Source organism: Schistocerca piceifrons, chromosome 1 (assembly GCF_021461385.2).
Source record: "Schistocerca piceifrons isolate TAMUIC-IGC-003096 chromosome 1, iqSchPice1.1, whole genome shotgun sequence".
Lineage (NCBI taxonomy): Eukaryota > Metazoa > Arthropoda > Insecta > Orthoptera > Acrididae > Schistocerca > Schistocerca piceifrons.
The window spans coordinates 76,227,762-76,299,850 of record NC_060138.1 but is presented as its reverse complement, the minus strand read 5'-3'; the positions used below and the strand labels follow the sequence as shown (position 1 = coordinate 76,299,850).

Below are 72,089 nucleotides of genomic sequence, written 5' to 3'. Positions count from 1 at the left end.
CCAATGACTTCTACTAGGCTTTTTTTTACCAATTTGATACTCTACTGCCCTCACTGTTTTATCTCTTAAAATTTCCCATTCGTCTTCTACTGTGCTCCTCTCCCCAGTTCTAGTCATCTATTGCCCAATGGTCCCTCCGACACTCTCAACAACCTCTGGTTCTTTCAACTTATCCACGTCCTATCTCTTTAATACCCTAGCTTTTTTGCAGTTTCTTCTGCTTTAAACTACAGTTAATAACAAATAAATTATGGTCAGATCCACAACGGAAACATCTTGCAATTCAAAATCTGGTTCCTAAATCTCTGTCTAATCATTATATAATCAGTGTGAAACCTTCTGATGTCCCTACGTCTCTTCCACGTACACAACCTTCTTCCTTGATTCTTAAACCAGTTGTCAACGATGATTAAATTATGCTCTGTCCATAATTCTACCCGTAGGAGGCTTCTTCTTTTGTCCCTTACTCCGAGTCCATATTCAGTTACTATTTTTCCTTCTTTTCCTTTTGAAACTTCGGACTCCAGTCTCCCATCATGCTTAAATTTTCGCCTTTGTTAACTGCCAGAATAATTTCTTTTATCTCATCATATATTTCTTCAATCTCTTCATCATCTGCGGAGTTAGTTGGCATACAAACTTGTACTACTGTAATAGGTGTGGGATTCGTGTCTATCTTGGCTAAAACAATGCGTTCACTATGGTGTTCATAGTAGCTTACCCACGTTCCTATTTTCGTATTCATTATTAAACCCAATCCTGCATTACCCCTTTGTATTTATAACCTTGTATTCAACTGACCAGAAGTCCTGTTCCTCCTGCCACAGAACTTCAATAATTCCCACTATATCTAACTTCAACCTATCCAATTTCAAATTTTATATCAGCCCTACCTGTCTAACATTCCACGCTTCGGTCCGTAGAATGCCAGTTTGGTTTCTCATGATGACGTCCTCCTGGGTAGTTCTCACCAGGAGATCCGATTGGGGTACTATTTTACCTCCGGAATATTTTACCCAAGAGGACGCCGTCATCATGCAACCATAAATCTTCAAGCCCTCGGGAGAGATTGCGGTTGCAGTTTCCTCTTGCTTTCAGCCTTTCACAGGAGCCGTTCTGATTAGTGTTACAAGGCCAGTCAATGATCCAGACTGTTGCCCCTCTTCAGGAACCACACGTCCGTGTGGCCTCTCAACAGATACCCCTGCGTTGTCGTTACACCTACGGTGCTGCTATCTGTATGGCTGACGCACACAAACCACATTACCGACGGCAAGATCCATGGTTTGCAAATAGTTAACGACATTTCACTCAAACTCATCTCAATTTATTCACTTCCATGTCAACGACATCGTCATTAAGAACTGCGTTGCAACCCTCCCTCCACATATGACTATAATTACACCAATTACGTAATGTTAAGAATAATAACTGTATAACTGAACCACTTTCCACATCACTAGCAACACGTAATTTTTAAACAACTGTCGTGGCTTATTCACTGCGAGAGAGAAAGCTCAGTTTTCTGTGACGTACTGCGAATCTTTCTGGGTGGACGTGTACTTAGATTTCGTCCTGTTGCGTAATTTGCGGTATTTTGAAGAACCACCATCTTACATTTTTCGTAATCAGAAAGTTTATAATAGTACTACAAGAATAACCTTAATGTGAATAAGATTTGTTCATTTCCTGGACCCATTTCCAAAATATAAGTGGTTTCTATTGTTAAAAAGCAAATCTATGTTGTTTCTTTCAAGCTTCAATGTTTTTAGTTAGGACGTGTTGATACGCTCTATAGACTTCCTGATTTGCAGGACATTGGAGGCTCGGAACCTTCGCATGGTCCAGTTCTATAGCGGAAGAATTTTGCCCACTTTAGAAATATGTTTTCCTCTGTTTCAAAATTTTTCTTGGACGTATCTACCTAGTTTCTAAATGAAAGCATTGTCACTGCGGAATGAGGTATTAGAAATCTCTTTACCTAAACGTCTAAGTTACAGGCTAACAACGTTATTTTCAGGGAGATCGTCGAGTAGTCTAGAACAAGACAGTCTCCATCGAGCTGCGTAATTCTTTTCAGAAGATACTTGCAGTGCCAGTTGATGAGTGCACAGTAGTATTATACATACTTGATCAAAAGTATTTTCAGATTTTATAGAGTTTCCGAAGTCGTTAAAGTAAAGTAAATAATGAAATTCACTTTTACGTAATTACGAGATTAAGTTCGATTTACATTAGAGAACATTAGCTGGGTCCGAAGTTACGTTATTTAGCCAGCTAATTTAATTTTAACTCCCTGTTGTCTCACGGAATTACTTTCTGAGTCAGCGAACCTGAGGTAAATTGCTCATTCAGCAGATTCGCGTAGTAAGAAGGTAAGTTGATAACAAAGTGGGATTGTTCTCCATTAGAACAGTTTTGTAGACTTTCACATTCAGCCAGCTCTGGGCAGGAAGTTTAATATATTTTCTTACTCCATTATTAAACGATCGGATTCACTTTCAAAGTGCTGCAGTCTTTTTCTGAAGTTACAAAAATCGCTCTGGAATAGTAAGCTTCTTTTAAATGCGAAGAGATGTTAGAAGACACAACGTCGTCCTGCGTCTACCAAATTGAAATTTAAAAGCATTGTAATGGAGACAATCTTGGCAATACTGTAGTTTAATGGATGTCTGTTACATTATTAGGCTGCCACACACAAATCAGTGAGTGAAACCAAATTCAGCTTTCGAAACTGCTTCAGACACACTCATGGTTATAGTAAAGAATCTTCCCAACCAATACACTCTTACATTAACTGCGAAAACGGAGTTTGTGTCCATTGGGGTGCCATTCCACCAATGCTATCCTGGCCTATGCGTAAAGCATCATCTACTTTTCCTACTCCAGTTTTGAACTGCCATGGCCTCACGGTAAATCACAGAGACGGTAGCCAAGTGTAATTCAAATGAAGGGTAGTTACTAAACTGTACTAAAAAAATCAGTCGACTTCAAACTAAAATACACATCTACACACATACTTTGTAAACCACTGTGAAGTGCACGGCAGAGTGCACATTACATAGTACTAATTATAAGGATTTCTACCAGTTGTATTCCCGTACGTAACGTGGAAAGAGTGGTTGCTTAAACGGAATTCCTAGAGCCAACAGTTGAAGTTTGTTCTTGAAGCTTTCTGAGCAGTTTCAATGAGATCTTGAAGTAATGTTTTCCAGTTTATTTCAGAAGCTCCGTGACATTCTTCCACCAGTAAAACAAAACTGTTAACTTTCGTGCCTAGTGTGTGTGTGTGTGTGTGTGTGTGTGTGTGTTTGTGTGTGTTCATTATCCCCTGTTTGCTACGGGTCCCACACACTTAAGCAACATCATAGGACGCGTGGTTGCTTAAATGGAAGAGATACATAGTGCTCTATATTGTATTCCTAGAGCCAACAGTTGACGTTTGTTCTTGAGGCTTTCTAAGCAGTTTCAATGAGATCTTGAGGTAGTGTTTTCCAGTCTTTTTCGGAAGCTCCGTGACATTCTTCCCCCAGTAAAACAAAGCTGTTAACTTTCGTGCTTAGTATGTGTGTGTGTGTGTGTGTGTGTGTGTGTGTGTGTGTGTGTGTGTGTCTGTGTGTGTGTGTGTGTGTGTGTGGGTGTGTGTGTGTGTGTCTGTGTGTGTTCATTATCCCCTGTTTGCTACGGGTCCCACACACTTAAGCAACATTATAGGACGGGTGGCACAAGTGACTTGTAAGCGTTCTCCTTTGTGGAGTGACTGAATTTTCCTGGTATTCTACCAACGGATCTGTCTGCTACCTGCTTCACATACGAATGGATCTATGCAAATGTTACATTTCACGTCCACACAAACTATTACTCAGGCATTTGTCTGAGTTGACTGTTTCCAGTTGTGGCTCATACATATTGTGCTAATAGGGCATTAAATTTACTTCCGAAGTGTAAAATTTTACATTTGCGGAATGAAATTACTGCTTGCTCCAGGTCGTCGAGAATCACTTCAGAAAATTTAAATTTGATAAGAGCGGAGCAAGCACACCAAAATACAAGTATAAGCATAAATAGAACGAGGCCAACAAAATGGAGTTATAAGAATTCAGATACTGGCAGAATCAATTTACTGCCTGATCCATGTTTTCAACGACGACTTCAGAAAATTTTAGATTTTGTATTGACCAGGACAAGTATAAAGAATGAGGCCAGCGAAATGTAATTATAACAATTAGGTCTCTTGTACAGTTAAATTAGGTTCTCAACAACGACTTCAGGAATTTAAAAATTTAAATATTAAAGCTTAATTTTCAACCTCTGACAACTACTGCCCATCTCGCCCAGTATCCCTGCTAAACAACAGCGGGATACTTACTGGTTTTTCCTTTGAAACCAGCACAGCTGTGGACTTAGAAAACGACGAGTACAGGTTGTTACACCAAAATTTTCAACAGACACTTCTTGTTACCAACCTAATCACATAAATACTGGTTATTTGTTGAATGGTTATGCGGCCCAACTTAGACAAACAGCTGTTGAAATAAAGGAGTTACAAGAACAGCAGCTCCGCTAATTAATAGAAAGGCAAGATGGCATACGTGATCGGCAACACTCAAGATTAAGCAAAATGCTAAAACACACCAGACTATTAACCATAATACAGTTACCGAATGCTGCCATTCTTATAGTACTAGCAGACAACTGTTTGCCTGCCTGTGGACACAGATGGGAATAGCACTGCCCCCCCCCCCCAACCTTCAACCCCGCACACACTCTCTCTCTCTAAGCCATTTAGTCCTTGTGGACAACATACGAAGACTATATGATTAAGTAACTTAAGAAAAAAACAAAAAATGGAATGAAACACTAAAAAGTTCTTAAGATGTACAATTTGCAGTTGAACAAGCTATATAACTTCTCATCACAAGGAACAGCAACAAAAACAGGCTTAGAAATAATTGCCCCATTATGTGATTTAAGTCCTCCAAATAGTGACAATTTTTGTCACACGAGCGTACCTCAAGATTTGAACATTAATATAGTGATGAATAAATAGCCAGAACATCTCACCATAGTTGTCTTCTTAAGGGTCCTTGTAAGTAAAGCACAGATGGGAACCACCTCTCATGTTGCCCATCAAAACGCCAAACCCTGGCATACAAATAATTGGCCGCGTAGCTCGCTTCCTCCTTGCTGCCCGTCTTCACCGCAACTGTCTCCTCTTCGACGGCTCCGGGCTCGTTCACGTGGTCACCAACCTCCTCCAGGCCATCACATTCCAAATGCTGCCGTCGCTCCCCTTACATCAAAATCTCGAGCCAAGAGAAATCGATGCGCGTAAAATCAACCGGAAGCACGTATCATTCTTGTCTGCTCTGTTGTTTGTTCCCTCACTGTTCCGCATTGTGTTCAGCAGGACAACCTGTTTATCCTTCCTTGGAAAATAACATTCGACCGTGGTATCGATACAAAAAAGCACTTGGAAGTGTGAACATCTTTTGCGCTTGATATATTATTAGGGAGTTCAGGCCTATTTTTTTCTCGCCGTCCCCAGCATTGTAAGATGTCTTTTTAAAAGTCTTTGTCCTAATACATATGATGTGACAAAATTGTCACATGTGACCTTTTGGCTCATGTGTCAGATCCATTACAACCCACACACCATCATTTTTCTCATGTGCTTGACAAGGTAATTTCCCTGTACAGATTAGTATCTTCAAGACATAAGAAGTTGCTCTACCACACAATGTCCATATTATTACCCCATATTTTTTGGGTTCGCTAGATGGATACATATTGTTTGAATCGTTAACGTCCACGAAAAGCCACCAGTTTGTCATCCACGGCTTCATTTCTGCCAGCATTATATAGTTTTGGCTGTATTTCCATCCTTTTATCACAGAGAAGTCTTATAGGTGCCAATCTGTCATTTTCTCTTTGTGCTTTTCGATAAGACTTGTCATCGAAACATAACACACGTGAGATGCCACAGAACCGTTTCAGCGATACTATGGCAGGAATGATGGCTCGACCTGGTACTAGATCCCACAGACTTTTTGACTCACAATACGATCTGTACACACCAACCAGTAATACCAGGCCAATTAGGTTTCAAGTATAATTTCATTTAATGCTTACCAGCTATTCCCACTAACTCTTCCACCTTCAATATCAGTAATTTTCATCACAGTACTCTGAATATTATAATTCATCATAACTTGAAAAGATGATTGTATTGAAACTTCTTATTAAGTTTTTACTTAAACTGAAATAACTGAGGAAGTGAAGCTTCTACGCTTTTACTTAAACTGCTGAATGCAACTGCACCTTCGTAAACAGCTGAGTGCAACTGGACGTACTGAATGCTGCTGAGTGAAACTGAACCTAAAGTCACTTTACTTATTTTTATCATTTCAGCACTGACCTACAGAATTTTCCCTGCCAAATACGACTCAGACTTATTCTATTCATTTATTGCTCAAAATGTACAAGCGCAACGCAATCTGACTGCAAATAGTTAACACAATGGCCCTGAATTAGAAGAAATCCTAAAAATAACCCATACATTTCATAAGTCACTTACCTCAGAGAAAATCTTCATTGCAGCAAATACAGCAAACATACAGCCAGCTAAATAAAAAGATTCTAACTAATATAGGTTCTAAGCACTAATAAGCATGTGGTTAACAAAGGAAAGATTTTGTTGCAGAGAAAACAATGTTTTTAACAGATTCTACTTTATTCATGTCACATCCAGTCCCAAAAATTATGTAATCATCAATAATTCCATTTCCCAAACATTAGCAGATACCCTCAAAAAAATACGATTTTCATATTAGCTGCACTGTGCTGTCACCTACTGCTAGGTACTCCATATCAGCGACCTCAGCAGTCATTAGACATCGTGAGAGAGCAGAATGGGGCGCTCCGCGGAACTCACGGACTTCGAACGTGGTCAGGTGATTGGATGTCACTTGTGCCATACGTCTGTACGCGAGATTTCCACACTCCTAAACACCCCTGGGTCGACTATTTCCGATGTGGTAAAAAAGTGGAAACGTGAAGGGACACGTACAGCACAAAAGCGTACAGGCCGACCTCGTCTGTTGACTGACACAGACCGCCGACAGTTGAAGAGGGTCGTAACGTGTAATAGGCAGAGATCTATCCAGACCATCACACAAGAATTCCAAACTGCTCAGGATCCATCGCAAGTACTATGACAGTAAGGCGGGAGGTGAGAAAACTTGAATTTCATGCTCGAGCAGCTGCTCATAAGCCACACATCAATCCGGCAAATGCCAAGCGACGCCTCGCTTGGTGTAAGGAGCGTAAAGATTGGACGACTGGACAATGGAAAAATATTGCGTGGGGTGACGAACTGCTGCAGCGTGTTCGTCGAACATCTGAATGGTGTACATCCAAACATAAAATTGACATTGGAGGTAGAGAAGGAAGGGAAGTTACCTTTTTTAGATGTGTTGGTAGAGCGAAAGCCGGTGGACGACTGTGCCATTCTGTGTACAGGAAGTCAACCCATACAGACTTATATCTGCATAGCCATAGCTTCCATCATCCGTCTCAGAAGAGAGCTATGTTGAATACTTTAGTACACAGAGCCAGGACTACTTCCGACAAGGACCACCTCGGTCCCGAGATTAACCATTTGACGACTGTTTTCAAGAGGAATGGTTATTCTGCCGGTGAAATTAAATCAGTATTGTCCAAGAAAGTAAGACACGATGCCGGCCACATACAAGAAGAGGACCAACACACAGCGCGTCTTCCTTTTTGCGGTGCTACAACGAGCAAGATAGCCAGAGTCCTGAAGAGGCAAGGAATAAAACCAGTTTTCCGACCACCTAGGAAAATTAAGGAAATGTTGAGACCAGTCAAAGATAGTCTCGGCTTAGGAGTGCCGGGAATTTATACTATTCCTTGCGAATGCGGCAAGAATTACGTGGGCCAGTCTGTAAGAACCGTTGCCGACCGCTGCATCGAGCACCAACGCCACCTGAAATACAGGTATTTGGAAAAATCAGTGGTGGCTGAACATAGCCTGCTTAACAAGCATAAGATTTTATTTGAGGAAACCAGAGTAATAGCCCACACATCGAATTACTGGGACTCTGTGATCCGGGAAGCAGTCGAAATTAGACTTAGCGATAATAACTTTAATAGAGACAACGGCTATGCACTTAGCAACACTTGGAAGAGTGCACTGGATAAACATAAATCGCAGAGAAAAACTTCTCGCACTTTACCACCTGATTCAAGGGATGGCGCTGCAAGCAACGCGGGATAGCAACTACATCTATGGAAGTAGAGGGCACCACTTCGCTACGCGCCATATCGCTGACGTATTCCAGCCAATAAGAAGCCGCCCTTTACATATAAAAGTGGGAACCTCGCTAGTTCACGACACCGTGATCCTGCCGACCTCCGGCGGTGGCATCAGTTTCTCACCACTCTCCAGGGAGACCTGGTTCCCCTGCCTCAGCACACCCGGCCCGAGTCCAACACCACTCCTTGTGGTCCTTGCCTCTCCAAACCTCCTTGGGCGCATCACCGCGGATGTCCTTGACCTCATTGGCAGTGACCATGCTCCTGTTCTCCTCACTATCTCTAACGGTCGCCATCCCCGCCACGCTCCTCGCCCTGACGTCCCTCCTAAACTTGTCCATGATTACTCCTGTGCCAACTGGGATGCCTACCGGGATTCCATTCACACCCAGGTTGCCGGCCACGACCTTACCCTCCAGTCTCCTGATGACATCGCTCGCACTGATGCCTTCCTGCACCAGACCTTGTCTGACGCCGTCGCCACCCATATCCCCACCAAAGCCATCCACCCTCACCGCCCCGCCCTGCCTCCACAGGCCGTCCTTCTCCTTCGAGAGTCCCGCCGCCTCTACCGCTCTTTTCTCCACACTCGTGACCGAGATACACTTACCCGCCACCGGCAATTACAGCGACACATTCGCAACCTGCTTGTTGCGAAGAAACGCCGAGCCTGGCGCCAGACATGTACACAACTCAACACCACGCTCCCCATCAACTCTTCCAGGTATTGGTCTGCTTCCCACCGCCTTACTGGGTACCGCCCCACCCCCCAGTACCCTCTCCTCCTTAATGACCGTCCCTTTCCTGACAACCTCAGTAAGGCCAACCACTTTGCCTCCCACCTCTCTGATGTTTTTTCCATCCCAGATGATCCCCACTTTGATTATTCCCTCTTCCCTGATGTCCTGGACCGTACGAATACCTCTGTTCCTCCCCTTGCTCCTAGCTTCCAGTACTTGGGCCACACCCCACCTTCTGCACTTAACACTCCCATCACTACACAGGACATCAGCCTCACACTCCGCACTAAACGCAACACTGCTCCCGGCCACGACTGCGTTACCTACCGCCACCTCAAACACTGCCCTCCCTCCTTCCTTTCCCTCCTTGCCACCCTCTACAATGTCATCCTTGCCACTGGCTTCTATCCCGACCTGTGGAAAACCTCCCGTACCCTGATGTTCTCCAAACCCAATAAGCCTCCATCTGATGCCTCTTCCTATCGTCCTATCTGTCTCACATCGGTGTTCAGCAAGCTCTTGGAATCCACCCTTTACCGGCGCATCCATCTCCACCTCCACCAAAACCACCTCCTCCCGAACACCAAATGTGGCTTTCGACCTTCCTTCTCTGCTGATGACCAACTCCTCCGCCTCACTCATCTCCTCTCCCTCCATCTTAACTCCCGTCACTCCGCCATTTTTGTCTCACTTGACCTCGAAAAGGCCTACGGCCGTGTCTGGCATCCCGGTCTCCTGTTTAAACTCCAAACCTACGCCCTTCCTATCAACTACATCCGTCTGGTGGCCTCCTTCCTCTCCCACCGCCCCTCCTATGTTACCATCCATCATGCCAATTCCCACACCTTCTACCCCTCTGCCGGTGTGCCCCAGGGCTCTGTCCTCTCCCCTCTCCTCTACCTCCTGTACACGGCAGATATGCCCCAACCCCCCCCCCCCCTCCAGTACACCTCTTGCAATATGCTGATGACACCGCATTCCTCGCCCTCGCTCCTACCCTCCAACAGTCCCAACGCCTTCTCCAGAATCACCTTGACCTTTTTGCTGCATGGTGTAACCAATGGCTCCTGAAACTCAATCCTTCCAAGACCCATGCAATCATCGTAGGTCGTACCACTCGCTCCTTCTGGCTCCTGGATTTCTCCCTTACTGTCTGCGCACATCCTGTCTGCCTCACCCCCACCCTCACCTACCTTGGCCTCACCATTGACCGTCACCTCACCTGGATACCTCATCTCCGCTCCATCCAATCCAAAGCCAACAACCGCCTCCGACTCCTCAAACTCCTCTCTGGCCGGACATGGGGGTTGCACCCCTCTACCATCCTCCACACCTACAAATCCTTCATCTGTCCCATCCTCTGTTATGCCAGTCATGCCTGGATATCTGCCCCCCCCCCCCCAAATTCTATCAGTCCCTCCAGATCCTTGAGCGTCATGCACTCCGCCTCGCCTTCCGTATCCGCCTCCCGTCCCCCACGCGGATCCTCTGTGATCTCATTCCTTTCCCCCATCTGCTCCTATTCCTCGAACATATCCGCATCCTCTACACCTCCCGCCGTCTTGAACCCCCTCACCCCCTGGTTGCTCCTCTCCTCTCCCATCCCCGCCCCCTGCCACGTCTTCACCGTTGTGTCCCCCCTACCATCCATCTCTACACCCTCCATCTCCTTTCCCAAGGTGGCTTCCGTCAACTCCCCCTCCCGGATGATGCCCTCTCTCCCTCCTTTTATCCTTCCTATCAACTCTGATCCTCAATCCCCCTCCTTTCCTCTGTCCTTTCCCTGGGCTCCCTCTTCCCCCCCCCCCCTTCTGTCCTGTTTTTCTCCCCACCAAACCCCTCCCTACCTCCCTTCTCCACCCCAGTCCTTTTGTATTCCCCTCCTCTGCCTACCCCACTCCCTGTCGCGTCTGCCCCCCACCCCTCTTATGGGTCCTCATCCTCCTTCAGCTCCTTTCCCGGCTCCCCCCTTCACTTTTACTCTCCTTTCCCCCCTTTTTTGTTTTCCCATCTTCTGTCCAGTTTCCCCTCACCTGCTCTCGACTGTGGTGTCACATTTGCCAACTTCTTAGTGCGGTGTTCCAGTGACTATTCAGTGTTGTTTCTCTTTCTCGTGTTGCGAACAGAAACCATGCTGTCGCTAGGTGTGAATTTTATGTCCTTTGCGAACAGAATCCAGACTGTCGCCGTGTTTTTTTAATTGTCTATTGTTTTCCCTGTCTGCTTCGTATGTATTTTTATTAGCGTCATCATCCCTGTGTTGTTGTTTTAAGTTCCACGATTTCTTTTCGCCTTGTTACTCTCTAAGTTTCCGATGTTATCGCCTGTTTTTTATTATTTGTTCTCTTGATCTTTGTCACAAAATCTGTTGGCTGAAGAGCGGCATACTAAGCAGCTGCCAGCCCGCCCCCTTCGGGGGGAATTGAAATTCAATAAATGAAAAAAAAAAAGTAATTCACGACAGTCAGTTTTAGCCCTGACGACGACCATGGAGGTAGTGGTCGAAAGCTTGGAGATTTATCCTGATTTGACGCGATCATTAACTTCTAACTGCGAGTCCTTCCAGCCACAAAGTTCCTTAGTGAGAGCGCTGCGCGCTGTCAGTGATTTTTATAATGCAGTCTATGGCGCTGCCAACATACAAACACATAAACAGGCTACTTGCAGTATATCACTTATTCTGTCGATAGTGTATCTTGTCAGACCAGGAGTCAGTCTTATAATATTTGTACTAAATGCTCTTCTGGTATGCGGAAAAGGTTCTAGGCTCCAAGTGACTTTTTTGTCTTTAGATTGAATCAGTTGAACTGCTTGCATGTTGTCATTTGAGGTATCAACACCTGAAATGTCTTCGGAATCAAATGAAGACGAATGTAGCCGTCACTGATGTGATTTTCTTCTTCAGAAATATGCTTATCACTGTCAGATGAATTTACCAATGCTTCCATTGCTCATTGTTAAGAACCCGTTTTGTCATGATAGCGACGCAGAACTTACTACGGACTCCATCTGCACACGACAGTTGATAAAATGTAACAGTTTGCCACAATGTGCTCAAAAAATTTGAACGCAGTCACCAACTTGGGTTGTTGCGTAACCTTCGCACATTTCAACAATAAGGAATCTGATATTTACCTTGTCATAAACAACCGTTACGCATATACCGCCGACATATTGAAGTAAAACTTCACATTCTCTGACTTTTTAAGCACCCTCCTCCCCCCTTACCGTCCAGGTCACACTGACCTGAAGCACACAACTGTAAAAAATTAAGTTTTAGCAAGGGGAAGAAAAGTATTTTTTTAAAATTTGAACTGTAAGGTATGTTTAGAAAAATAAAGTCCTCAACTATGATAATAGCTGGGTTGAGCACAAAATTCTCTATAAATCTGATAAATACAGCTGTTTCTACACCCAATATCACGGGCCCTACTATTCGTAAAATATAACTATTTTTGATATTTTGTTCAAAATGAAAAAAATACATAGTTTTAAGGACTTTTATGTAAGTTTCTGTTTACATAGTAGAAATATATCACATAATACATTACAGGTAGCAACTGGCAATCCACGTGGTGGTAATGAATTACTCCTTGTGCAATCGGGTATTCCCTGGAAATCCATCTGTTGTTATGTCGGAGATAATCTCCAGCGCATTTCAGCACTAACTCTTGCACATTTATAAAACTAAATCATGTACTCATTACGTTAGACATATTAAATCATCAATGACAGAAAACTGAACTACTGTCAGCTGAAACAGGCTAAACGAAACAGGCAGTTAATTATAGTTGTATAAACAATCCACGCAATACGTATGAAACATACATAGTTTCATTATAATTAAAAATGCATTAACATTTACTAACATTTATTGTTATCACTATTGGATGCGTAATGCTTCTGCAGTATATTTCGACCTTTGGAGCAGTTGTGGTGGATATGTCAGTTTCTCCCGACGTTTTGATGCGACAAGTTTCCGGTGTCACCAGAATTGTCTTGAGTAGTGGAATCAGGGTAAGTAGATAGAGTGGGTTCAAGTCGACCATTTCTTCCAGCAGTGAGTCGACCTCTTGGAGTTCATTCATTTCATCACCTGTTTCCTCAGCGATTTCCGTAAAATTTACTTCTTTCATACAAAAATTCTGGCATGTTTTCACAGTTCACCCCACTGCAGTTCTTGCAAATGGAAAGACCACTTCAAACCTGCTTTTCTGCAGGAGCGTACTTCGCCACAGTTTAACTTACCTGAGAATGAAACAACGTGAAGAATTGACTCACATGCTGAGCTTTGGCTGATAACAGCAGGCCTCGGATCTTGGTTGCAGTGACTTCAACCCAATTTCTCAGGGGTTTCCAGTTTTCCATCCAACTTTGGACTTTCTGGTAGCGAATATTGCTGCGCAGCATCTTATGTAGGTAGCAACCTTGCAAGATTAAACTTGATTTTTGTGGCAGACTTGGTAAATAGCTGGTGCCACAAGTTGTCTAGCGTCTAGGAACTGCTGACATCTCCACTATGCAATGCGATAATAAACTGTTCTCCAACAGTTTCTATTTCCTTACAGGTAGCGCCTCATTTCTTGAATGTCGCAAATGCTGAGTTTCGGTGTTCATGCTTCTCAATACTATTGCAAAATATTTTTCCTTGAGTGAAAAGAGCGGATGTTGTATCACTTCCACTAACGGCGAGAGTGAACAGCATACAGTATGTTCATTGACGAACTTCTGCGCTTCTTCTTCCTGGCATTAGAAACGATAAATTTTTGGTGTCTTCTCCTAAATCATTCATAAGTACAAGGAGGTCAGCCGGCCGCTGTGGCCGAACGCTTCTAGGCGCTACATTAATAACCGATGTAGCCACCAGAATGTTGAATGTAAGCATGCAGACGTCTCTGCGTTGTGTTGCACAGATGCCAGGTGTCAGTTTTTGCGATGGAGTTCAATGTCTGTTATACTTGGTCGGTCAATACAGGGACAGTTAATGCTGTTTGTGGATGACGTGTGAGGTGTCCGATGATGTCTCGTAAGTGCTAGATTGGAGACAGATCTAGTGATCTAACAGGCCAGGGAAACATGCCCACACTCTGTAGAACGTGTTGGGTTACATCAGCGGTATGTGGTCGAACGTTATCCTGTTGGAAAACACCCCTGGAATGTTGTTCATGAATGGCAGCACAACAGGTTGAATCACCAGACTGACGTACAGATTTACAGTCAGAATGCGTGGGATAACCCCGAGGGCGCTCCTACTGTCTAAGGAAATCGCACACCAGACCATACCTGCAGGTTAGGTCCAGTGTGTCTAGCATGCAGACGGTTTGGTTGCAGGCCCTCAACTAAGCTCCTTCTAACCAACACAACGCCATCACTGTCACGAAGGCAGAACCACCTGTCATCGGAAAACACAACAGACATCTTCCCTGCCTACAATAAGCTCTCGTTTGAAACAACTCAAGTCGTAAGCGGTGGTGATTTGGGGTCAGTGCAATGTACATTACAAGGCGTCTGGCTCGGAGCTGTCCTTGAAGTAATCGATCTGTAACAGTTGGTTGTGTCACTGTGGTGCCAAGTGCTGCTCAAATTGCTGCTACAGATGGAGTGCGACGCGTAAGTGCCGTATTCTGAACACGATGGTCTTCCCTCTCGGTGGTGCCACGTGGCCGTCTGGAGCCCCGTCTACTCATGACCATGGCTGCCATCAGTCATGTGCAGTACGATATTCCTACCAAGCCTTTCTGCAGTATCGCCGAAGGGGTATCTATCTTCTCGTAGTCCTATTGCACCATCTTGTTCAAACACAGCGCCTGGAGCGAAAAATACGTCATCACCTTTCGGGCCTAGAAAGATGCCTACCAACTTTCGCTTATGTTTCACAACTCCTTCTTGGCGTCGCGATTTTTTTTCCACCAGTGTGGATTTCTGCGTTTTTTGAGATGATGCTTCGTGATATACGGCAGCAAAAGTAAAAATTCTTTCTCATCTTCCCTGGTTAACCACTCATAATTAGCGTACTGGGTGCCACTGACGTTCCATTCTGCTTTTTTTAATATGTAAACGTGTTTCAGCTCAGTAGGAAACAGTACCTTAGCAAAGTTTAGTATGCTCGCATATAGAAATATTGAAATACACGTCGTACACTTTTTTTTTTTTTTTTACAGAATATGAATGTGCAAGAACTGACTACATGAAAAAGTGAACTTTAGTTACTGCAGTTTGTTTTTTCTCACTTTTGCTAGTTTTGTTTATAGTTCTGCATAAAACTCTTGTCCGTCACGATAGCTGAGTGGTCAACGTGACGGATTGCCATCCTACGGGCCCGGGTTCGATTGCCGGCTGCGTCGGGGATTTTTTCCGCTCAGGGACTGGATGTTGTGTTGTCTTCATCATTTCATCCCCATACGGCGCTCAGGTCGCCCAATGTGGCGTCCAATATAATAAGACCTGCACCAAGGCGGCCGGACCTGCCCCGCAAGGGGTCTCCCGGCCAATGACGCCAAACGCTCATTTCATTTCCATACAGTTTAACTATTTCGTTCAACATGCAACAAAAATCTCTCTTGAAAAGCCTCCAGTTCCTTTAACATCTTTCAAAAACATTACTATTTTTTTAGGCATTACATTCTCTCTTTTTTATTTTTTTTATTTAGCTGCATTTGCTGTACTTATATTTACTTAGGCAAGATAGAGTTGCAGACTAGTGAAAAATTGTTTTTAAGAGGCTGATAAACTGGCCAAACTCTGTTCTCAAACACATAAAAAATGACTTCGAAAAAGTGATAGGATGTTAAAGTCCAACGTGATAATTATCACACTTGTACATGTTCAACTTTTAAATTCATATTCAGCAGCAACCTATTCATGATCATTCGTCAGGTTTAATGTGCGTTGCAGATGATTGCCTATTTTTGTAAACAACAAACAAACAAAATTTTTTAACTTGACACTTCACTGACACAAATTCAGTGCTCTTTTACAAATTCTAGGTTAGTCTCGATGTTGGTGTTCACGATGTTCAGCTTACCGATTCTTGTCCGTTAGTCTTCGGTCTTTGACCTCGCTCTGATTGGGTATTAGACGAAAGCTGCTGCAGTTCTTTGGGTGCTGCTCTGGTTGTGAAGTAGAAGATATTCACTGCTCTCTCTCTCTCTCTCTCTCTCTCTCGCCGCTCCCAGTTGCTTCAGATTAAACAACACTGAATGGAAGCATCCCTGTGGTACAGCAAGTAATTAGTATGTGGTAGATGTAAGATTGTTAATAACAATAATATGTGAGTCAGATTTATATTTTTTTGTTTTGAAGAGTTACACACGCATTCGAAGGAAACGAATTGCATCATGATTAGGTATACAGTGTATTCCACTCAAACCTCCCTGATTTCAAGTACCCAGGAGAGAAAAACCACAGTAGATACAACAGTGAAAAATGCACCACATTGTAAAGCATCTCAAAGACTTTATATTACCGTGCCAAGTATCGTCGCCAGAGTGCAGCATGGTCGCACGAAGTGAAAATGGCGACTCCACAGCAGTGCGCATGCAGTAGTGTGGTTTGCAGAATCGCCGATTACTGTGCAAAGAAATTGTCGTCGTGTGTATGAATGCGATCCACCTGACGTTAAAACAATTAAGGAATGTTACAGGAAGTTTCTGGTAACAGAAAGTGTTCTGAAACATTCTGGTGGTGCACGTTACGGAGTTTCAGAAGAGACAATGGATGACATCAGACAAACATTTCTCAGAAGCCCACGTAAGTCAACCAGTCATGCATCTAGGCAACTTGATTTACTTCAATCAACATTGCATCGTGTAGTTAATCAGCGTCTTCGTTTGTGTGTTTACAAAGCGCAAATTCTGCAACATCTGAGGGTGAACGACATAGCACGCCGACAACAATCTGCTGTGGATATGCTGCAGAGTATTGATATGGATGCCAGCTTCCTGAAAAGATGTTTATTCTGAGATGAAGTAACCTTTCATCTATCAGGAAGAGTTGATTAGCATAATTTTCGGATCTGGGGTTCGCAAAATCCGCACGTTGCCATTGGCTGTTGAACCATGATTTATTTTCAAAGAATATTCTTAAGAATTTATTTTATTTACTAGCCATTCATTGAGAACATTAACACATTTAATCACACTATGTAAGCATGGAAGTGGTTGCCAAGGAGTAACTGATGAGATCATAACCAATTTCCTTTTAACAAATGGGAATTTTATTCACTTTAATAGTGCCTAAAAGCATTTTTAAAAAGAAACAGATTTAAAATTATAAACAGAAAACACCCTCTAAATATCAAAGTTTCAATTTATTCAGAGAGAGAAAGAAACAAGTTTTGACTGTATGAGCTTTCGGGCAGAGAACCTTGCCACTCCCTTTTGACACGGCCGTAGTTACGACTGCTAACAACAGCCTCTCAAAGACTACACTGGTGCAAATCTGCAACACACCAGATAACATTAAACGAAGAGTTTTAACTATTTACACAAGCACACAAATTATGCACCCCATTTAGGAGGGATGTAAATGGTACAAAACACTAACAATTAAAATATTAACCTTGCACCGAAGGTGCAACTTGATTTTAACTTCTAAGAAAAGTCTTACGGTGAAAGGGTGTCAACTTTATATACTAAAACGAGCATTTAAATAAAAGACCATGAAATGCAATCTTATATGAAATTCTACAAAGTTGGCCAGACAATAGTTAAAATGCCCTACAGTAAACAGATACCGCCTCTCAAGATCATAGACAATAATATCGAAGTTTCCAAAGATCAAAACATATTTCAGGCAATGAAATCGTCAACACACAAAATCCGATAAACATGACAGAGGCAGCTACTAACGTATGGTAGATTGATAGGAAGATTACCAAACAACCCGAACCGCAGGTTATTCTCACCCGCCCCTACTCCACAAGGGTGGTGGGACGACCCCAAAACAAAACGGCTGGTGACCTCACCAAGAAAACAAGTAGAATTTAACAAGAGTAAATCAAACAACATATCACCAATCACTTAACTTCTAATAACTGCGATTTCTCGAAAAGACCTGGCGCAGCACTTCCAAATCGCTCTCCTGAACCGTCCGCTGCCAGCCGCTTCAACGGACGCAGGAAGGCGCGCCGATCTCCCGTCTCACGGCGTCGCAGCTCGCACCGGCCAGACCGATGTTGTGGGTTGACTCCTGTTGCTCTCGTGTCGACCGCGAAGCCACTACGCCTCGCTATACGCCGTGGCCCACCGGACTCGCGTGGCGACTTCACATGCGCCGACGCTCAAGACGGACAAGTCATCTTGTGTCTCAGTGCGCGACCGACCAACCGATCGTTCCAACCGCCAATGACCAATGCCTGAGCAAACTCGAGCAGACTGGCGGCCTAACGCGCAGACTCAGATGCAGGAACTAAGCCCCGACCGGGCGACCACTCGCTGAGTTCTCTTACTGACGGAGTGGAAAGACTCTCATTTTTCCGGCTTTAAAGGTTGATCCGAACCACAGAGATACTAGCACTCCGAACGACATACTAGCAAGCTGGGGACGAGAGTCTGGCCCAGACTGACCCACTGCCGAGCTCATAGCGCCCATTGAATGCACGTGAACAGGCTACCTTTCCCCTTTCTCATCAGAGGGAGACACCAAAGCTGCGATTGCCACAGCGGCGCCACCACCAGAAACGGAGGGCGACTGCTTCACACTAGGCTCTGCGGCGCGCTTTTCAAAACAGCAACTTTTACCACGGCTCAGACGTGTTCGTCATAGCCTTAAACAAAACGTCTGAGGCGGGCTAATGGACAACAGGATTGTTGGACTGTTCTTCTTTGTAGAACAAACAGTTAATGGATCAGTGTATCTGGACGTGTTGGAGTAGTTTGTGTACCCTCAGGTACAAAACTTGCAACCCAACATCATTTTTCAACAAGATGGAGCCCCGCCGCGTTGGTCAACAGCTGTTCTCAAGGTCCTGGACAGGAAATCCCAGTCGTTGGATCGAACGTGGAGGACCCGTTGCCTGGCCCCCACGTTCACCCGACATTACGCCACTTGATTTCTTCATGTGGGGATTCGTGAAGGACCGCGTGTATGCGACCAAAGTGGATGATATTCCTAATTTTACGACATTGCATCACTGATGCGATTGCGGCAATAACAGAGGGAATGTTACAAAGAACTTGTCAAGAAATTAAATATAGACTCTATATCTTTCATGCTACAAATAGTTCACATGTAGAGGTGATTTGGTGATAAATAAATAAATTCTTTGAGGTGCTCTATAATGTGGTGCATTTTTGATTCCATCTACTGTGTTTTTTTTTTCCTGTGTTTGAAATCAGGAAGGTTTGAGTGGGACAACCTGTATTTTCTGGGACAGGACCGCCACTGCTTTCTCTCCCGATGCTTGCAGATTCTGCAGCACCAAACGACAAAAAGCATATTAGAGTTACAGCAAGTAATCTGTAGGTAATATGTGTAAGATTTTTAGTAGTAATATATATGTCAAGCTTTGATTTTTTTGTTCTTGGCATGTGTAAGTAGAAGAATAATGATAATGACAGCTATTACGATCCATTATCGATAACACGCAAATTCAAGTAACAGCCTCGCTTTTATATCTTCCATCTGAGTCATTAAGTTCCGAATAGTTCCAATCTGATGCTTGTTCTTCTCACAGTTTCCGACTTATTGAATGTTGTTCCTTCGAGCAAGATCAAGTACTCATCAAGTTTTGACTTTTTGGAAACAAGCCCCATCCCTTCGACATTTGCATTAAATTAATCGTCAAATTTCGTTGAATCAACATGAATGCACAAGTACTTGCACATTTCAAGTTACAGGAGACACATTCTAGAATGCAAGTGTGTCCTCGGGCGCATACAAGAAATTGAGAATGCAGTCTCAAATGTATACACGTCAGCTCTTCACCTCTGTGCTACATAACAAACGAGAATGCGTACGTTGGCAGGTCTTGCAGCAACAACACAACTTTGCAGTGAAATTAGGTACAGCTGCCCTGGCAAGTGACTGCGTAGTGACGAGCAAGTCTTGCACTCAGGCTGATGTCACCAGCAGCTCGTCTGGTCACTGCCCTCCACCGCTGCCCATCGAGCAAGCACTTGATGTACCTCAACCATCCTGTAGAATTCTGTCCACCTCTTCCTTCCCATATCGTAAGTCTTCATAACTTCCCACATACTCGCAGTCTTTCGTGACCCAGTAGCTTTACAGATGTGTTGTTCCTGCTCAATAGAATTTTTATGGTACACTGCTGAGAAGTAAAGTAGTACGCAAAGTGTTGCGCAAACATTTCAAAAGATTGACATTTACTTGTTAGAAAAATATATTACTGAGTAATCCATAGTTCAGCTTGTTATATGTTAGCATAAAATGGTGAATAATATTCTCCAACTGCGGGTGTGGTTCCAGATGGCCACACAGGCTAGCTAAATTTTTGGTGAGACAGATTAGCGTAAATACTGAATGAAATTATCATTTTCTTGTGAGCATGCTCCTTTACAAGGGGTCACTAATCTGACATGTTTACCGTATCGTGAATAGTATAAGGACATGTTTATGACAATTATGTTGGTTCAGATGGCTCTGAGCACTATGGGACTTAACATCTGTGGTCACCAGTCCCCTAGAACTGAGAACTTGAAAGGTCTCTGTTGGATTCCTTTCATGTTAATTTCTTAAATCTGTTGTCATTCACGGCATAAATTCCTCTTCTAAATTTACTGTGGTGTTTCTGTCTGTCTGGGAGGAGACTGAGCAGTGAAACGTGTTACTTTTACACATAAACAAGAACGATCTGTCACACTACTACACTTTAAAACACAGTTTATATGTAATTCATGTCACACAGTCTCATACGGAACCTATATCCGCTTTCTTTTATATACTGTATATGATAAGGTTCTGTCATCTCCCTTCCCTTCTGTGTGAGAGGATGAATGAGCAAATGTATTTCTAGTTGCATGCTTGATGGTAGCAGACAAGCCTGTCTGCTAGAGGACAGTAGGACCAACGTCTTTTATATACTGTATATGATAAGGTACTGTCATCTCCCTTCCCTTCTGTGTGAGAGGATGAATGAGCAAATGTATTTCTAGATGCATGCGTGATGGTAGCAGACAAGCCTGTCTGCTAGAGAAAAGTAGGACCAACGTCGGAACAGGTAGCTACGCTTTTCTAAAAGCAGAGAGGTTTCTGTTCTTAGTATGGTCCTGTCTGTCCCTTGTCATGTTGGTATGGGAAGCTACCTCTCTGGTCACTTCCGTTTGTATCTGTAAGGCACCCTCAGGAAAGTACAACGTCAGTCTGTCTGCGGCGAGCGTCTGAAGTGGTAAGATCTCCTGCTAAACGCGTGTCTGCCAAGTCCGTAGGACAATGGATTTCTTAAGTTCAGCCTAACTGAAAATTTAATCACCTTTATTTCAGGTTTAGCTCTAAAATATCTAATGTTATGTTAAATTGCAACGCAGTGTATTTCGAGTGTGAAGTTCAGAATATCTTCCAGTAGTTGCTTTGTCACCACTTTGTGAGTAAAGTGGAACCACGTGTTGATCAGTTACTCTAACTAAGATCATCAATCTTAAATGCGAATGTGCGTGAGATTATAACGTCTCGTCTTGACAATATTTTTCAATATAGCAACTTTTCTTTATGTTCAACCCACGTGGGGTGTAGTTTGTGAGACCAGTACCACGTGCTTATACAACTGTTTGACCCATCAGGTTAATAGTAAGACGATAGTAACCAGTTCGAGGTTTTTCTTTTGTAAATTGCTTTCCGATCTAATTTATTTTAATTATCAAAATTATTGTGGAGTTACACTCTTTGTGTAAACCAAGTTGACCACGTGAAGCATGTGGTGTAATCATCAAAGTAACGCTCAGCTATTCTTTTCGGGAAGATTTCACAGAGAGTTAGTATGAATTTAGTATACCAGTGTGTGGTAACTACATGACGGACAGGATTGCGCTACGAACGTAACTTCTTTGGGTGAAAATTGAATCGGTTGGTTGTGGTTTATTTCCTCTTGCATGTGTTTCAACGTTCTTCGTGTGTTATTTTATGAATGCAATGTTGTATGCAGTCTCCCAGTTTTGGCTCCATATTTGATGTGTTTCGTAAGATTACAAACTCACATTTTCACAATCCTAAATAAGGCACCAGTTTAGTTATAAATCAAGTTTAACATGCTGAAATTTCAATGATCAATGTTAATATAAATTTCCAAATATAAACTGATTTATTTCTTTTTATTTCAATTCTCTTTATATATATATATATATATATATATATATATATATATATATATATATATATATATATCACCGGTTGTAGTATGACTATGAAAAGATTATAATTAATGTTAGTCTGGTTGGGAATTTGGTAAGCTAGACTGGATACCTGGTGAAACAGTTGCTTAGTAATGCAAGGTTAACTTCCGTATACAGCTCACAGCTTTTAACCCACTTTTATGGTCTTGAATATTAGCACCGACTTCAGAGCAAATTAATGCAACAACATTACACACGGCGACCCTGTTCTGTGATTCCGCTAGACTCTGGAATCTCTGAAACGTTAAATTGCGATCGTTGTATAATCTTAATTTTTTTCCCTGCAGCGCTCAAACAACTTCTGCGTTGTTTCTGAGCAGACTTTCAATAGATTCACGGCGTTGTTGAGCGGCGTTGTGTTGTTTGTCTTGTTTTGTGTTCTATATTTGTGTGTTTTATATGTATGTGTTTTTTTTCTCGCTTGTAAATTGCACTGACTTCGATCAGAGATACAAATTTGTTTTGTGTGTGGAAAAGTGCGTACTAGGTTGGGTACCTTTCGTGTGACTGTCGTAATTTTTGGGGGATACATTTATTCTGACTAGTGTGTTGCGTACGGGGCATAAATTGAACTAATGCAGACACGTAACCAAGCTAAAAGTAGGCAGTCCAACAACTTAAGCAACATGGAGCAAGGGGATAATTTGATTTCGAATATTAACACGGACAGTTCCGAAAATGCAATGGGGAAATGCAAAACAGGACTAACGGGCTCACAGCAGAGCCAGAAAGTAATTTGCCTCTAACTAACCAAATTGATTTGGCAGAACTCATAAAAGCCTTATTACATCAAAATAAAGAAAACGCAGAGAAATCAGAAAAATCGTTCCGAGAACAAAAAGAATCATCCGAAAAATCGATCCGAGAGCTAGGCGAACAAATGATGCAGAAATCTGAAAAATCGATCCGCGAGCTAGGCGAACAAATAGACGAATAACTAATCCAGCAGACAAATAAAGTCGACAAGTCGATGCAGAGAGTGTCCGATGATACCTCACAAACAATAAACAATCTGGAAAGTGAAATAAAAAGTGATATTATGAAAGAATTAGGCTGTACATTTGAACAAATCGATGATCGTCTGCAAGCCTTAGAACAGGGCAAGCGGTGGCGCGATGCGGAATCGAAAGAGAGCGAGGAACAGCTACTTAGGAATTTCCAAGCGCTGAGAGAAGAATGCCAAAGGGAACGCCAGCAGGTACTCTCGAGGGTCTAGGAGGCAGAAACGCATTGTCCCGCGTCCGTTAGCAACACAGTAGCGGACAACAGTTAAGCGATTCACGCACTCGAACAGCAAGTAGAACAATTGAAGCAGACTGGGGCGGAGAACAACAGACAAATACATGATAAGATTGCGGCATTAGCCGACATCGTAGGCACAATGAAGGTGACGGAGAGCGATAACAATACTACACCGTTAGCTGTCGAAGAAACCAAAGAAGTGCGTTTACTTCTTAGATTTCAGAAGGGACAGTTCGAAGTGAACAGGCAGCACAAAGCTGTAACAGGCGAATTACAAGAACGCGTGGCGTATCTGGAAAGCTGCATTACAACATTACAAACTACTTAAGCCTAACTAACCTAAGGACATCACACACATCCATGCCCGAGGCAGGATTCGAACCTACGACCGTAGCGGTCGCGCAGTTCCAGACTGAAGCGCCTAAGACCGCACGGCCACACCGGCCGGCCGACAATTATGTATTTTTATAAATTATGTATTCTATAAATTTAGATACACCAGCTGTTTTTGTGCCAAAGTCTGTCATGAAATAGACACAGTGACTGATGGTTTTATAACACAGAGAATTTATCTGCATCTGGTTTGACTAACGATGCAATTCCGATTTCATTCCGATTGCTTTTATTTCACTGATTAACTACAAGGCGTTGCGACATACTGGTTTGTGATTGATGAAGAGGCCCTTAAACGTGATTGCCCAGATCTTGGGAAGCCCGATGCTACTCTTGGCAAATGTAATGGTTTACGTGTACTTAGTTACATGATGTCATTATGTTGGAAGTACCACACCAGAGTTAAACTACGTCATACAGTGTCTTATTACACGTGTGTGGGTGTGTGTATGTGCGCGCGTAGAGAGAGGGAGAAAGAGTGAGTGAGTGAGTGTGTGTGTGTGTGTGTGTGTGTGTGAGAGAGAGAGAGAGAGAGAGAGAGAGAGACAGTAACTGTACGGCGTGGACGTACATGTGCATATATAGGAATGTAAAATGCACAGTTGCCATTTCTTAATGCAGAAGAACATGTATTCATCTCACGATAAAGCGAAATACTGTCCGTTAGCGTCATCTAATTCCACACTTTCCATCAGTGTGGGACAACAAAACTTTTGACGATTCCTATCTTGCCACCTACTGTAACAAATGCACTGATGTTATACTAAATGAAAGCAGAAAGTAAGGAAATGAAATCAACTGTAGAACCTACTACACATTAACCTAGTAATCAATCATTATCTGTTTCTAAATTAACCTGATATCAAATAAGAACTAACTTACATAATCTTGATTTTTGTTTAGCGAAATACCGACACTACAAAATCTGAGTACAGAAGGCAGGTCGTGTATGACGTGGGATGGGAGGCAGCAGTTATGAAGTAGTAAGGAGGCAAGCGACATGAATGAAGGCGTTGATAATCAAAACACACGCAACAGTTCAGATAAAAATACGTTAGTGCTCTATTTACGCAACTGCAACAGATGAAATGGCGGGTAAAATGTTAGGTAAACTGAGTTACATGTCTAAGACAAGTAAAAAGTAGTCCTTACAACAGATAACCGTTTTATACGTTACTTCCAGCTATATAAACTCATGTTACCTGTTGTAATATCTTTAGTGAAATTGTTGAAACCCTTTTAGTTCCCTTAATGCGCGTACACTACTCATCAAATGTATCCGGATATACAGGGTGGCGCACGAAATGTGTTACCATTTTGTTTTTGAATATAAGCTTTATTGTCAATACAATCTGAAAGGAACATATACTGCAATGAAGAGCCGTCCATGGCGATTTGTTCTAACTCAGCACATGCTCAATATGTCCACCATTTCGTTTCCTAACTTCCTTCAAACGAACACTGAAGTTAGTGATTACCCTACGGCATATGTCTTCCGTAATTTCACTGCAAGCTTGAAGAATAAGTCTTCTGAGCTCCATTAAATTCCACCGCTTCTTGCTACTGTCTTGCTCTTCAACACGCAGTGGTTCATGTAAGATGCAGCAAGGCCACGTACTGCAAACACTGTGTTGGAGTTTTTACACGAGCATTTCGACATGCGGATCACTTGACTCAGGTTTCCAGGTCGCTTCAATGACGGACAAAATTGGCCCCCCAATAGTCCAGACCTCAATCCATGTGACTTTTTTCTTTGGTGGTACCTAAAGGAAAAAATTTTCCCGAAACGTCCACGTGATTTAATGGAGCTCAGAAGACTTATTCTTCAAGCTTGCAGTGAAATTACGGAAGACATGTGCCGTAGGGTAGTCACCAACTTCAGTGACCGTTTGAAGGAAGTTAGGAAACGAAATGGTGGACATATTGAGCATGTGCCGAGTTAGAACAAATCTCCATGGACGGCTCTTCATTGTAGTAACACATTTCGTGCACCACCCTGTATATTCCAGGGCATTAATATGGAATGTGTCCACTGTTCGCCTTTATGACAGCTAGAACCAACTGACGACACTTTCAATATTTCTGCAAGTCTGTCGAGGAATGGGAGCCCTTTCCTCCACCAGAGGTGACCGAGATGGTGGACGCTCGGGTCTGGAGTGAATTCGACGTTCTGACTCATCGCACTGGTGTCCATTTGGTCCAGGTCACGACTCTGATTAGGCCAGTCTGTTTAAGGAATGTTATTGTCCACCAATCACTGCGTTGCAGATGAAGCGTTTGACGGGTTGCAGTATCATTCTGATACAAATAACCATCGCCTCCAAACAGCTGCTCCAGTGTACACAGAACACAGTGCTGTAACATGTGTTCGTATCCTTCCGCATTCTGCGTCTTCCTAAGCGTAATAAATGCACTACATCCTAACCACGATAAGCATCCCCATACCACACCACCTCCTGTGCCGTATTTCACCTTTGACACTGCACACGACTGAAGATAACGTTCTCCAAAACACTGGTCAAACTACAACCCTTCCATCGGATCGCTATAGGGAACAGCGTGATTAAGCACTTCAAATCACTGGTTTCCAGTCACCCACTGTGGAGTAGCATGGCGTGTTCCAGCAGTACAATTGTAGCTTACCACCGACTAGAGACATTTCTGCCTTAAGAGGATCTGCTCGATCATTGTACCCCATTCTTTCTAACTCGTACGCCCAGTCATTTTCCTAGTTCGTTCTCCTTGTAGTATTTTGGAACTCATGAATGATTCGTTCCGCTGAACTCAATCGTCTTTTTACAACGAAACTACACAGTGATCGATGCTTCCTATCTGTCGCTACATGATGTCTGCCTGGTCTTGATTTAGTGCTCAGACGACTTCCAATGATTAATCCTCGTTCGAGGTCAGCAAGAGGCTGACCCATTACTGCTACCTGCCACTCTTTGTACGGGTAAGTCCGCCTCTCGTGACATCTAATGGTCAGTCTGGTAAGTTGTATATTACATATCTGAAAAATAAGTAGAGAGCATCAATCCATTATTTGGTCTGTTACATTGTTTCCACAGTGTATGTGGTAATACTTCCCATTCCTTGTATGAGAGGTACCACGTCGTTAGATACATATGTCAGAGAAAAATGTTCGTGACAGAGTACTCGATAACTGGCGAGCACCTCATGGTAAGCACCTCACTGTTGCGAGGTGTTTTAAATCGTAGGTGCTGATACGACAGCTAATAATCCAGTGACTGTACGGAAGTGAGTAGCAGTCAAGCGACACTATCTGGAGCGGACGATGCGGATGAAAGAGATGAAAACTACAGTAGTTGATTATCAAGTTGAATATCAGATCTGTTACATACGTAGTAGAGAGGCAGTATACGGATTGGCAGCTGTTCTCATTTATCATGTATTGAGCTGTAATATTCAACATAATGTAAGAATATACGAATTGAATCTCACTTCTTATTTATGTGGTGGAGTGAATGAGAGCGAGAAGTTAATTTTCAGCAGCTTTATCTGCAAAAGAAGGAAGCGAAGTCTGAGCCAAGTTGGAGGGAGAAGGCACACTGATTCAGGGCACAAACTAACTGGACCCTGATTAATAATACTTAACGGTGACCAAATGTTCTGTTAACAACATTCACTGCATATAAGAGGAGAGTTCAGGTGTTAACCTGAAACACGTCATGTAATGAAATGAAATGATCGTACTTACTGGCCGGAATATCCCTTTCGGGGTTCGGCCGCCGTATTGCAAGTCTTTTTAAGTGACGCCACTTCAGCGACTTAGATTAACATGATGATGAAGGACACACAACACCAATCCCCTGCCGGGAATCGAACCCGGGCCCACTTGAGTGGTACGTGGTAACGCTACCGCTTGCGCTACGTAGGCCTACACTTCGAAAATTGTGTGCGTGAGCCAATCGGGATATGTAGGTCGTTAATTGTTATTTACTATCGGCCAAATCTGGATTGTCCATCCACCTATTTGTCTGACTCCATTGTAGCAACAAAACGATTCTGCGAGAGACGAATAAAATCGTTCGTGCGCCCAAGCCATGAAACGTAGTTCCTAAAAGACAATGTCTGCAATAATGCGATGGTTGTTCCGTCCCAAGTGCAGACCCAGAAGAAGATACTGTGCAAAGTGTTGACCCGTGTGGTGTTTTTGAAGAGGCTTCATTAAATTTTCCAGCTACGAACAAGCAAGTATTTTTTCGACTACAGTGGCGTACCGCAGGTCTGACGTAATAATTTACTTTCAGAAGAAGTTAGCAGGACACACGTGATTTAGGAGCAAGTGAATTATTTTTAACAATGCTTCCTCAAAAAAAAAAATGGCTCTGAGCACTATGGGACTTAACATCTGTGGTCATCAGTCCCCTAGAACTTAGAACTACTTAAACCTAACTAACCTAAGGACATCACACACATCCATGCCCGAGGCAGGATTCGAACCTGCGACCGTAGCAGTCGCGCGGTTCCGGACTGAGCGCCTAGAACCGCTAGACCATCGCGGCCGGCAATGCTTCCTCAGATTTGTATTATATTACTGATGCGTCTCCATGGCTACTAAAAAGCCGAGCCTCTTTTTGATATACCCGTATTTAGCAAATTTAAGGCTATTCACAACCTAACATCATTGAAAACAATATCCGGCATCCAGTGATGTGACATTCAGCAGACGTCGTCAGTCAGCCAGTGCTCTCGTATCATTATCTTAGTATTTAATATACAATATTGAGTACTTGCTTTACTTCTAACAGCCACTTCATAATCCACTTTGAATAGTATGATTGGTTTTAAAACACGAGAATTTCAGTTTGAACTACTCCTCTACTGATCTGTGTCTCCATACCATTTTTAAGGTGGCTTATATGTAAGAAAGTCAACCATTATGGAAATGTGGCCGAGTCGTACGGTCATATTTGTAACGATGTCGATTATATGTAAAAATGGAATCTGAAATAGAAATTTCATACTTCTTAACCGGTCATATTACAAATAAAGCAGTAAATGAAGATGTAAGTGTTACAAGGAGAGCAAGTTTACCGTATTCGTGATTTTGCACCTGTGGACTCAGCATGCTGTCTCCAACGAAACTGAAAAAATAAGAATATGGATCATTCAATTTGGTTCCAGAAAAAATAAAAATTATTAAAATTAATCAGTCTCCTCATTGTGACCGAATATCTGCAGACTTTCTAACATTTACATTGTCGCCGAAGTTGCTCGCATTATCTTTTCTTTAAACTATTTGTATATGCATTTTTGACTAGATCTTCAGCCATGAGGAATTGAGAATTTGTTGTGGCCACTCATCTACGTACGTCGTGTAGCAGAGAAAACATCACAGTGCTGTTATTCGTAGCTTAATGATGAGATTAATACGACTCAGGCACCGGAAACGATGTGCCAGCTTTCGCTAACTATTGTTCCGTAGCACGCTATCGTGCCCCACTGAAAGTTGCATTACAGTGACGAAAGGGAATCAAAGGTACGGGAACGTTGACCAAAGTTTCTGATCTCTATGCAGCCTTTTAATTTACTTCCGTTATTAAAGACTGAGTATAATAATAAGGCGCACGCAAATGTTTTGTACTGCAATGCCCGAGGAACAGCGTGCACGAAAGCAGAATACATTTTCACTGAAACGTCGGCAGTTTTCGTGGAACTAATCTCGATATTCAGAGGCTAACGACCGTACTTACAGCAGTTGAGGACGACAGATATTTCGCTGCAAGCGATTTATAATGATCTTTCCATCACAATACTGGGTTTCTATTTTAAGAATCAAACACTATCTTTTGAGAAAAGTTTCGATATAGTGAGATATAATATATTACATCATCAGAAATAATTTAGAAGCTACCAAAAAGGGTCTGAATGGACGGTGAACATCGTGGACGTTAACAGCTAAGGAAAATTTCCTACAAAACAGAAAAAAATTAACAAAACTTTTAGTAGGGGTCTGTCTAAGTCTGTAAAATATTTTGGAAAAATCGTATTTGTGTCATCAGCTGTACAACTGTAAGGTTAATCCCAACCGGTTTCAATTACTACAAGCATTACGGAAGGCAATCAGTATACATCAACGGACAAAAATAAATTTTCGTCGATTTTGATCCAACCAAATGTAGAACATACGTAACTGTCATAAGAGTGTCCCTCAACGCAGACGGAACTAACTGTATGTTCCACATTTGGTTGGATCGTATTTGACGAAAATGTACTTTTGGTCGACTTATGCATGCCGATTTTCTCCTGTGAAGATGGTTATAATGACTGAAACCGGTAGGTAATGGATATACAACTGTGCAGCTAATAGCACTTTTTTTCCTAAAGAAAAGATTAATCTGCAGCAACGTTGACAAGGATGTGCTGTTTCACAAAGTGAAACTAGAACTAGTTCACGAATTACTAAAAAATATTTTTTTTCGGAAACGTTAAGAACTGGTGAACAGCACAGTAAAATTTCAGAAACTATTTCTGCGAATCTTTTCCAGGTTAAGAAAAGTTACACCTGGGAGGAGAGAATTCAATCATAAAATTTATCTAATGAAGACCGTCTCGACTTCCCGTGACTGTTTTTGATTAGTGTGTGCACGTCAGTGAATACCAGTCGTTGTCTACCTGAAATGTAACTCTTTTACTGTGGGAGATGTTTTGAGGTTTTCAGTGATGCTACAGGCGTGGGCGTATGGTTTCGCACAGCTGTCTCAAATTAATGGACATGGAAAAAAAGTACTGGAAAGCAATTAATTACGAAGCATAAACTTATGCTTGAAAACACTGCGACTGATATGACAAATTGACCACTCATAGCGCACAACATGCGATGATGAAGTACCTGTGACAAGGTGATGCTTTGTATCTATCTGACAATCGAACCGTGGTAGCTGGCTCTCTTTCGAAGAAAGTAGTGTATGTGCACCAGCCACGAACCAAAAGATTATAATAGTTTTGCTTTCTCACTTGTTGCCCTCTTTATCTTCCAGTATCCACAGATGCTCTTATCCTTGACTAGCATTTTTGGCGGAGATGATGCAACAGACTGAGTTAATAATGACCTTCTTGGTGGCGTTTAAACGCTACACAGTTTGCGGAAGACGAAATCCAACCTGCATCTCTCCCTATGCCCGCCACTGCACTGACCCTCCTGGTCCTCGTGCGTAGGGTGCAGTTGCGATTGGCCACCTTAAGCAAATCCCCATCCAGCCACAACCTGTCCTCAATGACTCCACAGAACGCCTTATCCTCAGCGTCTACTTCCCCTCCATCACCATTACCTGTGCAACCATCTATGTCCGCTCCTCTGCTCCTCTTCCTTATGACCTCATCTCCCACATTGACCCCACCTTCTCCACCTACGTGATTGCCACTGACCTCAACATCTGTAGCCTCTCCCCTGCCGCCCTTCGGCGGTGGCATCAGTTCCTCTCCACAGTCCAAGGTGACCTTGTTCCCCTTCCACAGGACACTCAACCCAAAAGTGACACCACCCCTGATGTTGTCATTGCCTCTGTCAACCTCCTTGGGCTTATCGCCATCGTCATCCTTGACCCCATAGGTAGCGATCACCTCCCTGCCCTTCTCTCTGTAACTTCTGCTCACCACCCCCCTCCAGCTCCCCACCCTGCACCCTCCCTCCCAAGGTCGTCCATGACTACCACTGTGCCAACTGGGATGCCTACCAGGAATCTGCCACCACCCAGGTCGAAAACCACCCTCTTACCTATCGCCATCCTGACGACATCAACCATGCTTCGTCCTTCCCTCAGAAGATAATTACTGACGGCATGGAGCCCATATTCCTACTAAAAGCATCTACCCCTACCGTCCCACTCTCCCTCCGCAGGCTGTCCTCCTCCTCCGCGAATCCTACCGCCTCTGTCGCTCCTTCCTGCACACTAGTGACAGGGATACACTCCAACGCCACCGGCAAATACAGCGACACGTGCAGAAACTTATTACAGCAGCGAAACGCTGAGACTGGTGCCAGACGGCCATACGACTCAGCGCCACCCTCCCTATCAACTCCTCCAAGTACTGGTCCGCCTACCACCGCCTTACTGGTTCCCATTCTGCTCCCCACTACCCCCTTCTCCACAACGACTGCCCCCTTCCTGACAGCCTCAGAAATGCCAACCACTTCACTTCCCATCTTTCCGAGGTCTTCTCCATCCCAGATTATCCCCACTTTGATTATTCTCTTTTCCCAACTGTCATGGAATGTACCGATACTTTGGTCTCTCCACTTGCTCCTAGACTCCAGTACATGGGGCAGTTGTCCCCGTCTGACATCAACGCTCCAATCACAGCACAAGACATTAGCTTTATCCTGTGGTCCAAACGCAACACGGCCCCTGGTCAAGACTGTCTCACCTACTGCCACCTCATCGAAAGCTCCATTTCCTTCCTAACTGTCCTAGCCCATCTCTATAACGTCATCCTCTCTACTGGCTTCTACCCTGACCTGTGGAAGACTTCCACATCCTCTTATTCCTCAGGCCCAACAAACTCCTTTCGGTCACCTCTTCCTTTCATCACATTTGCTTCACCTCCGTCTTCAGTAAGGTCTTCAAATCCATCCTCTCCCACCGTAGCCATCAGCATCTTAAATAACACCAGCTCCTCCCCCTTACCAATTGTGGCCTCCGACCTCCTTCTCCACTGAAGACCAACTACTTAACCTCATTCACCTTCTCTCACTCCAGCTTAACTCCCATCGCTCCGCCACTTTTGTTTCCCTCGACTCCAAAATGCCTATGACTGTGTATGGCATCCCAGTCTCCTCTTTAAACTCCAAACCCATGCCCTGCCTATCAATTTTGTCCATCTGGTCTCCTTCTTCCTATCGCACCGTCCTTCCTATGTCACCCTCCACAACACTAACACCCGTATCTTTTATCCCACTACTGGTGTCCCCCAGGGCTCTGTCCTCTTCCCTCTCCTTTATCACTTGTACATGGCTGATATGCCCAAGCCACCCCCACATGTCCACCTTCTCCAGTATGCTGATGACACCGCCTTCCTGGCCCTATCCTATCCTTCAATGGTCCCAAAGAACCCTCCAAACCCACCTTGCTCAGTTCACCACTTGGTGTAACCAGTGGTTCATCTGTCTCAACCTCTCCAAAACCCAGATAATCTTCATAGGCTACACCACCCACTCCTTCTGTGTCCATGATATCTACCTCATCCTTTATGGTCATCCCATCCAGCTCACCATCACCCTGAAATACCTTGGCCTCACCCTCAACTGTCACCTCACCTGGACCCCTCACCTCCAGACCATCCAGCAGAAAGCCCATTCCTACCTCTGCCTCCTGAAACTCCTGCCTGGCTGGACATGGGCATTGCATCCTTCCACATTACTCCACACCTACAAATTCCTCATCTGTCCTATCCTCTGTTATGCCAGCGTTGCCTGGATATCCACACCCATCTGCTTTCACAAGGCCCTCCAAATCCTACAATGCCATGTGACCTGCCTTGACTTTCATATCCGCCTTCCTTCCCCCCCCCCCCCCCAAAGCTCCTGTATGAAATCCTCTTCCCCCACGCCCCTCTTTTTCCTCCATCATCTCTGCATCCTTTACACTGTCTGCAAGCTTGACCCCCATCCCCTGGTTTCCTCCTCCCTCTCCACCCCCTGCCTGTTGCCATGCCTCTATCGTTGTATCCCTCCCTCTCTCCACCTCCACACCCTCCATCAACTTCATCAGGGCAATTTCCAGTGCCTCCCCCTCATGGATGAGGAACTTCACCATGACCTACACCCTTTCTTCCAACCTGGCATTGTTCCCCCACTCCCCAGGGCCCCCTTTCTCCTGTCCCCTCCTTCTTCCAGAGCTGCTTTTCCTCCTTGCCCACTCCCTGAGACCCTGCACCCCATCCTCACTTCTCCCTCCCATGTCCCTCCCTCCCTGTCCCTCTTTGATGCGCCTCCCACCCATGTCCCCCCATTTCTCCACTCCCTCCCTTCTTCCCTTCTACCTCATCTCCTTGTGCTTGGCAGATCCTCCATTTTGATCATCATCAGTGTACCTCGTCAGTGTTGTGTTTGGTGCTTTTCTCCGGTGCGTCGAGAGGTGTGACTTTAATTGTGTGCTCGCCTTGCACTTAGTGTTACTGTCGGTGATTGTTATGTGCTACGCCGTCCGTCGATACTTTTATGCTCCAGTCATACTGCGCCTTGTGTTCTTTTAATTGTCCAAGCGTGTGGTTTTTTGTGTGTGTTACTTTTGTATGGTTTTTATCTCCATTTTATAGTCGCCCGTTTTTGTCTGTTGTCTTCCATAATGTTACCCCCTTTTTTATATCTATGTACACCATGTTTTCTCCTTTATGTTATTTTTAAATGTCTTCCATTGTATGTTCTATGTCTTTCGGCTGAAGAGCAGCGAATATGCTGCTGCCAGCCCACCCCGATGGGGAATTTAAATACAATAATGAAAAAAAAAAAGAACACCGAACACATGTACTTCTACGTTTCTTATCTTTGCAGTTGTTCTTGATTGGAATTCGGGAATAATATTTACATCATCTTCTTTGGTGAAGGAGCTTCAGAAAACCATGTTTACTAACTCTGCTTTGGTGGCACTGTCATCAGTGACTTCACAATTGTTATCGCACAGTGAAGGTATTGACTGAGTCTTGCCACTGGTGTGCTTTATGTATGACTAGAACTTCTTTGGGTTTTATGCCAGATTCAGAGTTTCATTGTGGAAATTTTTAAAAGCACATCGCATTGAAGTACGCACTATATTTCTAAATTCTGCGAAATTTCACCAATCTTCAGGATATTGCACTCTTTTTATATTTGGTGTGCATTTTTCGTTGCTTCTTCAAAAGCGATCTGACCCGTTTTGTGTACCATGTTGGATCAGTACCATCACTTATTAATTTATGTGATATATATCTCTCAATTGTCATCGATACTGTCTCTTTGAAATCATTCCACATCTTTTCTATGGTTACATGATCAGATCAGAAGGAGTGGAGCCTGTCTCTTAAAAAGGCGTTAAGAGCTTTAGTGTTTCTTTTTGATGGTTGTGGGTGTTGCAGTATTCAGACTAGCAGCAACTGCCTTGTGGTCGCTAATCCCTGTATTCGTCATGATACTCCGTATTTGTCCAGGATTATTTGTTGCTAAGAGGTCAAGTATGCTTTCCCAACCATTTACACTTCGAGTGGGCTCATAAACTAATTGTTCAAAATAATTTTCTGAGAAAGCATTCAGTACAATTTCGGATGACGTTTTATGCCCGCCGCTGGCTTTAAACGTATAACTTTTCCAGCATATCGAGGGTAGATTGAAGTCACCACCGACTATAATCGTACGAGTTGGGTACCTATTTGAAATGAGATTCAAGTTTTCTTTGAACTGTTCAGCAACTAATCTTCTGAGTAGGGGGGTCGGTAAAACGATCCAATTAATAGTTTAGTCCGATTGTCAAGTATAACCTCTACCCATACTATTTTGCAGGAAGTATCCAATTTCACTACAAGGAAAACTACCTCTGACAGCAATAAATACTCCACCACCAACTGCATGTAATCTATCGTTTCTGTTAGATCGTTTCAAAAATTTCGGCTGAACTTATTTCCGGCTTTAGCCAGCTTTCTGTACCTATAACTATTTGAGCTTCAGTGCTTTCTATTAGGGCTTGGAGCTCTGGTTCTTTCCCAACACAGCTACGACAGTTTACAATACCGACCGTTTCTGTAACTACCTTACTGTGTTTACCTTTTAGACAGGCGCCCTTTCTGTGGTTCCCCGAGATCGTCTAACCTAAAATACCGTCCAGTCCCTTCCACACAGCCCCCGCTACCCGTGTTGCCGCTCCCTGTGTGTAGTGGGCTCCTGACCTAGTAAGCGGAACCCAGAAACCCACCACCCGATGGCGCAAATCAAGCAATCTGCAGCCTGCACGGCCACAGAACCACCTGAGCCTCTGATTCAGACCCTCCACTCTGCCCCAAAGTACCACAGCTGGCTTTGTCGACGATGGTGCAGATGGTGAGCTCTGCCTTAATCTCGGAAGCAAGAATGGCAGTCTTTACCATTTCCGCTAGCCACCTGAAACCAGAGAGAGTCTCCTCTGATCCAAAGTAACACATATAATTGGTACCAACAAGGGCACCACCTGCAGTTGACTGCACCCTGTGATCTTCGTGGCATCCAGAAGCACCCTTTCCACATCTGGAATGACTCCCCACAGTATGCACACAGAGTGCACATGAGCTTTCTTCCCCTCATTTGCAGCTATGTTCCTAAGGGGCGCCATTATGCGCCTAACGCTGGAGCTCCCAACTAACAGCAAACCCCTCTGTGAATGCCCAGACCTTGCGGGCTGAGAAGCTTCCTCTGGAATAGGGTGGATGACTGCATCCAGCTCAGAGACTTCGTCAGCCACAGATAATGCCCGAAACCTGTTCGTCAAACGAACCAGTGTGGCCCTACGATCGGCCCCACATAAAGCCTTTTTTTGCCTGCCAGACTTTGGAATGATCTCCCACTCGACCACGGGTGAGGGGTCAACCTCAGTGCAGGCAGTACCCAGGACGGCCACATGAGTGGATCGATCGGAGGAGACTTGGGTCATGCTCGACGTCTCTCGCATCCCCGTGGCTGACCCCCCACATTGATGCTCCTTGGCAGGAGCCTCAAGCTGTATGACAGAAGCCAACACCGCCTGGAGCTGTGAGCAAAGAGTCACCAATTCAGCTCGCATCTGTACATAGCAATCACAGTGCCTATCCATTTCTGAACTCGCTCCTCTTTGAAACTCGGGAAGATATGTAATTAACAAGTGGTTTACTGGCCTTATTAGCAGCAGGAGCTCTTGGTGCTCTCTCAATGACGGTCTAACCGACACTGAGCTGTTCTAAGCAAAACAAAAGCCTGTACAATAAGAGGGTCGATACAATGGTCGATAGCAACAGTGGCACTGTATGTTACACTGTTTTTTAAAATGAAAGGTTGCTCCTTTTAAGCACTCAAACATGCAAGAAATTACAAAAATATACTAGTAGCTACAAAGGTAACTGAAAAGCAGTCGCTCCTGTTTAAAGCTCGTAAAAATATGTAATAAACAAACAGTGAACTCGCCTTGTTAGCCACAGGTACTTGCGATGCTCTCTCAGTGACAGTATAACCAACAATGCTACATAGTGGAAGCGAAATGGCTATTCTTTATGCTATTCTTGAACTCGCTGCTGTAGAACTCGTAGAACTGGGGCATGGCCAGGCAGCACGGGTTTATGTCGTCTTCGTGTAGATGTCGCTGCAATCGCATTATCGTGCTGGTGAGGGGTCGGTCAGTGTGCAACTGGCTGATGTAGTCTCACAGCGCTCTCTGCTCTAACGTTTCCGCCTGGCGTGCTGGCGCTGAACTTTACGCCGGAACATTGCAGATAATTTTTCACTATCGCGTTTACGCATTAATGCGTGAATAAATTCTGCTACCTCACTCGATTTCCACTCGAAATATGTCTGAGGAACAACTTCTGGAAATCTGTTTCAGTTTCCGATCTGTTTATCACAAATGCGAGATTGATAACTTCTTCCTCAGTTTAGTATTTCTTCCTTTTCTACGCTGCACGGAACGTCAGTAAGTCCAGAAGAGCCGATATTTTTATGAAGAAGACGAAACCTGGCATCCCTAGGCCCGTTTAGAAAACGATGGAGCGTTTACTTGAAAACTAAAATCGATTGTGAAGGAGGGAATGCGGCCACTAGAATCGTATTTTTGCCATCGAAATCGGAGTATTTGTATTTCACAAGAAACGACTGGTGCCGGTAGCTGCCACCAGACTCCATGAGCTCACAGAGGTGGTACGACATATTCCTATGAATGCAGTAAAGATATACAGTTGGTACCAACTGTAAGAATACACACCGCTGTCTGCGAAAGATAGCAGACTGGCCGATAGAACATGTATACACTTATTACGCAATTATCCAGCATTGCCTGGGTATTCATTTGGCCAATTTTCTATTGGAAACGGAACAAAAAAATGAACTGTGTATTGCGACATCGAAAATAATTTCATTTCCATCTGTTTCTGAAAACACCTTTGAAATTAGGAAACAGTCGTACAAAGAAACATGCATAATGTGCAAATGTGTAACTACACTGTGTCAGACAGTTCCTGTACGCTGGGCGAAGCTGCTTCGCATGTCTACAACGCGATTTTGTATACGTCTCTATGTCAATGCCTTTTCTTAGCTTTGCAGGTGGCTGTTGTTAGCACCTACAGTCGTTTGCGCTTCGCAGTTGAAAGCTATGAAAAGTGCTTCCAGGTGTCGAGGATTTCCTTCAGTTTACTCGACTGTAGGAGCGTTTTAGTAGTACAGAATAAATGTACTGAAACTTCATGCATGACGTATCTCGTGTTCATGATGTCATGTCTCTTGAACAATGTATTGTCAAATGATATATTTTTGTACATACATTCAGTGGCATACGTGGATGCTGTCTGCGGAAGATGTTCGTGTGGCGTATGCGGTACAAGAGTAACAAATGTAAACGTCATACATGACGCTGCAGTTTTCCCTGCATCTCAAAGTTTATGATTCCATTTCTCCTCAACTATGATAGGTAGGTGTTTTTAACCCGCTCAGAGATTGTTGCCTGACAGTAAGAGATATGTGTACCAAGTTTGGTTGAAATCAGTCCAGTGGGCTAGGAGATGTGGCACACACACACACACACACACACACACACACACACACACACACACACACACTTACACACGTACATATTTCCAGGTGGAACATGAGACAGATGCAGTCACTCTAACAACAATGGGAGGTCAAGGAAAATGAACTGGAATGATAAATCCATATCAGAGCATTTAAACCCAGGTGAGCAAATGACATATTTTACAAATGCTGGTGCTGACCAAAGCTCAACCCGAAAGTCCAGAGTTCCGTCACGTGCTCAATCAGTCTAAACAAATAAGCACCATTAACCAAAAACATAACCCTTGCAAAAGAGACGTGATGTGCCTCCATTGGTATTAAAATAAATATGGCACTTGAACAAGGGAGCCCTTAAATGCAGAATGCGTTGATGTGCATGAATTTCACCATCTGTTACCCTATGTGGCCCTGATTATTCCCAAGTTAACATACATGAAACTCAGAGTTATCGGAGAACATTGGATGTGTTATATTTCAAGTTTCCAGTTGCAAGTTATATAGTTATAACGAAAAACTAGCTCAATGGACCAGCAGATGATAATCATCAAATTTACAAGCAAGGGAAAAATACAGAAAATCGAGCAGTGAAATTCTTTGGATTGTTCTGTAAGCGTGATAGCCGACGATATTCGCGGAAGGAAAAAGAGAGCTCATAAAACAATGATAACGCTCAATCAAACAGAAAAAGAAGATGCTCAAATGAATAACATCCAACAAGCAAAATCCTGACAAAATAAAACAGCTATAGCCATGAAACTTCCTGGCAGATTAAAACTGTGTGCTCGACCGAGACTCGAACTCGGGACCTTTGCCTTTCGCGGGCAAGTGCTCTACCAACTGAGCTACCGAAGCAAGACTCACGCCCGGTACCCACAGCTTTACTTCTGCCAGTACCTCGTCTCCTACCTTGGTAGAGCACTTTCCCGCGAAAGGCAAAGGTCCCGAGTTCGAGTCTCGGTCGGGCGCACAGTTTTAATCTGCCAGGAAGTTTCATATCAGCGCACACTCCGCTGCAGAGCGAAAATCTCATTCTGGCAGCTATAGCCATGCTTATGATTTTATTTTATTTTGTTGCAATTAGTTTCAACACTTCAGTGCCCTTCTTCAGGTTGTTGTTGATGCGGTATGGGTTGCAGTTTCCCTTCATGGCTAGAGTGCTGACACGTCATCTGCGTATCCCGGTTTGGTGGCAAGCGATGTGATATATATGTGTGGGTCATATCACCCCGTACCGCATCAACAACTGCCTGAGGATGGCGCATTGAAACGTTGAATCTCGTTGAAATAAATAAAATAAAATCATGAGCATGGCTATAGGTGTTTTATTTTGTCACAATAATAAACAGCCGTCGTCCCAAAGACCTCCTGCCAAAAGTATGGACATACAAAAACAAGCAAAATTGACAGCACATTACAAGATCTTGTACATAAACATGCATCATAGTGAATACAGAGAATGAAATTGAAATAAGGTGTGTAGACAATTTGTGTCTGGATGAATTACGCAAACACCTTTTGTGCACAAACAGTAGAAGGGCTACTAGTGCAATGCAGTCAAGTCGATAACACTATAAAGATACGTAGGACACCAGTGAGTATCGATATCTACAGTTGAATACAAATAACTTCTGATACACACAAATTCATAAAAAAATAATCGATCATGTTTAAATGCTCGTATATACATTTGATAAATTTTGGTACATTTTATTCAAATTCGTTTGTATTAATTACTTCAAAGATGTACGCAGCGTTGTTATCGAGAAAGTTGTAAACACTTTGATTTTATATTATATATTGGTTCTTCTTCGTTGTGCACAGTCTTGGCGGGAGATGGACAGTCTAGGCGGCAATGTGATGTCAGATAATCAGTGTTGGCCGAAGAGTTATTGTAATGTAATGTGTTTTTGTAATACCAGTACTGATGTGTTAATTGTTCTCAATGTGCAAATAGTAGTGAATTTAGTTGTTTCACTGAATAATCGTTGGAAGTCCCATGAATAACACAATCCTTACACCATTTGAGGTTTCTTCGTATCAGAAATAGGATCTGACATCAGCATCATATCCCACAGAAGATAAAGAGAGCACCAACGAAATGACAATATAAGTAATATTTTTATGGCTCCGGATATGGATAAGGGATTCGATAAAACTTACGCAAAACAAATTAATAACTGTGTTTCGATGACAGGTCATTGCGAATTAAGCACTGAAGACACCATTACACTGGTATGAATGATATAAACGAAGGTACCCTAGTACAAAGGAGATAACTGCTTCAATTTAATACGTACTGGAGAACCGGAGCTACTCCAGAGGCATGATCACAAGCGAAGATAACATCACCGTTTAAAAGAAGAGACCGCAACAACTGCTAGAACTATCAACTTAATTCACACCGCATGTAAAGTTTATACAAGAATAATGAGTAAGAGTTTATAGATTAAAGCTGGGAGTGTCATAGGCGAAGAACAAATGGGATTGCGGAAGGGCAGCTCGTCAACAGGGCCAGTATTTACAATGAAACAAATGATCGCAAAACAGTATAATGCAAAACCGATTTAGTATTCATTGAAAGAAACAAAGGGGAATTAGAACGAAAAGAGGATACTCACAGCATCTAATAAACGTTTCAAAAGGTCTGTACAGACAAACTACTGTAGTTTTAGATATAAGTGGCACTCTAACACAGCTTAGAGCCACAAACAATGGAGTCAGACGAGGATATAGCAGTCATCGATACCTTCTATGATTTATTTCGCCAATGAAAGCAGACTTTTAACGGGAGGTATAAGATTAACAGAAATTCCCTCTTGAACTACCTTTTGTAGCAGACGACGCCACATTCTTGGCGGAGAATTAAAATGACCCCTATGAACTATGGACCCTGTCGTTAGTGGGGTAGCGTGACTCAGAGATACAGATAGCCGTACACTATGCGCAACCACAACACCGAAGTATCTGTTGAGAGGCCAGACAAACGTGTAGTTCCTGAAGAGATGCAACAGCCTTTTCATTAGTTGCAGGGGCAACAGTCTGACTGATCGACTGATCTGGCCTTGTAACATCAACCAAAACGGCCTTGTTACATCAAGTATAGCCGTAATGTTTCCCTATGGCATGCAGCTCTACTGTGTGATTAATGATGACGGCATTCTCCTGGGTAAAATATTCCAGAGCCGCGATGTTCCGGAGGTTAAATAGTTAGCGATTCGGATCTCTGGGCGGGGACTATTAGGTATGTCACAAAATATAAAAAGTGAAATAGATAGGTTAGAGTTAGATATAGTAGGACTTAGTGAAGTTTGGTGGCAGAAGGAGAAGGACTTTTGGTGAGGTGAATACAGGATTATAGATACAATGTCAAATAGTGGTAATACAGGAGTATGTTTCGTAACGAATAAGAAAATAGGAATGCGGATAAGCTACTACGAACAGGATAGTGAGCGCATTATTATAGCCGAGAAGGACTCGAAGCCCACACCCACTACAGTAGTAAAAGTCTATAGGCCCACTAGCTCCACAGATGAACAGATTGAAGAAATGTATAATCAAACTAAAGAAATTATTCAGATAGCTAATGGAGATGAACATTTAAAAGTCATTGGGGACTGGAATTCGATAGTAGGGAAAGGAAGAGAAGGAACAATAGTAGGTAAATGTGGACTGGGGGAATGGAATGAGAGAAGAAGCTGACTGGTAGCATTTTGCACACAGTGTCATTTAATCGACGCTAAGAATCATGCAAGAAGGTTGTATATGTGGAAGAGACCTGCAGAGACCAGAAGGTTTCAGATTGGCTATATAGTCAATCCATTATATAATGAATTAGGAACCAGACTTTAAATTGTAAGGCAACCCAGGGGCAGATGTGGACTCTGACCACAATTTACTGGTTATGAACTGTAAAGAGACGTTTGGGGAAAAGAGAACCACCTTTATGAATATCAAGAGCTCAGATGGAAAATCAGTCCTAAGGAAAGAAGGGAAAGCTTAAAGGTGGAAAGAATATATAGAGGGTCTATGCTAGGGGCATGTACTTGACGACAGTTGTATAGTATTGAAAGAGGACGTAGATAAAGATGGCACGGAAGATATGATACTGCGTGAAGAATTTGACAGAGCACAGAGAAACTTCGGGAGTAGGCAACATTTCATTGGAACTACTGAGAGCCTTGGGAGAGCCAGCCATGACAAATGTCTTCCATCTTGTGAGCAAGATGAGAGATACGCTAAACACACTCATACTTCAAGAAGAATATAATAATTCAAATTCCAGAAAAGCACATGCTGACAGGTATGAAAATTACCGAACAATCAGTTTAATAAGTCCAATTATTAACACGCAGTTCTGTACAGAAGAATGGAAAAACTGGTAGAAGAAGACCTCGGGGAAGATCTGCTTGGGTCCCAGAGAAATGTAGGAACACTCGAGGCAATACCGATTCTACCACATCGCATAGAATAAACGTTAAGGAAAGTCAAAATTACGTTTATAGCATTTATGGACTTAAAGCACGCTTTTGGCGAAGTTGACTGGACTACTCTCTTCGAATTTCTGAGTGTGGCAGGAGCAAAATTCAAGGAGCTAAGGGCTATTTGCATCTTATACAAAAACCAAATTGCAGTTGTATAACTCAAGCGCGTGAAAGGGAGGCAATGGTTGAGACGGGAGTAAGACAGGACTGTAGCCTGTCCCCAATGTTAATCTACCTGCACATTGAACAAGAGGTAAAGGAAACCAAAGAAAAGTTTGGAGCAGCAATTAAATTTCGGGAAGAAGAAATAAACTATTTGACTATCGCCGATGACACTGTAATTCTCTCAGAGACAGCAGAGAACATGGAAGATCAGTTGAACCGAATGGACAGTGTCTTGATGGGAGGATATAAGATGAACATCAAGAAAAGCAAAAGGAGGGTAATAGAATATAGTGGAATTAAATCGGGTGATGCTGAGGGAATTAGATTAGGAAATGAGACACTTAAAGTAGTAAATGAGGATTGCTATTTGGGGAGCACAATAACTGATGATGGTCGAAGTAGAGAGGATATAAAATGTAGACTGACAATGGCTAGAAAATCGTCTCTAAAGAGGATAAATTTGTTAACAACGGGAATAGATTTAAGTATCAGGAAGTGTTTTGTCAAAGTATTTGTGTGGTGTATAGCCATGTATGGAAATGAAGCATGGACGATAAACAGTTGAGCCAAAAGGAGAATAGGGGCGTTTGAAATATGGTGTTACAGAGTAATACTAAAGATTAGATGGGTACACCAAGCAAGTAATGAGGAGGTGCTGAATAGGAATGGGGGAGAATTTGTGGCACGACCTGACTAGAAGAAGGTATTAGTTGATAGTGCACCTTCAGAGACATCAAGGGATCACTAATTTAGTGCTGGAGGGAAGTGTGGGGGTTAAAATCGTAGAAGGAGATTCAAGCAGATAGTTATTCGGAGATGAAGAGGCTTGCACAGCTCAGAGTAGCATGGAAAGCTGCATCAAACCAGTCTTCGGACTGAGGACCACAACAACATGGGTGGGAGTGGGCGGTTTTGAAGTTTTCGTGGAAGGGCAAAAAAAAATCGCTGTTTTTCAGTGAGCTGTAGCACTGATACCGCTCGTCACAGAATCGATCCTTACCAGCGCTCTTTGTAGGAAATTTTGTCTACTTTAAATATGAGTAGAGCGGTCAGTTTTACAAAAAGCATAGTTTTCAAGCTACAAGCGAAAAACCGGGAAAAGTGTGACAGTTTTGAGGTTTTTTGAGTTTTTCGTTGAGAAGCCAACCTCTTGCAAGGTAGCAAACATGAAATTCGGATTCAGTACCCCAAAAAACCTAGAGAACCGCTCAGAAAAACGACCGTTATTTTGTTACAGCAACACCACCATTTGACTTGGCCATAACGAATTGCTTTCAGATCTGGAAAGCAAATGAAATTGTGAATATTTTCACTACAGAGCACTAACGAGGTTTCGCGTCGACAAAGCGAAACGCGTTTGGAGACAAAAATACGCACTTTCTTGTGGTTGTACAGACGTATTTTTAAAATACCTTTAGTAATTGTACAGTAACTGCGAACAATAAGGTCACAAAGACGAAGAGTTTCATATTATCAACCATCGAAAACCTTCCTTCAATATGTAGGCTCTGTCTAGTTACGTTGACTACTGTGTATAATACGAAGATATATATTGTTTCCTTGGAATATTTATGCAAATGCTGCCTCACCAGCATTATTTGGAAATAGCATAAATTACTGCCATCCACATTGTGCAGTCTAAAGAAAGAAAACAGTAAAAATGTCAGGCCGACCACAGTGGTCGAGCGGTTCTATACGCTTTAGTCTGGAACTGCGCTGCTGCTACGGTCGCAGGTTCCAATCCTGCCTCGGGCATGGATGTGTGTGATGTCCTTAGGTTAGGTTTAAGTAGTTCTAAGTCTAGGGGACTGATGAACTCAGAAGTTAAATTCCACAGTGCTCAGAGCCATTTGAACCATTTCTGTCCAGCTTGCCTTCTTCATCCACATCTCAAAAGCCTCCAGTCTTTTTCATCTTCCGTCTCTCCGCCAGCGTTTCGTCACCATAAAAACTATACTGCATCTTTTTTTCTGGTTCATCAGTTCTCTGATTTGATGCTGCCTGTCACGACTTCGTCTCCAGCACCAATCTCTTCATCTCACTTATGTATTTTAATGGGACACCTACAACCGTCCTTACGATGCCATTTGAATCATGTTTTGAAAAATGTCAGTAATGGAAAGAGGTATTGCCACGAGCAGAGTTGCAGTCAGACACGTTCTACCTCGCATTTCAGCGTTAGCGGTTGACATGGTGGGCAGAGTAGAAATCTTCAGTGCGTCTGACTATTCTCTTCCAGACAGTCTTACACACTGAACAACGCAACAGTTACAAGATGTAGCGCTCGCCCTGTTATGTTTTCGCCATTTTTCGCATCGCCGCATCTTGCCTTCGCATTTTCGCTTTCCTTCCCTCCTCACCGGCTTTCACCCCCCCCCCCCCCACCACCCCCATCCACCGTCTCCATCAACCTCCCACAGTCGGCCGGCCTCATACACTGGCACGTCTTAAATTGGCGACAGATATTCCGCGAGCGAGCTTTCGCGAATATTAAAGGCGGACGTCTCTTTAAGCCGCTCTTTGCTCGTTAGAGTGCGTTTTAATAATGCACGTTCAAGTAATTTCGGGAACGCGCCGCGCCGGAGCTGCTCGAGGAAACGAAATGTTTAATGGCAGAGTCGTGCGGCGGCCACGCCGATAAATCTCCATCAGGTCCGCCGTCGCGCAGCGTCTCCTCTGGCGTCGCGCGCTTATTGAGATTCATACGCGCCGCCCGGCCCGTCTTCCGCAAGGCCGGCGCTCCGGGCCGCCTCGCATCGGCTTCCTTTCAAAACTCCTCTCGAGGCACATCTCTCCTCCTTTGTTTTTGCTATCGGCGCCAATGCCGCAGCGTTTACAGCTGCGCACTACGTCTATCCATCCCCCATCCGCACTCAAATTACGGCGAAGTGCGTGGCAAGGAATGCTTCTCGTGACGGTCTACATAAAGTCATCATCATCACCATTCCGTACAAATATTGGAACACGTGAGACAATACTGACCCTACGACTTACCTTAGAAGCTAGATTAAGAAAAGGCAAACCTACGTTTCTAGAATTTGTAGACTTGGAGAAAGCTTTTGACAATGTTGACTGGAATACGCTTTTTCAAATTCTGAAGGTGGTGGGGTAAAATACAGGGAGCGAAAGCCTATTTACAATTTGTACAGAAGACAGATGCCAGTTATAAGAGGCGAGGGACACGAAAGGGAAGCAGTGGTTGGGAAGGGAGTGAGACAGGCTTGTGGCATCTCCCCGATGTTATTCAATCTGTATATTGAGCAAGCAGTAAAGGAAACAAAAGAAATATTCGGAGTAGGTATTAAAATCCATGGAGAAGAAATAAAAACTTTGAGGTTCGCCGAAGACATTGTAATTCTGTCAGAGACAGCAAAGGACTTGGAAGAGCAGTTGAACGGAATGGATAGTGTCTTATAAGGAGCGTATAAGATGAACATCAACAAAAGCAAAACGAGGATAATGGAATTTAGTCAAATTAAGTCGGGTGTTGCTGAGGGAATTAGATTAGGAAATGAGACACTCAGAGTAGTAAAGGAGTTTAGCTATTTGGGGTGCAAAATAACTGATGATGGTCGAAGTAGAGAGGATATAAAATGTAGACTGGCAATGGCAAGGAAAGCGTTTCTGAAGCAGAGAAATTTGTTAACATCGAGTATAGATTTAAGTGTCAGGAAGTCATTTCTGAAAGTGTTCGTATCGAGTGTAGCCATGTATGGAAGTGAAACACGGACGATAAATAGTTTGGACAAGAAGAGAATAGAAGCTTTCGAAATGTGGTGTTACGGAAGAATGCTGAAGATTAGATGGGTAGATCACATAACTAATGAGGAAGTATTGAATAGGATTGGGGAGAAGATAAGTTTGTGGCACAACTTGACTAGAAGGAGGGATCGCTTCGTAGGACATGTTCTGAGGCATCAAGAGGTCACCAATTTAGTATTGGAGGGCATCGTGGACGGTAAAAATCGTAGAGGGAAACCAAGAGACGAATACACTAAGCAGATTCATAAGGATGTAGGTTGCAGTAGGTACTGGGAGATGAAGAAGCTTGCACAGGATAGAGTAGCATGGAGATCTGCATCAAACCAGTCTCAGGACAGAAGACCAACAACAACATCACCATGATCATGAAAATCATCACCATGATCATCAAAATAATAATCATCATCATCATCATCATCACCTTCTTCATCATCTTTCTCACAACAATTAGGCTATTGCCTGTTCAAACCTAGTAAACAAAGCCATTCTCATCTTTTCCGAGTTCTTCCGTTACCTGTTTTCCCATTCTATTGGTAGTTACAGATCTTCTAGCGAACTCCATGACGTGAAAATCTCATTAGGTGTCGTCTCCAATTCCCAGGAACTTCAGAATTTTTTGACACATGTTGACAATACACTATAAGAAAATAGAAAAAGAAACGACGCCCCACCAAGGAACAATCCGAAAGGGCGGGAAATCGGTAAATGTGATGTGCACGTACGGACAAAAAAGTGGCTGCAATTCCAGAAAAATTGGTTGGTTTATCCAAAAGAAACAGCTTCACAAATTGAGCAAGATTATAAAGATTTGGTCCTCCTCTGGCCCATATGCACGCAGTTAAGTGACTTGGCACTGATTGACTGAGTTGCTGGATGTCCTCCTGAGAGATACTGTGCCAAATTTTATCCAATCGGCGATTTAGATCGGCAAAAACCCGAGCTGGCTGGATGGCCCTGCCCACAATGCCCCAAACTTTCACAAAATGGATGAGATCCGGTAACCTTGCTGTCCAAGGTATGGTTTGACCACCATGAAAACAGGCAGTAGACATTCTCGCCATGTGGGGATGCGCATTATCTTCCTATAATGTAAGCCCAGATTGCTTTGCTATAAAGGGCAGCAAAACGGGGCGTAGGACATCGTCGACGTACCGCTGAGCTGTACAGTTGCTGCTGATGACAACCGTACGGGTTCTGTTATCGAAAGAAATAGCATCCCAGACCGTCACTAATAGTTGTCTGGCCGGCCGCTGTGACCGAGCGGTTCAGCCCGACAGCCAGGAGTGAGTGTCTGGAGTGCCAATTAATTTTATAGCAGCATCCCTATGGATGTCGTCCACGACACCCTTACAGCGTAGTGTTGCATCGGCAATATGATACGGCCCCTTTTGTTACCCACTATGGCAAGCCTTCCTGTGCTTGCATATGAGCAAGATAACGACCTTTCGCACATGGCGAGTATTTGTATTGCTTGTCTTCGGGTTTGCTAAGTCGACCAACGAGGCCGGTGGATCTCTCTCCAGTTGAGAACATTTGGAGCACTACGGGCAGGGCCCTCCTACCAACTCGAGATTTTGACTATCTAAGGTACCAATTGGAAAAAATTTGACATGATATCCTTCAGGATGACACCTAACAATTCTGTCAATCAGTTCTAAGGGGAATAACTTCTTGCAGAAGGTCCAGAGATGGTCCAGCGCGTTCTTAACTTGCTTAATTTATAAGGTTTGAGACGTGTGCCGCTCGCGTTGGTGCCGTTGGTAGGTTGGCATCATATAATAAGGATAGTGGCGTCTCAATTTCTTCTTGCGTTTACTGGCGCCACTACGTTTGGTAGTGTTGTCTGTCCGCGGGTGGCAACAGCAGCGTTTATCGATATCTAATTCAAAAATTGGTTCAAATGGCTCTGAGCACTATGGGACGTAACTTCTGAGGTCATCAGTCCCTAACGTATGGAGATCACACACATCCATGCCCGAGAATATCTAGTACCTGTACCATCGTTCGAAGGACGTGAAGTGTTTTCCGGGTTGGGTGTGTCGGTAGTTCGGTTGGGACGGACCAGCAGAGAGGTCCAGCAGCACAGGGACATGCCTGGACCGCTGGCGGCACACAGGCATTGCCGGATCGAGGGCTGTAGTTGCAAGGGCCACAACCTCGCTGTTCACCAGACCCAGCACGTTGAGTGAACATCCAGTAGCGAAACCTCCGCTGTTTTGTGATCACGGTGTTTGTGCGTTGCTGTTCGAGGGTCGCTGTGAGACGAACAGCAGCAAGTGGAGCGTGTAGAATTGGCGTAATCTACTAGCTGTCTTCTTTTGCCTGTTATTAGCTTTTGAATTTTTTGTTCCTATTTGGTGAAGTGCAACCAGCGGCGTTTTACAGCCTAGTGACCGCTGACGCTCCAATTACCTGCCCCGTAGGTTAGCGTATTTTTGCGGCAGTGTTCTTTTCCCCGTCTCGCCGATGCTGCCCGGCATGACGTGTAGTTCAACATCACCTTGATTGCGGTTTCATATGTCTACTTTGGTGATAGTGGTTCGTTCTGCCTTTCGATGTTTTAAACACCGCATTCTGAAGACGCAGTGCTGTCAGTCACTTCACCCTAGCTTGAATTATTCCATCGTTGTACTGGTTATCCCACGTTAGGTGGATTTGGTAAGAGGGCTGATCGCCGTTTAAACTGTCCCTAGTTTGAGTTGCCATCCTGTTTGGTGAGCATAACTCTTGGATGCCTGTCTCATCACAGCTGTAGGGACATTTCTCAGGTCGATCCGTGGAGCACTGTCTTTCGATCACTCCCCTTTCTTATTTGGTCTCATTGTGTCAAATGTTTAAAAATAATATTTTGTTTAAGTTATTCCTATTGCTTGTGGCCTTCAGCCGACAAATAATTTTGAATTCTCTCTTAGTAAGGCCTTCAGCCGTCAGAGTAGCTTGTATTACAGTCAATTTTTTTAAATGATTGTTTTTTAAAAAAAATATTTCCTTAAATAAAGTGTATGTGTTTACTGTGCCACCAACGGTAACTGATTAGGCCCCGTCCACACCTTTTCCTGCTTTCCCTAATTTCCACGTCAAACGTGGAATAAATCATTTAATGTCTCTGACATTATAATTATTCGCTTGTCTGTAGATGTGCATCACATGTACCGATTTCCGTCTCATTTAGATAGTTCCGTCCTGATGCGTTTTGTATTTATCTTAGAGAGTATTTAATTCTGTTCTAATATCCTCTTCTATTCAAGTCTCTTCCGGCGCAGCCCTTTGTTCTCCTCATGAACTTCACATCTTCTTTTATTTTCTTGTTTTTTGTGGTAAATCGTCTTTCGCTTCCGTAGGATAACATGAGCCAGAACACTTAATAATACTTGTCTATGGTATTTTTTTTTTTTGTTATTCATGGTAAAATGTTCTACTAAAGGTGCCACAGACAGATTGGAACTTGTGTATTTTTTTCCACTGTAGATAACAAAATTAAAACTTATATCACAACGTGCGTAAGATTTTAGAGAGACTTGTTCTAAGATTGAATTACCAAAAACCGTTTATGGTTTGACTGGATATTTTCCACGGAATGCCATTATTTTCGGTTTATTGCTAGAAAGTTTTAAATTGTGTTCCTTGCGTATTTCTTTCAGCTGGTGTACTGATCTTTGGAGATCATGTTCATTATTTTTCAGTAATAACGATGTCATCTTTTCGCTATATCGATTAATGGTAAAGTTATTCAGATTAAGACGTAATTTTCTATAAGCTGTAACAGCTCACACGATCGAAAGCCTTCTAAAGTTCGATGAGGGCCATACGAGTTTCTGGAGTAAATTCTCGATGCTTTTCAGGAATGTTCTCAGTTGCAGACACACTGCCTGGCACGAACGACCTGATGGGCTTCTAGTTTTATCTCCGAAATATCACTTTCTGTGAGATTCTTCTCGTAGATATTTACTATCGTTAAGGATAGTGTTTAGCCAATGATTAGAAAACGGATGCCATGATAGTTTTTAGTCACTGCGTTTCTCATTTTTGAAAAGAGAGATAACTTGTGCCGTATACCAACGGTCTAGGATCTTGCAGTTTTTCCAAATTTCATTTATTAATAAGTTTTTCTTACTTTTGGGCCGCAGTCATATAATACTGTTTACATGAAAGTTAAACCATCCGACAGTATAGATTACATCTACACGGTCAGATGGCGGAACTTTCGTTTAAACTTTCGTTAGTTGTAAAATTCTTTTATCTAGTGGTATGCTTCCATATTTGATTAGTTCTGCATTTATTGCATCCATTCTAGTAGCTTTCTTGTTCTTCATACCTTTCAAAATAATGTCTTGGCTTAAAACTGAGTGATGAACTTAACAGAAAATTTTATTATATTGTCTAAAGTTCAAGACACCTAATTTTCACTAATGTTTCTCTCTAATTCTCTGTTCTGTATAAGGCGTGCTAAGGAGATGTCCAAAATACTGAGATTGTGCTCATCGAAACAACAAAAGCAAATCCTGAATGTTTACTCATAACAAGTAGGGGAACTTGGGGCAGAACGGGATAGCGGGGCACAATGGGAAATTGCTCTTTTCTAGACTGGACAGTGATGCAACCTGTTGTATGGGAATGTAACTATTTCTCCGAATGGAAGGGAAGTCAGGGCAGTTATTTTGATTTAGTTTAAAGTGCGAGATCTAAGTGATTTGTTGTCCGTCACGTTACCACTTGAGTTGTTCTAACGTTTGGTGAATTTCAACGCCAGGTAAGCTGTTAATTGTTAATTGTATACACATTCCCTTAAAGTGCATGGCATTTGTTATAGTTTAGTTATTCAATGCATTTAAATACGTTAGTTATTACACTCGGTGAAAGTTGTTAACCTCAAAAGTGCTCTTGGGGCGGAACGGGACGGGGCAGAATGGGATAATGTCCCGTTCTGCCCCGTCATATTTTGATGCAATTAAAAAGCAAACTACATTTTTTTTTCTTTCCCCCTTGCTGTTCCAGATGGTGCGAACATACATGAAAAAGACTGATAGACAGCAATGGGACGTAAAAGCGATGGAGGGTGCACAAATATGAACAATGTCAGGACAGAGACGTCAGGGGCAATGCAATTTAAGTCAAAAATATCTAACTGTACACCTAAAATAACCAAAACAGACGACATCAAAGACCTTAAGAAAAATGAAAGGAAGAAGATGATGGAGAAGAGAAAATTAGAGAGAGAGAGAGGATGCTGAGTGTCTCTACTGTGGGGACTTCTATTCCGTTTCTAATGAGTGCTGGGTCGCATGCCAGAGATGTTTCATGCGGGCACACAGTTCATGTGCTGGAATAGACAGTGAAGATGAAGAGGAAATACTGATTTGTGACTATTGTCGAAAGGACTAGTTGTTAGTGGTTTGGTGGTTATTAAGCATTGTACATTTTTCAGAATGACATTAAAATATATTTTTATTCTGAAGAATGACCTTTTAATTGTTTAAATTACACATTCCCTAGTCTGAATTGCCTTTTATACAACATTTTGTCATAGTTTAATACGACATTAGTTATTCAGATTCAACGTTTATGCAATAATTTAACAAAAAATAACCTTATCCCATTCTACCCCGTGGGTGGGGCGGAACGGGAAATATGCAAGGCTTTCTTTGAAAAACTGTAAAAAATGCAAAATGTATTGTTTTAAGTGATTTTAAAAGAAGGTACATTAGGTTACACTACAAGGTGTTTTCTTATAACTTTAAGAAGTGTTTCCTTGTGTTCCCTTATTTTATACAAATTGTTAAACATTAAGTATCCCGTTCCGCCCCGAGTTCCCCCACTCAACGTGACGTCTTTCCATGTCACCGTATCCGTCCGTCCTCCGGCGTACGGAATCGATCATACTTTGAAGTATGGGAATTGTTCTTTACGTACCGGTAAGAGAATTCGCCTCCAAATTCAGCGTACGTTCGTCCATCTCTGATGTGCAGATCCACCTTTTGGGGTACTAGAGAACGTGTGACCATAAGAGACTGTAAAAGTCAGTCGAAAAGCTTGTCAATTGATAGTGTGAGACGTAAATTTTTTTGAGTCTTCGCAGGTAACATTCCTTTACTAATCTACAACTGCAACTTAGATCTCCTGTATAAATATACAAGTGGTGGAAAAGAGTAAATTAGAGTACTGGACTGTTCGTTCCTACAAACAGCACAATAACAGTGCAGTCATATGAGTAACTACGTACGACAGCACGACCCATGCATAGAGTTTTGATTAATTTGCTGTCCAGTAACGCACAATAAGGCGAATGAAGCCACAGTATAACACGAACCTAACCACGCAACTGACTATAGAGAACCTAGTGTTGACATCACTGTGTACCTAGAGTGCAGTGAAACATATAGTGACGTAGCCGTTGTCGGTGTGCCAGTGCCACAACTGTGCTCACATCCGCAGCAAAAAGTTCTTCAGCCGCTCCTATGAACATGCGTTCAGAACACAGAAAGTATGGGTTTTCCACGTCCATATTTGTTGCACGTGTTTTTATTGTTTTGTTCAGTACTATTACCTCTCAAAATATTGCACTCTTTTAAACTCCTGCTTACTGGGAATTTATCGTGAACAAGTGTGAGAAAAGAGAAGAGAACAAATCTGTGATGACTTGGTGCTTTTGGCTGAGAATGAGCGGACAGTGAACAAAATGGTAAGACATCTGTGTGCAGCATAATACTAGTATGGGATAAGAAATAATAATAGGAAAGCCAAGATTGTGTTCATTGATACAGAAGAAAGAAAGAACAAGGTAATTAAAGACAGGCACCTTAATAAAGAAGATTATGTTATTCACCCGAGAGATGTAAACAAAAAACTGAAGTGGCCTAGAAAGTATTCAGCAGGAAGAAAAAGCAACAATGTGGAATACTAAATAGACAAATGAAATAAAAACTCGACAAATGATACGAACGAACTGTTCGGATGTGGTGTTATCGAAGGATGTTGAAAATTAGGCGGACTGATAAGAAACGAAGAGTTTCTCCGCATAATCGGCGAGGATGGTAATAACGCTGACAAGAAGAAGCGACAGAATGATAGGACATCGGTTAAGGCATCAGAAAATAACGTTCATGGCACTAGAAAGAGCACCAGAAGGTAGAAAGTGTAGAGGAAGACAGAGATTAAAGGTCATCCAGCGTATAATTGGGAATTACAGTATAAGTACAACTGGGAGATAAAGATTTTTTTTATGTCCATCCTTCTGATTGGAGGTTTGAGGGACCTTAGCCGTTCACTTACTTAATTAAAGGGAACAAATGGTTCAAATGGCTCTGAGCACTATGGGACTCAACTGGTGAGGTCATTAGTCCCCTAGAACTTAGAACTAGTTAAACCTAACTAACCTAAGGACATCACAAACATCCATGCCCGAGGCAGGATTCGAACCTGCGACCGTAGCGATCTTGCGGTTCCAGACTGCAGCGCCTTTAACCGCACGGCCATAAAGGGAACACTTACAGCCGTCCTTACGATGTTATTTATTATATGGCTACCAGTTTCGGTGCTTCAGTACTCCATTTTCGGGGCTTAAGTGACACTGAGGGGGTTGCCTCAGCTGTATACAGTATTCGTCAGTGGCCAAAATCTGTGAACTAGTTTTCACAGACTACCCGTGACACCGACGAGGTGTGTCCAACCATCAACGTTTTTTGGTCCATCAGCTCTCTAACTGGTTTGATACTCCCTGCCACGACTTCCTCTCCTGCGCCAAACTCTTCATTACACGTATGTAATTAAATGGAATACCTACAGAGTTAACTCCAATCGTATACAATATTCATCAGCGGCCAACAATTATGAATAACAACGATGTTTGGAGACACAGCATTGATGTTAGACTGTGAAAGCCGGTACATAGATGTTGGCCACTGACGAATCATGTATACAGTTGGAGATAACCACATAAGTGTCAGTGGAGGCCTGAAGATTGTGTACCGAAGCACCGAAACTGGTAGCCATGTAATAAATAACATCGTAAGAGCGATTGTAGGTGTCCATTAAACTACATAAGTGAGATGAAGAGGTTGGTATTGGAGACGAAATAGTGACGGGCAACATCAAATCACAGAACTGATGAACCAAAAGAAGATGCAGTATAGTTTTTATGGTGCCGAAACGCCGACGGAGACAAGGAAGATGAGAAAAGACTGGAGGCTTTTGAGATGTGGATGAAGAAGACAAGCTAGACAGAAATGGTTCAAAAGGCTCTGAGCACTATGGGACTTAACATCTGAGGTCATCAGTCCCCTAGAACTTAGAACTACTTAAACCCAACTAACCTAAGGACATCACACACATCCATGCCCGAGGAAGGATTCGAACCTGCGGCCGTAGCGGTCGCGCGGTTCCAGACTGAAGCACCTAGAACCACTCGGCCACAACGGCTAGCTAGGCAGAAATAATTAAGACGTTTTGGTGACAATTACAAATACTACAGGAGATACTGAAGAAAGGAGGAAAATATATCTGTCGACAGGTAAGGTGAAAACTCATACCTTTATAGACAAAACATGGCAATAGCAAGGGAAGAATGAGACGTCAATGGTTTCATTATAGGCTCAGTAACTCAGAAGACGTTTCTCGAAAATTTTCTTCAGCAGTTGTTTGTGAAAACCTCGGTTAGTGAAAGTGTTTTAGATCTGGTGCTATAAACGGTCCTGACCTGCTTGACAGTGTCATTACGGAGACAGAGATTAGTCATCATGGTGTCACCGTACAGAAGATGGTTACTAAAGTTAATAAATCCTTTAAGAAGGCTTGGATAGTATTTACGCTGAAAAGAGCAGAAAATAAGTAGGTGCCATTGTACTTAGACAATGAATGGACATGGTTTAGGTTGGTTGGTTATTTTGGGGAAGGAGACCAGACAGCGAGGTCATCGGTCTCATCGGATTAGGGAAGGGCGGGGAAGGAAGTCGGCCGTGCCCTTTCAAAGGAACCATCCCGGCATTTGCCTGGAGTGATTTAGGGAAATCACGGAAAACCTAAATCAGGATGGCCGGACGCGGGATTGAACCGTCGTCCTCCCGAATGCGAGTCCAGTGTCTAACGGACATGGTTTAGTTCCAATATGATCGACGTAGAGAAACTGTGGGGAATTTTTAAGCTGATGGTAAATGGCGCTCTGGAGAAGAGTGTACCGAGAAAGTGGATTAAGGACGGAAAAGACCGGCCATTGTTAACCAACAAAATTTGTAAAATGCTGAGAAACAGCAATTTTAGCACTTTTGGTTCCTGAAAGAACATGAAAATGTCAAATGGCAAAAGTAGAAATTCATCCGTCCATAAAAAGAAGGATGCCGAAAGCGTACAAAGTTCACAGTCATATCTGAGCGAAAGATCTTGCCGAGAAGCAGAGAAAATCCAGGAGCTGCGTAAAATAAGTAATCGCGTCTGAGCGTCATTCCAGTCACTCGTCGACCAGTTTGCTGTGTTAGTATAGGACAGTAAAAGGATAACTGAAATTTAAAATTTTCCTTTTAAGAAATCAGTCACGAATGAGGACCGTACACACATTCAGCCTTTTGACCGCAGCGCAGACTCCCGTACCAGTTTAAATATCCACATCATTGAGAAGCCGTCGCACAAACTCCCGCACCGATGATATATAAACAGATACTCTATCGCTTAGAAACAACTGAGAGAGTTGAAAACTTGTAAATCACCAGGTACCAGTTCAGTTGTACTTAACTTGTATTCATCGCGAAACTCTCGCCCAGTGCAGTCTCAAGAGACGGAAAGAAAGTCCAGATCACTCCTATATGTAACAAAGATCAGAGAACGGACCCTCAAAATTTAAGAGAGGCATTCTTACCTTCGGTTTGCTGCGGAATTCATGATCGTATTCTGAGTTCGAATACAGTAAATTTGGTTGATACAGAAAAGTTTCTGGCCACAAACTAGCACGGATTTAGAAAGTTTCTCTCGTCTGAAACTCAATTTGTCCTTTGCTAGCATGATAAAGACCTACTGCGAGACATAGGTAACGGTCAACAGGCAGATTCCATATTCTAAGATTTCCGGAGAGCCTTTGACGTGATGCCGCACTACGGACTGTTAATGGCTGTCCGAGCATACGGAATAGTTTTCCAGACATTTAGGTGTCTCGGAGATGTTGGGGAGAACCTCACTCTACCTCCCGTAGATGTGTCGCGCGAAACATCGAAATCCTATATGTATTGTCCGCCAATGTGAAGAGATGAGAAAAGATTCATCTCATCCTAGAAGGGCACCAAGTCCATAAGAACTCGTGAGCCACATGTTGATGACAAGTACGTTAATTACCTAAATACGACTACATCGTATATTAAACTAAATTTGCGCTGGTCTGTGAATTTCTTGGAAGGGGGACGGGGCATGCTCTCTCGACAGAAGTAAACTTTAAGCGAATTCTAGAGAAGCGTACATATTGTGTGTTACTGACCAGTTAGTAATCTTAGACTTTATGCAAATCATACATTGGCCTATAATGAACCTCTATCGGCAATTTGTTTAAGCAATACACAGAAGCGTAGTTTACTATTTTGTAAGGTACACGTGTTGTGCTGTGGGACGATCTGAAAGGTTGGAAATCAAGAACACACTTTGTACACCACGATCGCAGTACAGAAGCTTTTATTGTTCCAAGATGACGTGTTTCAGCAGTCTTATCCTGCCATCGTATGAACTAAGAGAAGAACATCATGATAACGGGGGGGAGTGCGGATGATTACAATTAATTCCTCCTATTACATAAAGTACAAATTTCACGCACTTTATGGAACTTTTCATAAAAGATCAATGTTGCATTACATGTAGTCAAACCACAAAAGGTACTCCATGCATATACACAGCCCGATAAAAAGAAACATGTACAAGCAAGAAATTGAGGTGTACCAGAAGTAAAGGCGGATCTTTCAAAATGCTCGATATAGCGACTAGGAATACATTAGTACAATGGGCTCATGCTCCATACAAAATCGATAGCCATACATACCTATTGTACGGTGAGGATAATGCAACAACAATAAATAAATGTAGCCTATGTCTTTAATTAGCGAAGCAAAATGACGTAAAGAGAAAACAGCACTGGTGTCTGTGCGAATGCTAATCCGGGCAAACCTGGAACAGTCCCACAAAGTATCTATCATGGAAAGGGTTAGCGTACGCAAAAACCATGCGGGGCTGAACTTACTCCAGAAGTCATCTAATTCAGGTACCAGCCTTACTGGATGCGAAGTGTCTCTTTCGGAGTCAAACCGGAAAGTATAACATAAAAAATAAAGAAACAGCTACAATTGAAGATACGAATGGTTTGTAAATATGCGTGTGCGAGTAAATTATGACAGCACATGAAGGAGGTCCCTATTCAAAACTGTGCGTCAGGAACTACTATAAGCGGGGTCATTTAAGCAAACAGCAATGACAAAAATCAAGTAGCTGAATTGAGTCCGACGTCCACATTTCGTGTTATGGCTAAGGGATGAGACGAATCTGTTATATCCGCATACCCACACGATAATATGATGATAAAGATGCAAATGAATTTACTAGACGATCAAATGACCTATATGAGATACCGGTTACGTGCTGGATTCAAAGTATATATTCGTTATGCAACGAGACGTTTACACTTGGAATAGGTTTTCTGTAAGGTTTGGGGTAATGGCATGGTACCTATATGCTGTTCTATTACAAGCGCCTGTATCTCTATGTATACACGCTTTATGTATAAACCAACCAACTCAGTAACGTGCAATCTATTCGATTGTCTGACCTAAACTAATTGCACACCATAAAAAATGCTAAATAATAATGGTCAGCTGACTCTAACTAGTCATTAAGAAGGTGGTCTGGGTATCTCTTTTTATTTCTGTAAATTTATATTTTTTCCAATTTATTAATCTTTTTGTCTTTGGGAGCTTTATATAGAATTTCCCTCCTACGGTGTATGTCTACTACTCTATGCTTAGATGCGTGAAGGTGGCCCCCAAACAGTTCTGCTATGTAAACTTGTGTGTTCTCTGAAGCTGGTGTTAAAAGTCCTTCCATTCTGGCCAACAAATAGTCTTTGCACTCGCCACGGTGCAGTTTGTACATTTCAGCACATCTATGCCTATCTTTCTGATTTTCTATTGTATGTTTCAGTTTAGAACACAAAGTATTAGTTGTACTAAAGGCAAGAGCTGTACTCAAATTACGAAATTCTTGCTCAGTTTTGTCCGAGAGCGAGCTATTGGCAGTTACAGAAACATAGTTTTTCTCATTTCTCTTATTAGTAGTTGTATGTTTGTATTTTTTTATTCTTCAGTTGTTTATAAATGTCATTGACTATGGCTGGATCACAACCCTTTACATCTAATATGTTTTAATGCTGTCATTTCTTGCATGGCATTATCTCGTTCATGTGGAATTCTCAACAGCCTACGAATCACAGAATAAAAGGATGCTTTCTTACATTTGCTGGGCTGGCATGAACTAGCATTAGTAATAAGGTCTTTAGAGGCGGGTTTCCGTAAAATACGGAACTTCTGATGGCCAGCTACTGTTTTTGTATTAAGATCTAAATGCTGTGTTCTGCTACTATGAAGACAATAAATAGAATCTTGTAATGCATCATATCAAGAGCTGTAAGGCAACTATTCATGTCCCCGACATCGCCTTGAATAAGGGCGATAATGTCATCAACGTACGTTCTATAATATAGTTTTTACCTCTACAAACAGTGTTGTTATTAAAGAATTTATTTTCCTGATTATTGGAAAAGATATCGGCCATTCTGACAGCAAGACAGTTCCCTATGGCTAAGCCATGATGTTGACAGTAAATTTTATTGTTAAACTGGAAGACACTGAAGGAAAGCGACAAGTCTAACAGGTCAATAAATTGCACTTGTTCTGCCTGGCTTAATTCCTGATACTTACTTCTAATAGTGCATGAGACTGTCTTTAACTGCTTCTACTCGGAATGTTAGTACACAGATATTTTAAAGTTAAAACTATCCAGTGTTGCACCGGCAGGGACTTTAATATTTTTCAGTAACTCCGTTACCTTTGCACTGTTACTTATTCAGGAAGCAACTCTTCTCTAAGTTACTTACTTAATTTAGCGTTCGGTGGGTGTCTACCATCAACTATATGTCTCACAGAATTACCACATTTATGTGTCTTAATTTGTACCCTTAATTTAGGAAGTTCAAAGGCCATAACTTTTAGACAGGTTTCGTTTTACTATCTAGAAGGAAACTGGACTGATGAATCTTTCTAATTTTTGCCTTAAATTCACTGACGGTGTTTCTTCCACTTCACTATATTTTTTATTGCAAAAAAATTTTCTCTTTTAGCTACATAATACACTTAATGGGCAATGAGCATGGGCGTTACTTTTATCGACTGTAATTGCTATAGCATGGATGTCTGTTAATTTGGCATTAATCGATTTTACGACTAGATTTTCTTTATTTCTCTGAACATTAAAAGTGGAATTTTTCTGTAATGTTTTTGCGTCTTGGCTGCTGTAGCTAACGCCTCATTGTTCCTTAACGAAAACAATTCCCAGGCAGTCTTGGTTTTGCCGACAATTGCCTAATATTTTGCTGAGCACATTTACGACGAAAGTTATACTGGAGGCCTTCCTCAAATAAGTTAAATTTCTACTGAGTGAACACAATATCAGTCAAGTCTTCGACATTGCTTGAAAATTTAACGTCAGTAGGTACAGATCGTATAGCTATCTCATGGGGATTTTCTGCTACAAACTGATCAAATTTTTTATTACAGGTACTGTAGCTTGAACATGTTTGACTGTTGACTTTAATATTAAGAAAGGCGCACATCGAAACAAATTGAGCATTGGTTAAGCCACTAAAAGATCATTTTCAATCTTAACACGCCTTAGCGAACAGTAGATGTATCACTTCATAAAAACGGCGGATTTGGCTTTTGATCCAAAGTGATTGCGAAAACTTGGATGAATTTCTGTAGTTAATTTTAGCTTACTTAGGCGCTACATTGAGGTAGAGGCACTTCTTTACTATGACTGCAAAAGTAATGAGTCATTATTGGAAACTGACGATTTTGTCAAGTATATGGATGCAACACAGTGCAAAGATCTGAAAGAAACGATCACAGAGGTTCAGTCGTAGACAAGGCAGGTTTTTAGACTTGAGTTCTTCATAAATCTACGTGTTGCTCCCTTAGGGAATTTTTCACTTATTTCTGGATAGCTTTCAGCATTTCTCTGACGCTTCCCAATGAGTCAAAGAAGCCTTCGACCACTCGTGCTCTCCGTTCGATACGCCTGTTAGTACTATTAAGTACGATTCCCACACACTAGACAAATGTCTTCCACCGAAGAGCCAAAGAAACTGGTACACCTGCCTAATATCGTGTAGGACCCCCGCAAGCGCGCAGAAGTGCCGCAGCATAATGTGGCATGGACTCGACTGGAGGGAATTGACACCATGAATCCTTCAGGGCTGTCTATAAATTCGTAACAATACGAGGGGGTGGAGGTCTCTTCTGAGCAGCACCTTGCAAGGCATCCCAGGTATGCTCACTTATGTTCATGTCTGACGAGTCTGGTGGCTAGCGGAAGTGTTTCAACTCAGAAGAGTGTTCCTGGAGCCACTCTGTAGCAATTCTCGTCGTGTGGGGTGTCGCATTGTCCTGCTGGAATTGCTCCTTTGTAGACGGAACGTTTTTACTGTTTTCTGTCGCTTCGGGCGGCTTCACCCGGGATGTTCCTAGCTGATTAATCCCAGAATGTTATAACCAATAAAGAAGTAGTACTGATTGTATCGTAATCAAAGTCCACTAAGACCCTATCAAGACAATAAAAATGGCTCGTAGGCACGTAATGGAGTGCATCATGTACAGTGTAGTCACTTTGCCCGTTTGAGATATGCCTTGTGGTTGCCTATGCACCTGCGTGGGTTAGTGCGCCCATGTCCGCTCCCCATCGAGGCCGCTAATCGATTCCAACACCCTATCGCTTGCCACTGGTGAGATGTCGCTACTTGTCGAGGATACAACCGTTCTTATGTTGTTGTTTTGGTCTTTTCTTTTCTCGCCGCTGCTTCACGTCGAATGTTAGGCAGGAGTGATTCCGGTAACCTGTAATAATGCGGCATGTTGATATCCACATCGACATCCATCCTACGGTTGAGTCTGTACAAACCGTGACCACTGCGTAAGTCCGCACAGTTTCTAGCTGTGTTCTCAAATTATTATTGTCAATTTGCGCACAGTGTTATTTCAGGCATCCTCCACCTAGAAGTAGAAATATTGCAAGCAGCAGCGACTGCACACATATTACTACATTTTTAATGAAATGACAGTTAAATCGATACCCTAGCTGCAAATAGGCGTTGATATACAACATTGGGGACATGTTAAAAATGTGTACCCTGACCGGGACTCGAATCCGGAATTTCCTTCTTACATGGCACACGTTCTATCCATCTGAGCCACGGAGGGCACAGAAGATAGTGCGCTTGCAGGTATTTATCCCTTGCACGCACCCCGTGAGACCCACATTCCCAACATGTCCACACCACTACATTCCTAGTGCGCCTAATAGATGTTTGCCCATCATACTCATTACTCGTGGTAGATTAATCTACGAAGTCCCATACGAGTTGGGGCATAGCGTGTGCATTCGCACAAGAAGGTCAATGGCTGGGTAGCTATATTTTAACTACATATGAAGGTAGTATCTGTTCTCGAAAGAAAAATGTGTACCCCGACCAGGACTCGAACCCGGAATCTCTTGATTACATGGTAGGCGCTCTATCCATCTAAGCCACCGACAGCACAGATAATGTAGTGGTGTGGACATGTTGGGAATGTGGGTCTAACGGGGAACGTGCAAGGGATAAATACCTGCAGGTGCACTATCACCGAGAGCACAGATAATGTAGTGGTGTGGACACATTGGGAATGTGGGTCTAACGGGGAGCGTGCAAGGGATAAATATCTGCAGGTGCACTATCTTCTGTGCCCTCGGCTGCTCAGGTGGATAGAGCGTCTGCCATGTAAGCAGGAGATCCCGAGTTCGAGTCCCGGTCGGGGCACACATTTTCAGGAAGTCCCCAATGTTGTATATCAACACCTGTTTGCAGCTAGGGTGTCGATTTAATTATCATTTCATTCTAGAGAAGCTGCACGGTCATCAATGGTATCTGTTCTTCCTTCATATAGAGCTACTATATTTTTACTTATATGGCAGGTGCAGGTGCCTCGCAATTATGTGCAATACTTCTGCGCGGTGGCAGAGAATGCACGCCATGTTACAGAATGGAACACTGCAAGCTAATTCCCCTCACCCCACCCCACCATTCCGTAAACGGACCAACTGCACGACAAAACAAAGGAAAAGAAAGTATCAACTGCGCTGAGCTAGTACAAAAACGGCACTTACCGCAAGTGAGGAGAAGTTTGCGGCAAACAGTTCGGCGCATTAAGTGCTAACACCAGGGCTGAATAGAAGGCTCAGCCCATCGCAGAAATAGTGGGCGCACGAGCGACCCCGGGTCGTCAATCGTCCCGGAGTTTCCGGCTTCGGTTGCGACCTGGCGAGGAGGGAGGGGTGTAAATGGTGGGTGTAGGGGGGGGGGAGAGGGTGGAATAGGTTGGGGGGCCGGAGGTTAGGCCGTGGGGCGCCGCCGTGGCCGTACATCTCCAGAGGCACTCGGAGGGCCAACTTGGAAGACTTGTGGTGCCACCGGCAGAGCCTGCAGTTCAGCTCGGCAGGCAACAGGCCAGCTACATTAGTGCAGCTGCGTCCCAGCGAATTGTGCGGGGGTACAAACACTTTCTGACATCACTGGCGCCTCCTGCCTACTTGCTGCGGAGCAATTCTGCTAACGGACATCCACCACGGTGATTACCGTAAGCACCGAGGCCCAGTCGAACATATCTGCAAGAAGAAAAACGTAGAATCAGATTGGATTTCCCTTCCAGTCAACACTTCTCCATGACATCCAAAGTCACATCTACATGATTACTTTACAATCCACACCTAAATAGTTGGCATAGGGTTTATATTACTACTTTTAAATTATATTTCGACTATTTCACTGTCGAAAACCATCTGGGGAAAAATGAATAACTAAATCTAACGTAATTGTGTAGGCTGAAACTCTACAAAAGAAGAGATTTATGAATATAACTTACAATAACTGTAATCCCGACTGCTTCTCGCCGTTGTCCTAACAACCCCCAATTATGTGTCAGCCAGGACTGTAGGATTATCAGCGCAGCATTAATCACCACTTTTATAACTTCACCGAAAATAAAATGTTCTCTTCAAATCTTCAGTCACAGTAGTTTCAGTCTATCTGCAATATACAAGGTATAAATTTTGTTAACAAACCAGAATAACTCGAAAAATAAGCTTCACACGAAAAAATGTGTAGAATCCGAAATTCATTATTTTCGATGGGGACAACTGCTGGTGCTAAAATTAGACCGCCACCCCAGCCTCATGGGGGTGGGGTAGGAGGCACCTTTAAAATTTCAAATGGGAACCCCCATTTTTTATTGCAGAATCAGATTCTACATAAAAAGAACTTCGTACATTTTGTCTTAAACATTTGTTTTGATTCTTGGTAGTTGGCGCTGTAATTCAAGAAAATCCATGTTCTCATTTTTACGTGGAAAATGGTTACGGATAAATAAAAAATACTTATTTACTTCGTAAATTTTGAGTAGCTAAATCCAAAACTCTAATTCCTCTCTCAGGCCCCACCCTATGGGGAAACACAAACGCTTTGCAACACATATTAAACAAATAATAGCACTACAGTCATAAACCATTAAGAACATACATAAACCATTAAGAACATACTGTACAACACACCGTGAAGGCGGATAAGTCGTTGGCGTTAGGGTTTAGGTCCTGTATCACTACACATTGTTTTAACAATAAAGAAAAGTAGCAAAGTCATGCACCACGTGGTTGTTCGGACAAACTTAAAAGGCTTTCCCTCCCCAAGTCCTTATGGTTTCGGTACCTACTTATGAGAAAGAAAACCAGAGAGGGAGCTTCAGAATTTACGTTCGACTGACCTACAAGCTAAAGATGCACGAGTTTGAAGGTGCATTGGCCTACCGTCTAATGAAGTAATTAAGGCGTTAACTTTTCGTGTGTGCCAACTGCAAGAAATCTAGTAAAAAGCTCTATCGTATGAAATGAGCGTGTTGGAACGGTGGCAGAGAACAGGAAATTAGGGAAGTGGAGCATTCTGGTGAATTTGCTCACGAAAATTAACGCTTCAACAAAAACATATTTTTATTTTCCCTGTTAATAGTTTCCACACTCGCAACTAAGGTTACTTACTGGCCCCGTTAACTTAAGAAAATGTAAAATTTTAAAAAGGTGATGCTGTTGCATGTGTGATTCGTAATAACATATGTAAATATTTTGAAAATCAAGCAAAAAAATTAAACACGTGAAGCCCAATAAAAACATCGAAGCGTTCCGGTGATAATTAAATAACTTTCTTTCAAATTTCACTAAAAGACAGATGGTCTGAACACAGCTTAACAATATGAGACAATTCAGTGCACTACCGTCGTGTCTCTTAATCATCACAAACTTCACGATTACATTTTTACATCTTCCGCCCTCTGACAGAAGCTTAACTCTGTAGCGTAAAGCAAGTTCAGTTTAAGGCTCAGTCTTAACAACTTAGTTTAATCACATTTGCACTTAAAATCATTTCAGATCTTAGGGACAGACAAATCAGTTAAGCTGACATACTATGCGTAGTTTCATTCAATACGTTATATGGAATAATGTTGTTGGGTAATTCATCTTTAAGAAAGAGTGTTTTTATACATCAAAATTGTACTGAAGAATGATATGTCGTGCTCACAACACGATAATGTTGCAGACATCTGTTTTAAGGAGTTCAGCGTGCTGACTACTCCTTCCCAGTGTACTTATTCCCTCATGAAATTTATTGTATGTAACAGACTGCATTTCGAAAGGAATAATGATGTACGTGATTATAGTACCAGAAGGAAAAATGACGTTCATAGCCCCACATCAAGGATGTCCTTAGCACAAAAAAGGGGGCACAAAGCTACAGCTAAAATCTTTGGTCACATACCCGGGGATATAAAACGTCTGACGGACAGCAAAGTAAAATATGAAAACAAAATGAAAAAATTTCTTCTTCAGAACTTCTATTCCGTTGAAAGATTCCTATTATTGTAAAGTGTAAAAGGCGATGAGTATGAGTTATTAGTTCGTATCTGTTCGTTAAAAGCACCTTATAAATTTTCAGCACGTAGTCATACTTACAAATCAATTTGCACTGTGTATCAAGATGACTCGTTCGACATCGTCACGATTTATAGTGCAAAATGATCTAAAGAGCACGAAACTAACTAACTATCAGTATTTAAATTTCTTATGAAAATTTAATCGTCCTAGACTCGCCCCTACTGCGAAAGGCGATATAGGCAGTATGAAAGGATCAGATAACGATTACAAAATGGTTAGAACAGCGACACTTAGAGAGACCAGACACTGATTACAAAATAACTGAAGCCACAGCTCTCGTCAGCGAACACGTACACTAAGAGCTCAAATGCGCACTGTTCTTTTGAGGACTGTTCCAACACAGTATGCGCACAGCAAACGTGATGGTCAGTGTAGCGTTGGCAGAAGAGCCGGCATATACTAATGGACCGCGGCCGATTTAAAGGCTACCACCTAGCAAGTGTGGTGTCTGGCGGTGACACCACAGTCAGAACAGCGATAGATGTGGTCAAAGCGGTTGCACACGGCGAAGTGTTCTCACCGCAGTACCCCACAGCTACAAATTAACGAGACGTAAGACGCACCGTATGGCCGTAGCCGTACACAGAGCACTGGTCCTCTGGGAGAGAGAGATATTTGTTTATGATTGATATAAAATATTTAAGGGAATTGTTATTCTGTGTGCAAAAGAGAACGTAAAAATATTAATTATACCAACGGGATGTACACTCCTGGAAATTGAAATAAGAACATCGTGAATTCATTGTCCCAGGAAGGGGAAACTTTATTGACACATTCCTGGGGTCAGATACATCACATGATCACACTGACAGAACCACAGGCACATAGACACAGGCAACAGAGCATGCACAATGTCGGCACTAGTACAGTGTATATCCACCTTTCGCAGCAATGCAGGCTGCTATTCTCCCATGGAGACGATCGTAGACATGCTGGATGTAGTCCTGTAGAACGGCTTGCCATGCCATTCCCACCTGGCGCCTCAGTTGGACCAGCGTTCGTGCTGGACGTGCAGACCGCGTGAGACGACGCTTCATCCAGTCCCAAACATGCTCAATGGGGGACAGATCCGGAGATCTTGCTGGCCAGGGTAGTTGACTTACACCTTCTAGAGCACGTTGGGTGGCACGGGATACATGCGGACGTGCATTGTCCTGTTGGGACAGCAAGTTCCCTTGCCGGTCTAGGAATGGTAGAACGATGGGTTCGATGACGGTTTGGATGTACCGTGCACTATTCAGTGTCCCCTCGACGATCACCAGTGGTGTACGGCCAGTGTAGGAGATCGCTCCCCACACCATGATGCCGGGTGTTGGCCCTGTGTGCCTCGGTCGTATGCAGTCCTGATTGTGGCGCTCACCTGCACGGCGCCAAACACGCATACGACCATCATTGGCACCAAGGCAGAAGCGACTCTCATCGCTGAAGACGACACGTCTCCATTCGTCCCTTCATTCACACCTGTCGCGACACCACTGGAGGCGGGCTGCACGATGTTGGGGCGTGAGCGGAAGACGGCCTAACGGTGTGCGGGACCGTAGCCCAGCTTCATGGAGACGGTTGCGAATGGTCTTCGCCGATACCCCAGGAGCAACAGTGTCCCTAATTTGCTGGGAAGTGGCGGTGCGGTCCTCTACGGCACTGCGTAGGATCCTACGGTCTTGGCGTGCATCTGTGCGTCGCTGCGGTCCGGTCCCAGGTCGACGGGCACGTGCACCTTCCGCCGACCACTGGCGACAACATCGATGTACTGTGGAGACCTCACGCCCCACGTGTTGAGCAATTCGGCGGTACGTCCACCCGGCCTCCCGCATGCCCACTATACGCCCTCGCTCAAAGTCCGTCAACTGCACATACGGTTCACGTCCACGCTGTCGCGGCATGCTACCAGTGTTAAAGACTGCGATGGAGCTCCGTATGCCACGGCAAACTGGCTGACACTGACGGCGGCGGTGCACAAATGCTGCGCAGCTAGCGCCATTCGACGGCCAATACCGCGGTTCCTGGTGTGTCCGCTGTGCCGTGCGTGTGATCATTGCTTGTACAGCCCTCTCGCAGTGTCCGGAGCAAGTATGGTGGGTCTGACACACCGGTGTCAATGTGTTCTTTTTTCCATTTCCAGGAGTGTATATGAAAAGCAGTATCAATATTGCACGATAATCTGTGTTTGGAGAACAGTGAAAATAACAAAAGCAGATTTTCGTAATTATTTTACTATGGTTCGAATCTTCACATGAGGAAGACGTGGATGGAAACGCATGTATCTTGTTGTGGTGTCACCGCCAGAAACCACACTTGCTAGGTGGTAGCTTAAATCGGCCGCGGTCCATTTAGTACATGTCGGACCCGCGTGTCGCCACTGTGTGATCGGAACCCGAGCGCCACCACAAGGCAGGTCTCGAGATACGGAAGAGCACTCGCCCCAGTTGTACGACGACTTTGCTAGCGACTACACTGACGAAGCCTTTCTCTCATTTGCCGAGAGACAGTTAGAATAGCCTTCAGCTAAGTTAATGGCTACGACCTAGCAAGGCGCCATTTGTAACATTGCATGTACCTCAAGATAGAGTCTCACTTGTATCATCAAGAATGCTGTATACCAAAGGACGATATAAAAGTTAAGTATTCCAGCAGCTACGTACTTTTCTTGTTACCATTTACTACGTATCCTGTTTCAGACCTCTCTCTAGCCTAAGTGAGATTACGCGTGCCTTTCGGCTACTTCAGTGTGGCGTAGCTGTCTTGTTACGCCACAACACTTGTAGCGTATTTCTGATAGATATATGCTGTTAATTACAATCAAGGCACTTATTTTAGTAGCGGTAGCATCCCCACATGTGTGAAAATTTTTTCAGAGATTGATAACGTGCGGAACAGCGCGAGCTGTAATTTGTGTTGTTGGTCGCCATTTGGAAGACGGTAGATTCTTGCTCAAATTACTCAAATATTAAGTGACATAAAGCAAAGAGGGCAAGGTTTACAATTAACTTTTTCACTAAACATACTAAAGTCAAGTTAATTTCATTCATTTAGCAAAGAGTCGTATCGATATTAAGCACTCTTTTGGTTGACGCTTCACGGCTATTTTTGTTCAAGTAACGTGATTTTCACACTTAAGAAAGTTCTCAGCTTTTAATTAATAATAAGTGTAGCATGCAATAGATGTTTTTTCGTGCGATTCCACGAAAGTATAAATTAATACTCATGTGGAAAGACATTCAGTTACAACCTTGAGTAATCTCTAATTGTAAAAGATTAAGGTGCTTCACGCCACACTGTTCCAAATTTATTTTACGTCTATACAGACAATCCAAAGCGGTTTCAAAAAAATGGTTCAAATGGCTCTGAGCACTATGGGACTTCACATCTCGGGTCATCAGTCCCCTAGAACTTAGAACTACCTAAACGGAACTAACCTAAGGACATCACACACATGCATGCCCGAGGCAGGATTCGAACCTGCGACCGTAGCAGTCGCGCGGTTCCGGAGCGCCTAGAACCGCGCCTAGAACCGCTCCACCACAGCGGCCGGCTAAAGCGATTTATTTTCGGACAGTTGAATATATAAAACCTCAATAATATCAAAAATAACAATACTCGCCCGTCATAAGACGTTTTAGTGAATAGGTTGTGTGTAACCATAGGTCATGTATTATTAACAGCAGAAGTATAAACATACATACAGACCCAAACACACGAAAAAATCCCTACAACAGCTCTCTAGATGGCTTCCCTGCTATGAGACAAACAATAAGTTCTTCATAACGTACGACGTCGATGCTGTGGATAAAAAATGGCTCTGAGCACTGTGGAACTTAACATCTGAGGTCATCAGTCCCCTAGAACTTAGAAGTACTTAAACCTAACCACCCTAAGGACATCACACACATCCATGTCTGTGGCAGGATTCCAACCTGCGACCGTAGCAGTCGCGCGGTTCCGGACTGAAGCCCCTAGAACCTCTCGGCCACTGCGGCCGGCGATGCTGTGGATAGGTCGGACGTGTGCGTGTTGACTTCGGCGAAACGACTTGTGCAACTTAGAGTCGTCGTATTCGTACTAGCGTCGTCATGAGGACTACTGCGTACTGAGGTTTCGTTACATTCTCGGCCGCCGCCAAGTCGTCATGTTTACTTCTTTGTCACACTCGCCAACCTTCCGTATCCGAGCATATGCTTTACACTCCTTACTGGTGGACGGAGTCGACGAAACCGGAGAGAGCACCTTGGTAGCGCGGTACACGGCTAAACAACTGACTTTGATGGTTACGGTAAATTGAGTAATTCACATAATACGACGAAGAAAGTAGGCCCACTAATCCAAAGTGATGATACATTTGCTCAGACCAACAACTCTTGGTAATCCGAACAGAAGATTAGAGGGTGTTTTCTGTCGAAGACAGAACGGGACGACTAATAACAGCAAGCTGTAATCCCCGAGCGTAGAAGCGAACAGCACGAGCTCATAAAAAGCGGCTCCTAATCCTCAACTGCCCGCTCCTTAACGACGGTCCGAAGCCTCGCCTCGCACCCATGGACGCCCTCGGCGAGTAACATGCATCATCGCGCCATTATGAGACAGTCTTCAGCTGGGGCTTAACTCTTAAAAGCCTTCCCGCGCTTCGCTCTGCTAAGCCGGCTGGCCGACCGCCCCCGACAACAGACGCTCTGCTCTGCTCTGCCCCCCTCCCCCCCCCCCACCGCCACAATCCCAGCCACCTCCACCGCCCAACCGCCTGCGTTAATGGGCCTCCTGCCAAGTGCGGCTAGAGGGGAAAGCCAAAGTCCTTTTCTGGACGGCCACCAGACGGTACCGTCCCAGTAGTAAGCCGCCGTAAGCCGGCAGGAATGTGGTTGGCAAGGGCAGCGTGACGCGTGGTGGGAGGAACGCCGTCCGACGGTCCAGAACAACTGAATTTTGGTGAGGATGGACACAGTGGCAGCGGAAGGTGCGAGTCTCTACTCAGAGATCAAGGCCAGTGCAGAGATTCAGGTCGATTCACATTGGACGTGACTAGCACGGAGCGAAACGGTTAGGAACCTGGAAACGTTCCATAGTGCACTTCGGAGACTGATATTCTCTCAGTCGGCCACCTGGACGCGTATGTCAACGTCAAGGATTCTCAGGAACAAAGTTTTGATTTGTGAGGAGATTGGTTGTCTTCGGTCAACATCGGAAGTTGACCCACACAACCTGATTAAAAGCACCCAACTGTCCCTGTGTAATGTGGCATTTGAGACATCAAGCACTGACGGACAGGGAGCGTCGAACATTGTAGAAGGAGGTTGTTAAAAAATCTAATGAAATCAGCGGAAGGCATCACTCGGAAGTTCTAAAGTGCTACCAGCAGCCCAGCTAGCGAAATGGCTCTGCGTAGAACATTAAAAAAATTAGGTACAGAGGGAGAGCAGCTGGTCATGAGCCACACATATTTGTACGCAATGCTGAGAGACGCCTGATTCCGGAAAGTATTTCACACCATGCCCCACTGCAAACTATTGACGAAGATACGAGGATGCAGAATGGGTTCTCAGATATGTGAGTGACTCGAAGACTTAAGTAACATAACCCAGCACATCATCCTCGATAGTAAGTGTTCATCAGA

General features: G+C 43.3%; 1 non-coding gene across 1 annotated transcript; it reads right to left on the bottom strand.

The window, feature by feature from the left end:
• Nucleotides 1–39,555: 39,555 nt before the first annotated feature.
• Trnas-cga lies at nt 39,556–39,630 on the bottom strand. The gene has a single exon. It is a non-coding gene; the product is annotated as a tRNA-Ser (tRNA).
• Nucleotides 39,631–72,089: the final 32,459 nt, after the last annotated feature.